This window comes from Pristis pectinata, chromosome 5 (assembly GCF_009764475.1).
Source record: "Pristis pectinata isolate sPriPec2 chromosome 5, sPriPec2.1.pri, whole genome shotgun sequence".
In the NCBI taxonomy this organism is placed as follows: domain Eukaryota; kingdom Metazoa; phylum Chordata; class Chondrichthyes; order Rhinopristiformes; family Pristidae; genus Pristis; species Pristis pectinata.
The window spans coordinates 27,565,195-27,637,283 of NC_067409.1; the positions used below are offsets into that span (position 1 = coordinate 27,565,195).

The following is a 72,089-nucleotide window of genomic DNA, read 5'->3' on the forward strand; positions in this document are numbered from 1 at the left end:
TATATATTGGGCTCTCCCTTTCCTATCTTCAGTCTTGAAGAAGGGTCCTGACCCAAAATGTTGACCGCCTGCTTTTCTCCACGGATGCTGCCTGGCCTGCTGAGTTCCTCCAGCATCATAGTGGTTTTCATTTAACTTGGGCTGACATTCAAGTGCAGTGCTGAAGGAGTGCTATGCTCTTATAAGTGTAACCTTTCAGATGAGGCGTTGGACTGAGATCCCATCTATTCTCTCAGGTGGATATAAAATATACAGGGATATTTTTCAATGTTCTCCCAGGATTATGATCAATATCAATTCCTCAATCCTCATTATGAGAATAGATCATCATATTGCTGTTTGTGGGGACTTGCTACATGAAAATTAGTAGCTGCACTTTCTGTACATTGCAACAGAGAATACTTGCAAAATCATTCTATTGGCTGTAATAAAATGGCTGCATTTTGGGATCTCCTGAGGTCAAGAACCACTGTAGTTGATTATTTGACCATTATCATGTTCCTGTTTGTGGGAATTTGCTGTGTGCAAATTAGTTCCTGTATTACAACAGTGACAACAATTCTAAGAGTACTTTGTTGCCTGTAATGCACTTGGAAACATCCTGTGGTGGAGGCACCATGAACGCCCTTTGTTACAAAGGCTGCTTTTCCTTTTTTCTCTGTACCACGATAACTGTCAGTTTCATCTCACTTAAAGGGCAGAATCCAATTTTTTTTTACATTTATCCATTATCATTGGGAAAGTAACTTACTTGCTTGTAGTCAGGGCAGTTAGATGGCTCCTCTAAATTCATTCTGTACATAGCAACAATTTCATGGGCCTTTTGTTGCCAATCATTCAATCCTTTGCATGCCCACAAATTATCCTTTTGATGGGAGGATTACAGTGATAAAAAGTTATTAAGTCTTGTGTTTATATGGTGCCCTTCTAAACCCTATGATGTCATACAGCATATTACAGCCAACAATGTGTTTTAAATTATGAGTAACAATATAAGAGTAAAATATTTCATAGCACACAACTTCTTGACAATTCAAGGCCTGAATCATACTTACCTCTGCCCATCGACAATTGCTGGCAATGTCCTCCTCTCAGGTCAGCTCATCTCTAACATCCATGCCTGTGTAATGCAACACATCAGAGAAATTGAAACACAGTTCAAAGGCCATTGCTGGTAGTGAGCAGTCAAAAGGCCATGAGGGTGGTCTGGGTTAGGGTCTAAGGGTCTACAGCAGCCAGTCTGCTAACTGAATTGGCCCTGTCTGGCTGCAACAAATAAGCTAATGTGGCGACTCACCGTCTAGTCGGGCGAACCGGCTCGGCAGTCGGGTCGCGCGGCGTCGGAGCGACGAGGCCCAAGATGGCGGCAGGCCTCGTCTTTCCGAGCGACGGGGAGAACCCGCGCGCGGGAAAGTCCTGATGACGTAGGACTTACGTCATTGCCAGTTTTTTGGGCGGGAGTTTCTCTCCCTTAAAGGGCCCGCACAAGGCGGGAAAATAAACCAGTTCTGTTTGGCGATCCTCCGAGTAGAGTCTTGTTTTATTCCGCGGTAGCAACCGCCACATTGGTGACCCCGACGGTCCAAACGGCTTTTGGACCCGCGAAATGGACGACAGCGCAGCAGCCAACGCAGTGGCCCTCAAGCTGCCCGCCTTTTGGACACTTCAGCCCAGCGTCTGGTTTGACCAGGCTGAAGCGCAATTCCACCTTCGGCAGATCACCTCCGACTCCACGAAGTACTACCATGTGGTTAGCTCTCTGGACCAGGAGACAGCCGCCCAGGTTGGAGACTTCATCCAGTCGCCTCCGGAGGAAGATAAGTACCCGGCTTTCAAAGATCTTTTGATCCGGACCTTCGGCCTCTCCCGTCGTGAGCGCGCCGCCCGCCTGCTTCATCTGGATGGTCTGGGGGACAGATCCCCATCCGCCCTAATGAATGAGATGCTGGCATTGGCCGAGGGACACAAGCCATGCCTGATGTTCGAACAGGCCTTCCTCGAACAGCTCCCCGATGACATCCACTTGTTGTTAGCTGACGCCGACTTCAGCAACCCCCGTGAGGTGGCCGCCCGGGCAGATGTCCTGTGGAGGGCCAAGCGCGAGAGCGGTTCGTCCGTCAGTCAAATCACCAGGCCGCGAGCCCAATGCCTGCCTCGCCCGGCCCCAGCAACCGAGCAGCCACGCCCCAGGAACGCAGACGACGACACGGGTGACCAGCTGTGCTTCTACCATCAGAGGTGGGGTGCAGAGGCCCGTCGATGCCGCCCACCCTGCAAGTCAGGGAAACGCCAGGGTCAGCCGCCGCTGATGGCTACGGCGGCTGGCCGCCGACAGAGCCTCCTATTCGTTCAGGACAAGAAATCTGGACGGCATTTCCTCGTTGATACTGGAGCGGAGGTCAGTATTTTGCCCCCGACAGGCCGCGACACTCGTGACAGGCCACCAGGTCCTCTACTCAATGCCGCCAACGGTACAACGATACGGTCTTTCGGCACCCGTACGCTTCAATTACACTTTGGCGGCAGCCGTTTTACCTGGACCTTTACCCTTGCCACCGTCGCCCGACCACTCCTAGGCGCCGATTTCCTTCGGGCCCACAACCTGTTAGTCGACCTGCGAAGGAAGCGGTTAGTCCACTCTAGCACTCTCCGGACCTATCCCCTGGGAGAAATCAGCCCACCAGCCCCGCGCCTGGACTCCATTACCCTTTCTGGCGCCGATTTCGCCAGGCTCCTAGCCGAATTCCCATCGATTTTGGCACCTTCGTTTACAAATTCCCGGCCCACACATGGGGTACGACACCACATCATTACCACAGGGCCACCCCTTCATGCCCGAGCACGACGATTACCTCCAGACAAGCTCCGCCTGGCAAAGGAAGAGTTCCATCACATGGAGGAGCTGGGGATTGTTCGCAGGTCAGACAGCCCCTGGGCCTCCCCCCTGCACATGGTCCCCAAAGCCACCGGAGGGTGGAGGCCCTGCGGCGACTACCGCAGGCTGAATGACGCCACCACCCCGGACCGCTATCCCATCCCTCACATCCAGGACTTCGCAGCGAACTTACACGGGGCCCGCATCTTTTCCAAAGTGGACCTCGTTAGGGGATACCACCAAATCCCGGTCCATCCGGATGATGTCCCCAAAACTGCGATTATCACCCCATTCGGCCTGTTCGAATTCCTTCGGATGCCGTTCGGCCTTAAGAACGCCGCGCAGACCTTCCAGCGGCTGATGGACGCGGTAGGCCGAGGCCTGGACTTCGTGTTCATTTACTTGGACGACATACTGATCGCCAGCCGTAACCGCCAGGAACACCTTTCCCACCTCCGCCAGCTGTATTCCCGCCTCCGCGATTTCGGCCTCACGATTAACCCGTCCAAGTGCCAATTCGGACTTGACTCTGTCGATTTCCTCGGCCACAAAATCACCAGCGACGGGGCAACACCCCTACCCGCCAAGGTGGATGCTATCCGCCATTTTGCCCGCCCCGACACAGTCAAAGTCCTACAGGAATTCCTTGGGATGGTCAACTTTTACCATCGTTTCATCCCTGCAGCAGCCCGTATCATGCGCCCTCTGTTCTCGCTGCTGGCTGGTAAGGGCAAGGACATCACCTGGACTGACGAGGCTGCGGCTGCTTTCGTTAAGGCCAAAGACGCCCTGGCAGACGCCACGATGCTGGTACACCCTAGGACTGACGTCCTGACTGCCCTCACGGTAGACGCGTCCAACACCGCGGTGGGTGGGGTACTGGAACAGCTACTCGAAGGCCGCTGGCAACCCTTGGCGTTTTTCAGCAAACACCTTAGACCGCCCGAACTGAAGTACAGCGCTTTTGATCGGGAACTTCTAGCGCTGTATCTGGCGGTCCGGCATTTCCGATACTTTCTAGAAGGCAGGCCTTTCACCGCTTTCACCGATCATAAGCCTCTGTCCTTTGCCTTCTCCAAAGTCTCCGATCCCTGGTCAGCTCGTCAGCAGAGACATTTATCCTACATTTCCGAGTTCACAACTGACATCCAACATGTCTCCGGAAAGGATAATGTCGTTGCTGATGCACTTTCCAGACCAACCATCCACAACCTATCCTTGGGTGTCGACTACACGGCCCTGGCTGACGCACAGCAAGCCGACGATGAACTGCCCAGCTACAGAACCGCAGTCTTGGGTCTGCAGCTCCGAGATTTCTTGGTTGGTCCAGGTCAGCGGACCCTACTTTGCGACGTTGCGACTGGTCAGCCCCGCCCTATTGTCCCTGCAGCCTGGCGGAGACGCGTTTTTGACTCGGTACATGGGTTGGCGCACCCATCCATCAGATCTACTGTCCGACTGGTCGCCAGCAAGTTTGTCTGGCATGGCCTGCGCAAACAGGTCAGTGAGTGGGCCAGGACTTGTCTGCACTGCCAGACGTCAAAAATCCAGCAACACACCAAGGTCCCACCACAGCAGTTCGAGCCTACCCGTAGGAGGTTCGACCACATACACGTCGACCTCGTGGGCCCTCTGCCGGTTTCAAGAGGAGCCCGGTACCTCCTTACCATCGTGGACCGGTTCACGAGGTGGCCTGAGGCAACCCCCCTGACTGACATCACAACTGATTCCTGCGCCCGAGCGCTGCTCACAACTTGGGTCTCACGTTTTGGCGTTCCGGCCCACATCACTTCAGACAGAGGCACCCAATTCACTTCCAGTCTCTGGGCTGCATTAGCGAACCTGCTAGGGACGCAGCTGCACACCACCACGGCCTACCATCCTCAATCAAACGGGTTGGTGGAACGTTTTCACCGCCATCTAAAATCGGCCTTGATGGCCCGCCTGAAGGGTCCTAACTGGGTTGACGAGCTGCCTTGGGTCCTGCTCGGCATACGCACTGCCCCCAAAGACGACCTCCGCACTTCGTCAGCTGAGCTTGTATACGGGGCGCCACTAGTTGTCCCCGGGGATTTCATACCTGCCCTTCAGGACCAAGGGGAACAATCCCCAGCAGTTCTACAAAGACTGCGCGAGAAGCTCGGCGCCTTGGCCCCGATTCCCACCTCATGGCACGGTCAAGCCCCATCCTGCCAGCCCAAGGAACTACGGGACTGTAAGTTTGTTTTCGTTCGCAGGGGCACACCTCGGGCGCCATTGCAACGACCATATGAGGGACCGTTCCGAGTCATACGGAATAACGGATCCACTTTTATTTTGGACATTGGAGGCAGGGAACAGGTTTTCATGGCGGACGGCCTCAAACCGGCCCATTTGGATCTGCAACAGCCTGTCGAGGTTGCCACGCCACGACGCAGAGGCCGCCCCCCTAAGCGGCAGCTGGCACAGCCCACGGACCTTGGGGACTGTCTCGCCGGTTCTGGGGGGGGTTGTGTGACGACTCACCGTCTAGTCGGGCGAACCGGCTCGGCAGTCGGGTCGCGCGACGTCGGAGCGACGAGGCCCAAGATGGCGGCGGGCCTCGTCTTTCCGAGCGACGGGGAGAACCCGCGCGCGGGAAAGTCCTGATGACGTAGGACTTACGTCATTGCCGGTTTTTTGGGCGGGAGTTTCTCTCCCTTAAAGGGCCCACACAAGGCGGGAAAATAAACCAGTTCTGTTTGGCGATCCTCCGAGTAGAGTCTTGTTTTATTCCGCGGTAGCAACCGCTACACTAAGCTGCGGACGAGCGTGGTGGACAGGCATGGACAGTGGGCAGATCAACCTCAGTCTAACTCTTAGAGAAATCTGGAACCAAGATTTGTGAACCAGTTGTGTGTGTGTGAATGATTCAGGAACATGGAGGCTGCTGAGAGTAACTGTACCTCCACCAGTGGTACACACAGACACAATGGTAATTGGTAATTGTTTTATTATTATCACATGTACCAAGATACAGTGACAAACTTTGTTTGCAGGCCATCCATACAGATCATTTCAAAACATAAGTGCATTGAGGTAGGACAAAGGGAAAAGCAATAACAGAATGCGGTATATAGCATTACATTTACAGAGAAAGTGCAGTACAGGTAGACAAGAAGGTGCAAGGGTCATGACAAGATAGATTGTGAGGTCAAGAGTTCATCTTTATCATACAAGAGGTCCATTCAAGAGTCTGATAAACAGTGGGATAGAAGCTGCCCTTGAGCCTGGTGGTGCATGTTTTCAGGCTTTTGTATCTTCTGCTCAATGGAAGGGGGAGAAGAGAGAATGTCCGGGGTGGGAGGGGTCTTTGGTTACGTTGGCTGCTTTCCCGAGGCAGCGGGAAGTGTAAGTAGAGTTAATGGAGGGGAGGCTGGTTTTCATGATGTGCTGAGCTGTGTCCACAACTCTCTGCAGTTTCTTGCGGTCTTGGGGAGAGCAGTTTCCATACCAAGCTGTGATGCATCCAGATAGGTTGCTTTCTATGGTGCATTTATAAAAGCTGGTGAGGCTCAACAGGGACACGCCGAATTTCCTTCGCCTTGTGAAGAAGTAGAGATGCTGGTGAACTTCTAGGCCATAGTATCTATGTGGTTGGACCAGAACAAGCCACCTTCAAATGCAGTGCACAAGCGATCCCAATTTCACCTCAAGCCACAAGGCAGCAGGCACATGGGAATGTCACAACATCTAAGTTTGGGCCATGGCTTGGACTTAAACTGCATTTCTTGAATTATGTGACTGATATTCCAGTGCAGAATTGAAGGAGTGCAATACAGTCAGAAATGTGATCTTTCATTGAACTAAGATCTCAACTACTCTCTCATCATAAAACAGACGATTTAATGAAGAGTAAACCATTTCTCCCACTGGGAGAAATTCCTGGTACAATTTAGGAATACCTTCACCACACAGACTCCAGTGGTTCAAGGTTTCCCACCACCTGCTTCTCAGGGGTAATTAGTGATGGTATCAAATGCTGGCCTTGCCAGTAATGCTCATATTCTATGAAGTTTATTTTTAATTACGAAAATATACTTTATTCATAAAAATTATGTACAAGAAATACAATGTAATCAGTACATATTTTTCCTTGCATTCATTGTGAATTAAAAAAGACCATGGACCAAAAGTGTTCTGTTGAAAAACTAGCAAAGGATACAAGGGGATCATTTAAAGAATCTAAACTAATATAGGAAACAATGATAAAACAGTAGCTTCACATCAGTGGTAGGGAAGCTATTGGAGAGGATTTTTAAGGATAGGGTTTACGCACATTTGGAAAAGCATGGCCTGATTAGGGAAAGTCAGCATGGCTTTATGCAGAGCAGGTCATGTCTCACAAATTTGACTGAGTTTTTTTTGAGGAGGTGACAAAGCTGATTGATGAGGGTAGGGCAGTGGATGTTGTCCACATGGACTTTAGTAAGGCATTTGACAAGGTCCCTCATGATGGGCTGATCCAGAAGATTAAGATGCATGGGATCAATGGTGACTTGGTAGTTTGGATTCAAAATTAGCTTGCCCATTGAAGACAGGGGGTAATGATGGAAGGGTGTTATTCTGGCTGGAGGTCTGTGACTAGTAGTGTTCCACAGGGGTCAGTGCTGGGACCTCTGTTGTTTTCTGGTATATATAAATGACTTGGATGAAAATGTTTATAAGCTTGCAGACAACACAAAGGTTGGTGGAGCTGTGGACAGTGAAGAAGGTTGTCAAAGGATACAGCAGGATCTTGGTATAGGTATTGGTATTGGTTTATTATTGTCACTTGTACTGAGGTACAGTGAAAAGCTTGTCTTGCAAACTAATTTTACAGGTCAATTCATTACACAATGCAGTTACATTGAGTTAGTACAGAGTGCATAGATGTAGTACAGGTAAAAACAATCACAGTACAGAGTAAAGTGTCACAGCTACAGAGAAAGTGCAGTGCAATAAGGTGCAAGGTCACAACAAGGTAGATCGTGAGGTCATAGTCCATTCATTGTATAAGGGAACTGTTCAATAGTCTTATCACAGTGGGGTAGAACCTGTCCTTAAGTCTGGTGGTACGTGCCCTCAGGCTCCTGTATCTTCTACCCGATGGAAGAGGAGAGAAGAGAGAGTGTCCCGGGTGGGAGGGGTCTTTGATTATGCTGGCTGCTTCACCCAGACAGCGAGAGGCAAAGCCAGAGTCCAAGGAAGGGAGGCTGTTGTCCGTGTTGTGCTGGGTTTACAGAAATGGGCAGAGAAATGGCAGATGGAGTTTAATTCAGGCAAGTGTGAGGTGTTGCACCTTGGGGGATGTAAGGTCAAATGTAAGGGGAAAGTATACAGTGAATGGCAGAACTGATGTACAGAGAGATCATGGGGTCCTAGTCCATAGCTCCCTGAAAGTGGCCACGCAAGTAGATAGGTTGGTAAAGAAGGCGTATGGCATGCTTGCCTTCATTGGTCAGGGCATGGAGTATAAGGGTAAGGAAGTCATGTTCCAGCTGTATAAAACTCTGGTTAGCCCACGTGGAGTAATGTATGCAATTCCGGTTACCCCATTACAGGACGGATGTGGAGGCTTTGGAAAGGATACAGAAGAAGAAGATTACGAGGATGCTAACTGGATTAGAGGGCATAGGCCATAAGGAGATTGAACAAACTTGAGTTGTTTCCTCTGGAGTGATGGAGGCTGAGGGGAGACCTCATAGAAGTTTATAAAATCATGAGAGTCATTAATAGGGGAAACATTCAGAATCTTTTCCCCAGGGTAGAAATGTCAAGTACTAGAGAGCATGCATTTAAGGTGAGATGGGGAAAGTTTAAAGGAGATGTGCAGGGCAAGTTTTTTTTTAACAGAGTGAGTAGTAGGTGCCTGGAACAGATTGCTCGGGGTAGTGGTGGAAGCAGGTATGACAGTGACATTTAAGAGGCTTTTTGACAGACACGTGGATACGCAGGGTACAGAGGGATATGATCACTTGCAGGCAGAAGAGATTTAATTTAATTTGATATTGTGTTTGGCACTGACATTGTAACTTGTAAGTTGGTTTATTATTGTCACATATACTGAGGTACAGTGAAAAACTTTGTTTTGCCATACAGATCATTTCATTACAATAGTGCATTGAGGTAAAGCAACAACAGAATGCAGAATAAAGTGTTACCGTTATAGAGAAAGTGCAGTGCAGGCTGACAATAAGGTGCAAGGCCATAAAAGGGCCTGTTCCTGTGTGGTACTGTTTTATAAATTGAAACCTATATGATACCTTAATCGTGTACTGAATTACACACTCCCTTGAGGAATTTACGCGATGTTGATTAACTACAGCCTCACACTCTATTAATGTCACCTTAAATCCAAGATGTGTTGGTGTCTTGGAGCAAAATATTAACACCTGAGAGTGTTCTTGTTAAATATATTTCACACCACTAGTGCATTTTTATAAATATCTGGGAATGTTATTGGTTTAAACAGTGCAATGCAGAGAGTAATATTATGTAAATAACAAAGGAAAAGCCGTCCTAATCCATGAATTACTTGATCGCAGGTCTGTCCAGTCTGAAGTTGAGAAAGAACGCAAGTCGAAATGTGCCAAACGGTAAATGGGAGTATCCTTGAAATGTCGTTTACACCTAATAAGTTCTACCTAAAAAAAAGTATTAGCGTTTTAAAATCATTCTTCTTATGGTCCGGAGACCATATCTGTATTTACCGGGGCCCTATAATCTGAATCTAATTTATGTTATAGTTCCAGTACTTACTCTTATTTTTCATTCTGCACTGTTTGTTAATTTTTAACGTAAAAAAGAAAAAAATGTAAATCAACACCGTCACTATAGCTACAAAAATAAATTATCAGTTTACTCTCTAGACATGAATTTTTCTGTTGGACTAGTTTCACAGGTCTCCGCTTCTTTATAGCCATGCGTTCTGGCTCCAGTTTAATGAATGAATAATTAATTTGGAGAATATTGCCTAATGATTTTTTAAGCGACACTGTGACACGGCAACATTACTGGTTCGAGGGTCTCTGGGGCTTGATGCAAAACAGATACTCAACTGGCGCCTGAACGTCATTACCTACAATTAAAATAATTGCTGCCTATCCAGTTCCTGCATTCCCCTGAGGCATCCCTGAGACCGAGCGCCTTTCTCACTTCATTGTTCGAGTATCTCTATCGTCTCATCAACGGACACAATCTCGACTCTATGCAAAATATAGCACATTCCCAGACCAGCTCCCAACGCAAGAGGCATGCGAGACCATTTTAAACTCAAATAGTCACGTTACTTAGACAGGAGCATTTCATTTAACACGCTTATGCCACAAATCGGATAATTACTTTTATCAACTACAAATGAAATTAAAGTTATTTCACAGTCTTCTTATACATTATGTACCACTAGATCAGTAAAGTAGAAAGGTGTACACAAACTCCGAGCTCTCGGCCGTAGTTCTCCGAGACCGTAAAGTGCTTCAGTGATTATAATTAGAAATCAATAGCAGTTATCTCATAACTGCTGGTAGTTGGATTATCTATTCATCTTTGGGAAGGGTAGCAGTTCAGTATTGCAGTAAAAGTTTGAACAAAAGCACCTTTTTTGCTCGGATGAAGTCTTACTCTTCATTTTATGAAACGTACGGGAAATACTCAAGTCAGGCGGCATCTGTGGAGAGAGCCAAAGTTAACCTTCCAGGTCAATCATTTTATGTCAAAACCCTTAACATTTGAATTTTCAAATGGATTGTATACTTGCATCATCCTGCTAATCATTACAACTGCAATCGATGTTAGTTTGGTTTTCAAGGGGTTAACCCACTCGCTTTGAGTGGGGAGGTCTTGCCTTATTGTGGGGTTTGTGAATATTATGTTTGACGGGGTATAAAATATGGCAGTACTTTTTTGAGAATCCTGAACCACAAGTCTGAATAAAATGCAGTTAAGTGGAATCTTATCAATTCTGAACATCTTTATTTCAAAAATTATACTTTAGTCATAAAATATATATACAGCAAATACAATCTTCACATTCATTGTGCCATCAAATAATTCAGAAATTCATCCAGCTCTCCGGGAAGTCCAGTAGCGCGACCAAAAGGTAACATTTTATAAGGTTTCACAGTAGGCACCTGAATTGTTTTTTTCTTTTGGGGGGGGGGGCGGGGAAAGTAAAAGGCAGACATTTGTGAATGTAATTTTTTGGGTGTGTGGGACGTTTTATACGAATTGGCTAAATGTCACGGACATTTCATTAAACGCTTTGCTCTATTGTTTCATTTGAAAGTGGAGATATCAAATGCAATAGGTCTGAGAGCGCTGCCTTTTGATGGTCTCAGACCGTATAACCAACAAAGTAATTAACATATCACTGACAATATTCCACTGGTTTGATACTGATCACAATCGACGGTGTTTGCATCGTATTGTTTGGGGGCTGATAATTGACTGTCAGTCGCTCCCTCTGTCGTCTCGGTGGCGCCGGGTGCCTTTTGATTGCTAATTTAACTTAACTGTCTGCAGCCTCTCCTCTGGTAGACACAAACACACGCTCTCTTTGCCTTCCAAGCTTGACGTGAAATCCGTTCCCCGTACACACGGTAGATTCTGATATGTCCAGCAACTGCCTTCTGGAACATTTGCTATCGGAAGACAATGATGTGTGGAGAGGAGTTATTCAAACAGAACCAATCCACCAGTTCTTCCGCAAAGTACATCCTGCATCCAAATGTGGCAGTCAAAAATATTGTACAACATTAGAGTTCCTTTTGTCCCATTAATTGTTACAATAAAACAATGTACAGATGGAACATAAGTAATTTTGCCACAGATGCTGCCTGACATGCTGAGTGTTTCTAACATTACGCTTTATGTCGGATTTTCAGCTCTAAAAAACATCGTATTACAGTCACATCCGTCATTTTATCCTCTCAAACTCAGTGTTTAGATGAATCAGTATCCATTAAGGCTTTATCCAATTTACATCAAATAGTTTTAAACTGGAATTATGAAAAAAAGTTACTTTAGCAATAGGCGTGTATGTTTCGTGTGACATTTATTTTTATCACAATTCCTACAGTGTGAATTTCAGCATATTCTTACATGCAGGGGAGCTCATTGAAATAAATAATTTCCTTTTCTATTTCTCAACATTAAAATGAGCGCGTGCGGGCTAAGAGGTTAGATAAAGGAAAGGAAAATACACAACTTGTGCACTGCTTGCTTTAATATTGGAAATTTCCCAAGAGTAGACTCTGCCGCATCAATGGACCTGCGGATAGCAATGATTGACATACCAGGGTATCCATTTGGTGGCTGATCTTCAACAGCAACGTTACCTCGGAGACGACAACAACCAATCATGGGAGGTTTGAGGGGCGGGATGCAGCAGTGACAACCTCTTGCCTTGTCAATCAACTCCAGGAGGTTGTCAGTACTGGGCGGGCAGAGAGGTTCTGATTGGTTCCATGCGCAGAGTGGGCGTGGGAACGGGATGGAAGGGATGTCAATCAAGGGCGATGGGCATTGAGTGGGACGACGGCTGAGTGGCGCAGGGCAGAGTGAGCGCCAGAGGGATCGTGTTGGAGCGAGGCTTACGGGAGTTGCCGCTGCTGTTAAAAGGCTCCGACTTACCTGCGGTGGAGTGAGTTTGAGTACAGCACAGAGAGGCTGGCCGGCGGTTGCTCCTGCCGCCGCCACCACCACCACCGCTCTGCAGGGAGCTGGTGTTGGAAGTAGCCGAGCAGAGAGGGCAGCGAGTTCGGCCACAGATCCGTGCAGGTCGATCGGAGAGGGCGAGGGACCGGCAGGGGAGACCACTTCTGGCAGGAGGGGATCGCGGCCACTAGCTTCGCTCGCTTTCTCTCTTTATTTTGTCCATCGTAATTTAAATGGATCGGCATCCGAATCTCATCACGCTTTGGCTGCAGCTGGAACTGTGCGCGATGGCGATCCTGTTGACCAAAGGTGAGGGAACTCTGGAGCCGGTACCGGGCGACCCAGTGCAATGCCTCCGGGGTAGGGGATGCTCCGCGCAGGGGGCAAGGTAACCCAATGCAATGCCTCCCGGGGTAGGGGCCAGGGTCAGATCGACAGCAGGGCGGTGGTGAATCCCAGTCCCGGGGCTGGTATATATCTTTATCCACCGGTCTTTACGTCTCTGGGGTTGCTTCTCGGTCTTTTGTTCTTGCAGAACTTAAAACTCATTAATTCGGGTAGATGTATAATAAGATCAAGCTTTCTTGGTCAAGGTAAAAGATAATTCTAGCCGCCACCCCCTCCTCCCTATTTCTGTCTCACCATTATTTTTAATACAAATCCGGTGATTTCCATTAAGTATATCAATCTCTTGGCAGTTCACTGCCCTCCATTGATGTAAGTAGACCTAAAGGGCAAGCGGTTGTCAAAATGTTTTTGTTAGCGTGCAGAAATTCATTAAAGGCTATTCTGTGTAAGGGAACGATGCCATCTTAAAAGGTTGTAGTATAACCCCTAAGCGGCTTTTAAAAGGCAAGGACTTTTTGAAAGTGCATCATTTTGATTCTTGGCTCCTTTGTGGAAGAATGATTGCTTCCCCTCCCCTAAAGAGAGCTTGTTTTTAAGTGTTTGAATACTCTACAGTAAGAGTACAAAAAAAGTTCCAGCTTTTTTTTGTTCACAACAGCTCTTTCGTTGGTGTCTTCGTGGTCCTTCCGTTCTCTTGATGTTTAGTTAGAACGTGCTAATCGACGCTGGAGGTTAAGATGAGCAACATAATTGTTACATTTATTTAGGTAGAAACGTGTAATTAACCCAAATAAGAGCCCTGTCGTCAGCAGCTGGGCTTTCTGGCCCCATCAAAGCGAAGGGCTGGGAGTGATTCAGACTGATGTGAAGTCACCGATACCGAAACTATGTGGCTGATAATGATATGATTAGGGGGATCACAGACTTCACTCCTACCAATTCACATCAAAAGCCTTTTTTAAAAAAAAAGTGGCTCCTGCAGCCATTTTGGCGGAGTGCAGCCTCGTAAAATGTAATAATTCAAAACAATCTGCAGCGAGAATAGAGAATGAATGGCTGGCTCCGAGCTGGAACAGTTTGTCTTGCTGAATACCAGGCTTTGAGGGCTATGTTTACAAGGTCTGCAGACTTTAAACTGCTGGTAGACTCGATGCAGAGAGGTTCTCGTTTCGGTACCTTTTTTTTAAAGAGCGGTAGCTTGGACCATACCGCAACTAATTGTGTCCACATTAGTAATTTTACACAGTCGATCCTTTACCTTCCATTAAACCCGAGTTGTTGGGAGCAGTGACTCCTCGGGGTCTTTAGCAATGAAGTGGAAGCTGGTTGAAATTTGATCGCTTTCAGGCGAATGCGGCGAGACTCCCTGTTACATAGAACTAGTACTGTATGTTTTTAAGTAACTTCTTAGCAGCGGAAGCTATTAAAAGATTTTTAAGAGAAATGCACGTGCATTTTTTTGAGCTACTTGTGGTTGGGTCGGGGAGAAGTTAATTCTCCGCTTCCCCCCACCCCCCCCCACCCCCCCCACCCCCCCCACCCCCCCCACCCCACCCCCCCCCACCCCCCCCCCCCACCCCCCCCCCACCCCCCCCCACCCCACTATCATAAATCCGCTTCGGTAAATCCAGAACGAGACACTTATGCTCCTGATATATTTCACCTATTGTGAGTTTCCACTTCAGTTGAAAGGCACAGTCTTTTACAAACAAACCACTAATTATAAGCTGCTGCACGGCTCCTATTTTGTAAGGCTGCTTAAAAGGCATTTGCACAGTGGTTTGAAGGAAGCTCTTTTTTTGGTCCTTTTTATACCTGTTTACTTTTCAGTTTAAAAATAGCCAGTTTGTGCTCATTAGTGCAAAGGGTTCTTCTTCCCTTCCAGTGAAAGGGCTAGGCTATTGTGTGTGTGTGGGGTGGGTGGGGGGGGGGGGGGGGGGGGGGGGGGGGGGGGGGGGGGGGGGGGGGGGAAGTGCCCTGTCATCTCACTGATCAGCAAACTTAAGCCCAGTCACAAGTTTTGCTAGGACTACAAATGTTCAATTATGAACTCAGGCTTGTGGGTCACAGTTTTTTACTTTAAGTTGTGGGGGAAACTGGATTAATTGTGGACCTCTTGGGAACTTGGAGTAAACTGGCAATTATTATCATTGCACACAAAGAATAGAAAATAAGCATGTTTCAATGCTCTGCATTTAGTAAAAACTGCTGCAACTTCTTTTAATCACTGGTCATCAATCTTTTTCAGGTGAAATTAGATGCTACTGTGATGCCCCTAATTGTGTGGCAACGGGTTATATGTGCAAATCGGAACTATTGGCATGTTTTTCAAGATTACTGGACCCACAGAATACAAACTCTCCTTTAACTCATGGGTGCTTAGACATGATTTCAACTTCAGTTAACATATGCCACACAAAAGGACCGCAGAACCGCACAGGGGTCTGGCCCATGTTGGAGTGCTGTTATGATGACATGTGCAATTATAGGGGGCTTCAAGATGTTCTTTCGCATCCTCGGAGTGAGATCTCTGGTAAGAAAGCTCTCTCTTGCCTGATCCATAAGGTGATGACAGCCAAGACTTTGGATAGCTGGTATTGATTTTTTTTAATGTAATTAGAGACATGGGAGGGGGTGGGTAGATTCAAACTGGATCTTCAGAAGTAGGGTATTGTATATCTCTACTAACATTAGCAGACTAGTAAAAGGTTTTCCGTGTTAAGTACTTTGTTGTCTTTCTGGGGCAGCAAACTGAGCTAAAGTTTTTGAAAGTTTTAATACCACAACAGTTATTAGGAAGTGTAAATTTTCAAATGCTTTACAGGTCATTTGTCTTTTTAATTATCATTCAATAATGTGTAGTTAGGCTTTGAATATTGATAAATTGTCTTGTTAGGATCATGTTAATTGCTGCTTGCACATTTACCTATTTTGCTCATTTGCCTTTTTTCTTCTCCCTCCACCCTTCCCAGATCAGGGGAACCGATATCATCATGACTCCAGTAGCAAGAGCCTGATCACCAGGGTTCAAGAACTCAATTCCTCCAAGGAACTCTGGTTCAGAGCTGCAGTTATTGCAGTGCCCATAGCTGGCGGCCTGATTTTGGTGCTACTGATCATGCTGGCCCTGCGGATGCTCCGCAGTGAGAATAAGAGACTTCGGGACCAACGACAGCAGATGCTGTCTCGTTTGCATTATAGCTTCCATGGGCATCACTCCAAAAAGGGGCAGATGGCTAAGTTGGACTTGGAGTGCATGGTGCCTGTGACTGGACATGAGAACTGTTGTATGACCTGTGATAAGATCAGGCACTCTGACCTCAGTAATGACAGGCTTCTCTCCCTGGTTCACTGGGGATGTACAGTGGGCATGGAAAGCTGGAGTTTGTATGACTGAGTTTCAGCTTGAGCCGCTCATGGTTCTATTCTGTCGGACAAGTGCACTTTATGTGAAAAGACAATCATGAACTTGAGAAGCTGTCAATTGAAAGAAGACTCTAGGTTGAACAAGGGACCTCTAATTCTAATATATTCTATTCTAGAGTTCTGGCATGCCTCACTACAGGTTTCTCATTTGCACACTTTGTATAAAAATGAAATAGTTTCTAGAAACATTTTGCATAGCTCAAGGAGGGTACAAGAGGAAAATGGATTTCTTGAGCTAGCAGAAGTGGAGAAACTGATGTATACTTGTGTGCACTCCTGCTCTTTATATGTTTCCTGTTCCAATTGATTGAAAAGATGAAATATATTTTTTCTCTAATTCTGATAAAAGGCATCCTGGTTTTATTATGCACGTGGGTGCAGAGTGGTCCAATTAAACACCCATTATGGAGTGAGATTGACACATTTGTTTGCCATACATAGACTTGGATTTTCTTTATGGGGTGGTGGCTGTAGCCATAAAAGGAGGCTGGTTGCAAAAACACCCAGGTTCCATGTGCTGTCTGAAAGTAAGAAATGTTTCTACAAGCTGCATCCCTTCATGTTTGCATACCCCACCCTAATAGCAATTTGCTTGTTGAAAACATGTAGTTGAAACAAAAATGAGATTTGATGGATAGTTATATGGATAGGCAATGTGAAGATTAAATACTTGTTGAATTTTAGGGTTCCAACCTGTATCACGAGAAAACCAGACAGCTGCATGATCTGACACTTGACACTTTAGTTGGACACAATACTATCAGGAACTTAATTTAATATCATGCAGTCCCCCATCCTCCCTCTTATTCCCACCCCCCCCCCCCCAAACTTTGAATTATAGTTTAATTAGTTTGTATCGATTTCCTTTTCCTGCCATTGCTTACACTAGTAACAAATCACCAATACTCTCAGTAATATTAGTTCTCAGTAGAGGTAAGTAGAAATATAAAAATTGCAAATTATCATAATTTAATCAAATTTCATGATACATGGGAATGCATTAAGGTATTGGGCAAACCCAACTCCACAAACAGTTAATGCAGCTAAGAGGGTTTGAGTTTATTTAATACATAATGAACTGTAATTGCTGTATGGAAACAGCTTGTTTAAAATGACGTGAGATGTTTATGGTTTGAGAAGGCTTTTGGAATTGGATTAGAAAGCCAAGTGCTGTGAACCAGCATTTTCATTGGCCTGTGCAGCTTCTGCTTTGTCCTGCACAGGAGTTAAAAGGTGCAGTGTCTTGACTGTTAATTATTTTCCTTAATATCAGTACTATGCTTCTGTCCACTATTTGCAAGTAGAAATGTATAATGCTTGGTTATATCCATAATTCAGAATGAGATCTGAAGGCATTGGGTTACAACGTGTGATTTCAGAGCCCATCAAGCCCTTGCTTCTCTATCATCTGTAACAGTTTCACTTAGTGTAAATGCAACTCTGAAATCAGCTTCCCCAGCCACACCAGTGTTATAGCGTTGTCGTTGGCTAACTTATGGGTTTTGTACCAATGTTGTCACTTGAACAGCAGCATCTTGGACACTTCCTGCTAATACCTTCTTGTTTCCACCATCAAAAGGTTAATAAGGTAGTTGATGTTTTTTACTCATTACAACATCTACCACTATTTACTTCCAGCAGAGGTCCTATGTTGCGAAGCCTGGTCACTATCATGTTTCGAATGCAGTGCCTTATGTGCATGCCTGCCTGCTCTTCTGGTGCTGCCATACCCTACCTTGCATCCAAGCCAACAATGGCAATCCCTCATTTTAATCTTGGTCCTTTCATTGGTTTGGTTAATAGGATAAAGTTCTTGAAGTTACCCAATTCTGGCCTCTTGAACTCGTTTAAATACTACATTTGTGCCTGTGGGACTCTTGATGGACTCTTGAATTTCCTTCCTAAACGATACCATGTACCTTTCTAAGTGCCCCCTGAATATACTACTTGTCCTGCAAGGCCTGACCTTGTGTGTTTTCTAAATGTGAAAGACCTTGGAATGGCATAATAAATGCAAACTATAGGTGAATTTACTGATGCTTCCTGCAGGAGCTAAGTGAATGAACCAATGCTAGTGTCTCCAGAGAAGCAAACCTAAAATGCAGGCTGCTAATCCTTGCCCTCTGATTTTTTAAAAAAAAATACAGGCATTTTATTAATTTATGGGTTTAGACGTCCTATTATTATAGGTTAATTTTTCTGGAGGCAGCTAGATTTTATGGAATTTATCATGTCTGTATTGCTCTGAGACTCAGAGTATCAGACTTGTCAGAGTATCAGAATTGGATTTAATCATGTTCTCTGCTTGAATTCCAAACAAGATTTTTCAGAAGTAAAAGATTCCAGTTAACTAAGTTTGAAGCCAATTTTTCTCTTCCAAGTTGTTGAAACTAATTGTAGCCACAACCCAGGTTCTTCTAACTGTACATGGAAAGGATCTTGTGTGTAGTTCAGTACCATGTAGTGCACACTTCATGGTTTTCATTATGCTTATCTGTGCCTGATGCAAACACCTCGTCCTTGATCAATAATGTATCTTGTTACATGGTAATTACAAGTAATATCTTATTTCTATTTTAGTAACTACTGACTCTTAATGGCTGGTTCCTGCTTTGATTTCAGGTCAGACCAATGGGAATGTGATCTATTTTTATTCTATTCGGAATATACATTGTATTTGGGGGGGGTAAAAGCCAATTCTCATCTATTTGGGTACCATTTATGACTTGTATCAGCATCAGTACTCCCTGCCATGACTTCCTTGGGTGAGGAGTTTCATGGTATGAGGTTGATCCAAATTGCAGCTTAAGACTTACTGTGAAGTCTTGAGTGCAATTCCACTATTTTTAGTGGAATTTAAATTCCACTGCACACTCTGGTGTGATTTTTGACCTGTCTTGAGGATTATTACTGCATCATTTCAGGATTTACTATTTGGTACTTAACCACCCCACTGCCACATTGAATGGGAACTTTATTGAATTTCTATTGAGTTCACCTGAAAAGGAATGAGTTAAGAAGCTCAGTAAACCAGAGAAACTACTTGGGAGTACAGACAATGTCATTTGGAAGGAACTTCAGTGATGGGAAAGATCAGAACTGGTGTGGGAGGTCACTAATGTGTCAACCTGTTTTGCCAAATGATCTGGTATCTAGACATTTATGCCCAAAATAAAAATTGACCAGTAAGTGGAACTCCTGCACATGAGCCTGGACCTCCAACATTGCAGGATATGGTAATTTTATTGGTCATGGCAGTCACCCCTAGTTGTAGAGAAAATATCTTGCAGTCACTGCTTGTTGAATCCCACCAGAACAAAGGAATGAGAAGATAGTGCAGCCATTATTTAAATGCTTTTAATGAACTAAATTCCAAACATAACTTCTTTCTGGGCCCTTAACTCACCTGCTTCTAGGTGATGTAGTTGGGACTGAGTGGAATTCTAACACCAGACAGATTGATCTATGACATGGAAATGAGCAATAATACTAAAGCAAATACTGCACATGCTGAAAAATAATCTCTAAGTAGAGAGGAACAGTGCACTTGCGTTTTGAGGTGATGAGTCATTGAACTGTTAATGTTTTTCTTGCAGAAGCCAACTATCCTATTTACTTGCAAGAATTTGAACTTGTATTGTGAGAGTAGATGGTGAGTCTTGTCCACTGCTTCCACCTAGAATGTATTGGGTGGAAAACATGCTTTGGTGGGGGGGGAGGAAAGACAGAAATGCTATGAAGTTCAGGATACCTGTGCAAATCCCAGTATGCTGGGTGCTCCTTAATGATTTTTGCTGTGCTTTGTTGTGGCAAAGCACAAACAAGCAGCAATTTGCCAGTGTTTCAGTTGAGAAGCAAGTCCCTTGCTACAAGAATGTAGTAAGTTCATTTATCTTGAAAGAAACAGTTGTGAAAGACAAAAGTAAGGTACTAAAGTTCTTTAAGTTCCAGAACTTAGAAAGCTTAAACAATATTGATGGCAAACTAAGTTTAAATAACACAGAATCATTATTGATCCAGCTCCTGCAAATTCTTGCTCCCAGATAAAAGTGGCTTCAACTTTCTGTCAAACCCAGCAATTCAGCTGTGTGGTTCTAGAACCAAGAAAAGATTGATTTCCTTTCTCCTAACTCTGGAAATATTGTGGTTAATTGAAGTGTCTGGCTATTGCCATATGAGATCTACATAGATTAGGGAAAAAGACATCTGTATATGTTGCCATTCCTTTTTTTAAGAGGAAGTATAAAGCAGTTTCCCAGGATATGAAGCCTCCTGTAGTATGGTACTTTTCTCCTTGAATGTCGTGACATTTTTCTCAAAACAATGGAGCTGATAAAGTAATGCGCTGGAAATAGTCTGCTAATGAAAATTGCATAAATAGATCTTGTAGTAAACTGCCCAGCAGCACATTGCCACATGGTTCTTCCTCCCTGCATCTTGGCAAACAGTGCCAGTAAGCCTTTTGCCACAGCAGTAATCTACAGGGAAGACAGACGGTTCATTGAATGGAGAATGGCTTTTAGCCACATCCAGCATCTTGTTGAACGATGGGTGGTGGAACTGTTTTTATTTATATGCAAATTGTATCCAGTCTTTACAAGGTTGCTTGAATTTGTTTGATTTGTATGGTGCTGGTTGTGGAAATTATGCCCCCTTCAGGGACAGTTAACTTTTTGTGATCCGATTCTCCATGCTTGTAAGTGGTAATTTGGCCAGTACTTCTGCATGTTCCTCAGTAGTTTGGCAGTTACTTGTCTTGTATGATAGCTTGGTCTTAACACTTGTCGGGGTCAGTCACATCTTGTAGAACAAAATGACCTGAACTGCTGCATAACAAATAGTCTGCAGCATGATAATGAACGGAGCCCAACGAATACTTTTTTCTGCACTCTTTAGGTAAAAAGTGACATTTTCCAAGAAATGATGCAAAATCAAATAGATTTTTTCCATGTTAGTCTATGGTTTTCATAGCATCTTTTGTATCCTAAAATCTCAAAGCAATTTGTATTTACTGGTGTTAAGTTAGTAAAACCAGTACAGGAACTCAGGTTTGAGTGATCTTGTGTTGTACAACAAGATGAATTTCCTTCTGCAAAATACCTTTTTTTTTGCTTTGTAATGATTTTTCTACCCCATTCACTGGGATGACTAACTCTCCTGAAGAGGTTGCAGAATTTTTGGTGGATCTTGAGCAGATTGAAACATACTGGAGAATTTAAAGTTTGAGGCATTAGTTGTCTGGAAGCTAATGAAGAGAACTGAAGATTAATGGGTGAGTTAACTGCTGCAGGATAGGATACAAGTGGTGGAGGTTTGGATTAAGGATGGGAAGCCAGCTATGAGTTGTCTGCTACGAGTTATCTGGAACAGTTGTTTGAAGGGGACAAAAGGGTTTTCAGTAGAGGAGCAGTTAATGTCATTAAAGTGGAAGTGAGCTAAATGATGCAATGAAATGGAGGTCTTAATTGGAGACTAAAATCTGATCCTGAATCTCCCTCTGGCCAAGGAGGCATTGTTAGCAAGGAAACTTGCAGGGGTGATGGAGGCATGGTGAGTGTGTTTGGTGCAATCAAATCATGCAGTGGTAAAGGCACAGATGAGTTTTGGCAGCAAATAAACTGGGGGGTGGTACTTGAGCCACATTAGAGACTGGGGGAATCCATCTTATTGATAGAAAGGGGTTGGAAGTTTATTCTCACTTGGGCCACCACTCCATTTGCTGAAACTGAGATAAGCCACTATGGTACAAACTGGGCTGATCATAGGACTGCTTTTAACTATGCGCCATTGGCTTTTGTATCATAGGATTGTGGGTTCAAGCACCATTCCAAGACTGGTAATTGGAAGCTTGGACAGCAGGAGAAACAATTTGGCCCACTGCACTTGTGGAATAGAAAAATTGAACTCTTTCTATTGGGTTGTGCTCTTCCCAGTAGCTTGGGCTCCTCCACTGAAGTATTAGATTAATTATTTTGAAATGTATTACAGAGGGAGTGTTACATTGTAAGACATGCTGTTTTGGGCAGATGTTAAAGGTCCTGAGCAAGAGTTCTGTTTGAGCCAAACCTATCTGCTCAAACAACACCTGTAAAGTGGATTAATGGAAGATTCTGCTGGGCATGGAACTAATCACTGCATTTGTTTCACAATGAAAAAGATGCCCTTTGAAAGCAATTTATTATACATGAAGTACTTTGTCCCTGATCTGAGGTTTTAGGAAAATAGTTTATTTTATGGTTCAAAAATTGATAGTTTTACAGCTTTACTGCCTGAGAGTTGGTCTGGTTGAAGTGCATTGATCTCTTATTTTGGAAGTAGCTGATTTTGTTCTATTAATACCATGAGTGATCTGATCATTCAGATTGCTGCCCAGTTAATCAGATCTTTCCCTCTTGAATTTTACCCCAGCCAATGAGAATGTTTGAGCTGCATTTCTGTCTTTCAATGTCTGATGTGAACACTGAATAAGATAACAGTATGCCTAGTATATTTATGGTTTATAAGCCTCCACTCTGTAAAAAAAAAAACTGGTGCACAGGAAACCTTTGCACCAATAACAAAACATTTTTGCATATTTTAACAAAGGATTTTAGTTTTTTGTACAGGATATGTTGCAGGAAATTCTTTTGAAATGTAATCCCTGTTGAGAAATGTGGCAGCTGACTTTGACATCACAAGGTCCCACAAATGGCATCGGAGGACTTGTTTGCCCTCCAGCTCTGAGGTGGCTGAGGCCAAGTGGGACTTGCAGTCTCTCATGAGTGGACAGGAGGTACTTGATGGTATGAGCTGGTGAATAGTTTGGCAGCACCAACACAAACAACACCACCCAGTGTATGGACTTGATTTCCAATGCCATTCTGAAAGCTCTTCCATTTTGAATGGCTGTGGGCCAGGGATTCCGAAGAGTTGGTCAGACTGATGGTTTTTCAAGGACGCTTTGAGAACATCTTTTCTGACCAACTGGTAATCTTTCGGTGGGGGTTTGGTATTGGGAATGCAAACAACATGTACTGCTCATCAAAGCTGACAGTAGTTGCAGTCTCTCAAGCAAGGGAGGTTGATCTGGTAGAGGATGGTGATATTTGCTTATCGATAGATTTGGACAGTGGGTTTTTTTAAGTAAGATATCTTTATTCTGGTGAGGTTGTATAAGACGTTGAGGCCAAATTTGGAGTATTGTGTGCAGTTCTGGTCACCTAACTATAGGAAGGATATCAGTAAGATTGAAAGAGTGCAGAGGAGATTTACTAGAATGTTGCCGGGTCTTCAGGAGTTGAGTTACAGGGAAAGATTGAACAGGTTAGGATTTTATTCCTTGAAGTGCAGAAGAATGAGGGGAGATTTGATAGAGGTTTACAAAATCATGAGCGGTATAGACAGTTAATGCGAGTAGGCTCTTTCCACCTAGATTAGGAGAGAAGTACGAGAGGACATGGCTTTAGGGTGAAAGGGGAAAGATTTAGGGGGAACTCCTTCACTCAGTGGTGGGAGTGTGGAACAAACTGCCACCTGACATGGTAAATGTGGGCTAACTCAAGTTTTAAGAATGAATATTGGATAGATACATGGAAGGGAGAGGTCTGGAGGGTTATGGACTGGGTGCAGGTCAATGGGACTAGCAGAATAAAAGACTAGTAGGGCTGAATGGTCTGTTTTCTGTACTGTAGTGTTCTATGGTTTATTAGTCACGTACATTGAAACACAGTGAAATGCATAGTTTATGTAGTGTTCTGGGGGCAGCCCACAAGTGTAGCCACGCTTCCAGCACCAACATAGCATGCCCACAGCTTCCTAACCCGTACGTCTTTGAATATCCAGCATCTGCAGATTTTGTTTTTCCACAGGCAAGGAGTACAAGAGTTGGGATGTTACAACTGTACAAGTTGTTAGTGAGACCACACTTGGAGTACTGTGCACAGTTCTGATTGCCCAGAAGGGTGTCATAAGTTGGAAAGGGTGCAGAAAAGATTTGCGAAAATGTTGCCAGGATTGGATAGCTTGAGTTACAAGGAGAGGCTCAATAGGTTGGGGTGTTTTTCCCTGGAGCAAAGGAGGTTGAGGCTATAGAAGTACACAAAATTGTGGGGGAACTAGATAAGGTGAATGGTCAGTCCTTTCCCCAGGGGTAAGGGAGTATAACACTAGAGGGCATAGGTTTGAGATGAGAGATTTAAAAGGGACCTGAGGGGCAACTTTTCCCCCACAGGTGGGTACATGGAACAAGCTGCCAGAGGAAGTGGTAGAGGTGGGTACAATCACGATGTTTAAAGATATTTGAACAGGTACATGGATTAAAAGGCTTAGAGGGATATGGGCCAAATGCAGGCAAATGGGACTAGCTCAGATAGACATCCTGGTTGGACTGATGAGCCTGTTTCTGTGCTGTATAACTCTGACTCTGACTAATGTTCTGTTTTCTGGGAAGGGGCAGAATAGTGGAGGAACATTGTTTTGCAAATGTTAAATGAGGTCTTTTTTTTCATGTGTTTCAATGATGTAGTTGACTATTTGGAGCTCAGCCTCCAAGTATGTGCACATGCAAGCATTGTCTGTGTACTGGTAGCTTGATGCCAAGAAATAGGGTGATCTTAGTTCTAGAGTGGAAACAGTTTCCTATTTATCTCCATTCCAAGGGGAAACTTTCCAGTGAAAACAGGGTAGCATTGCAAGGAGGAAATATTGAGAAGTGTTGCAATGTGACAGCCTTGCTTGATATCAGTCAACACTGAAATTGAGTCTGCTGTGGACACTATTTATTCATCGAGGGTGGTGGTGAGCTGGTGCCTTAACTGCTGCAGTGAAGGTGCTGTTGGGAAGGGAATTCCAAGATTTAGGCCCAGCAACATTCACAACTTGTATGCTTTTGTGGAGTTCTGCAGGCAGCCAAATTTGAGGTGGTTCAATAGTCCGTTGGTTAATGGAGCTTGAAGGCTTTGGAGATTTTTTTTAACCACTACATGCCTTTTTTTAATGGCAGTAGCGTAGCAGTTAGTAGAACACTATTACAGTGCCAGTGACCCGGGTTCAATTCTGGCCACTGTCTGTAAGGAGTTTGTACGTTCTCCTCGTGTCTGTGTGAGTTTTCTGAGTACCCTGGTTTCCTTGCACTTTCTAAAAGACATATGGGTTAGGAAGTTGTGGGCATGTTATGTTGGTGCCAGAAACATGGGCAACACTTGTGGGCTGCCCCCAGAACACTCTAAGCAAAATGATGCGTTTCACTGTTTTGATGTACATGTGACGAATAAAGATAAGATATCTCACCTAATGCTGCTTCCTGCATTTCTTTAGGAGTTGACATACAGCAAAACCATGCCTGTAATGAACCATCCTGGTGGGACAACAATAAAGGCATTGCATTCCCAGCCTAAGGAGACCCAAGAAAAATGTTAATCAATGTTCCTGCTTCAAGTCATTGCACAGTAACCCTGTGGATAAGTGGACTCTGAGAATGCAACTTAAACCTCAGCTCTAGCATTTCTCACCATCCCTGCAGTCAAATTGCCTGAAGACAGTTAACCCTCTGAGATCGAGAGACTCATTGGCAAGATGCCAAAAGACTGCTTTTGCAGGTAACTCCATATTGCTGTGAAACCATTCCTTTAGTAGATAAAGGAAATGCATATTGTATACGAGATGGCAATTATAAAATATGTAAAAGCTCTCCCAAAGATACTAAGAGCAGAATAGATTAAATAACTTTTAAATCAAAACTTGTAAAGCAAAAGCATAGTCCATTAATATATTCCAGTGCATAATCAGAGGGTTCTGACCTTCAAATGCATTGCTTTAGAACATAATTGAATTACTGATGTTTTATGGATCAACCATGGGCAGAATGAAAGGAAGCTGCTGCTAACTCATTCTTGGTACAGTAGGCACTGTGGCCTGGGAATTCAATCATATTCTCTCCCCTCCACCACCACCACCCCCCCCCCCCCCCCCCCCCCCCAAAACAGCATGATGCAATAAAAATGACCTTTCATGCAAGTGAAATGTGAAATTGACTGTTTCCATGTTTCTGGAATTTCAGCCAGGTGCTTTCAGAGCTCAAATATCCCTGCACAACTGATGCAGTTTCCATGCAAGATGAAGCCATTTTCCAAGAAGTATTTCCTTTGCATTGATAGGGCAACATGTTCTGGGGGTGCCCATCATTGCTGTAGGTAGTATTGGTTTTGACAAGAATTACACTAGCAACAACTTAGTGGCCAATTAACCTACATGTTTTGAAGTCCTAGGAAACTCATGAGGTCACAGGGAGAACAGTGAAACTTCACACAGACAGCAACTGAGCTCAGGATGAGCCTGGGTCAATGGCCCCATGAGGCAGCTGCAGCATTGTGTCACACTATCAATGTACTCTCACAATGGACTTCTTAAAGATTTAAGAACTGACTGAGGATGTGTTCTTGTCAACACAATGGTGGGATAGGAGCCTGTCAGGCAAGCCCTTGCCTGGCATTTTCTGATAACCCCACTGATGTACCAACTCCCACACTGAACTGTTCCTCATCTCCCAAATTCCAGTCCCAACCCTCCCATGTCCTCTGTTCTGGCCTATCTAATTCCATGATCCCCTATCCTCCTCAATGGAGGCCTTGATCTCTAACTTCCCACTTACCTCAATTGCCACCTTGGATCCACAGTTCTGACCCTCCTTCCTTGCACCCCTGCCCTATCAGGCCTATTTTGCCAGACATCCCAACTTCCCAATCCTGGCCTTTGACCCAATTTCTGAGCAGCACATTTTGGTTCCAATAATGCACAACACCCCTTCAATTGCCTTGTTTGTGCACAGACCTACTGAAACACTTGCTGGATGCACAGGAATTTCTAGGCCTTTGCTCCAAATGAATTTGTTAATTTTAATAGCACTTGATTGAAAGGTGTTTCTAAATGAACTGAAAAGAGCCCCAAGTTAAAGGGAAAAGCACTGAATAAAGGTGTCTTCATTTTAGTATTCATCCCCCATGAAGTGGTCATTGCACAGCACCAACTAATAGAGGGACGTGTGTCTGGGATTTCTGTGACACCTCATTAACTGCCTAAACTCTGGGGAAGGCAAGATTTGAACTTCTGACAATCTTTGACTGAAGAGCAATTTGGTCTTCAATGATGCATCCAAGTGTGGATGCTGTTGTCATGAAGGAAACATGGCAAAAATTGTATGCTTGACAGCAAGTTCCCACCAACAGCAGAGATTACCAGATCACTTGTAAGTGCTAGTTGAAGAACAAAAATTGGCCAGCGTTCTGCAACAACTTTCCCATCTCTTCAAAATTGTGCCATGGAATCTATGACCGTTATCTGAGGATGGAACTTTGGTTTAATATCCAGAATCCTAAATCAGTTTTACTTTACCTTCCACCCTTTCCACCCATTTTACAAAAAAAGGACATTTAGCTCAGTGTGTTTATGCTATTTCTTGGAAACAACACATTGAATGGAATTTATTTTAATTGTATGTGTTGCTGCCTTTTGCTGGTTTATTAAAACCAGACCCATCTCCATGTGACCTGTGCCAATGCATGTTGACTTTTCTTAATTTGCAAAAAGTTGGAAATGAAAAACTAGAACAGATCAATTTTGTCTGAAGGCATGGAGGTGTGTTCCAGCTCTTTTGATGGTCATCTGTTGCAGAAGCCTATGTAAACTCAAAATCTAATCCAAGCTGTGGTGCCTCCAGTCCAGCACTTCCTCAGTACAGCACTAGTGAATCAACTGGAATCTTGGGGTTGGGCATTTCTACAGGAATCAGCTGTTGAAAAGATCAACTGACACTCACTGCACCTCTGCAGGCGCTTCAACTTGCGGCTCAATCACAGAGCTTCCTTCCACTGCACCACAACTGAAACAGATTGATAGCAAGAGCAGAGGAAACAGTTTCCAGCTGCTGTTTGCATCATTGATCTGAAATTTCTACAAGTTACAGTTGGGAATAGGTGGCCATTACTGCTGAATCTTGGGGCCACGTTATCTGTTACTGGTGTGTCCAATTATTGCTTAAATTCTAGAGGTGCACAGATGTTCCAGCAAACTGAAGTGCAGCTTTATTTCTGTTGGAGGACCAACTATTTTGGTTATTAACTTCTTTGGCTAAGCTGCTGCATGAGGGTTAAGAGCCATTAAATTACTCTTCCCTGCATCCCAATGAGTTATTTACGACAACTTGTAGTTCAGCAGAGTGGTGTTCCGTTTGAGTTATATAATGTTAATGGTGTTTTCAGGCAGTAGGTGAAATGACAGGAGCTGAGTGAGTCATATACATGAAAGGTGCTTGGATTGAGTCAATTAACAGCTGTTGGACAATAAATATCAGGACTCGAGCCTTTTCTTGCTAAGCAAATTTGGGTCACTTGAATTAGTACCACTTGTATAATCTTAAACTATCTGGCATGTACTGAATTGTATACTAGGGCCAGTTTTCTTTAACTGTACAGTCAAGGAACACCAGGCATTTAAAGCAGGCACAACAATTTGCATTGATGCAGTAAGGCATCCCAAAGTTCAATGCAATTGGGTCATCAAACAATTTGGCACAGATTTTCATTAAGAAGTTGAAGGCACATGGAGATGTGACAACAACCACATTCATTCCTGCACTTTACTGCAAACCAGAGGTGAAAATCAAGTACGGGCTAGTTTTTTTAAAAACAAAACGGCCAATGCCATTTGTACAGATGGATTGTGTGATGTTAGCAATATTATTGTACCAGTAAGAAACTGAAGTTACTTTCACTCTTGCTACAGATGCCTACTTGGATGCATGCCCGGAAATGTAGGTGAAGGGTTCCATGCCCAGCCATACTTAGATCATAGAAAACAAACGGGTAAAGACATGCAAGTCAAGACATGTAAATGGTGTGCTCCTTTCCAAGCTCTGCATGGATGTTTTTGGTGCTGGGTAGACTTCTGGCTGCTACATTTCACACAACAGGCTTTGCAACCAACGGCCATCTCCATAAATGGAAATCACTGGGGCCTGCAGCAGTTATGGATTTCCACCACTGTTTCCTTGTACAAGACCTAGCTTGCTCAGGCTTGGCTCTGTCATTCCCTAAGATTAATTGGCCTTATTCCTAAAAATTTTGAAAGTACTGCTTTCAGGAAAACCATGGAACATTCCCATTTTATTCCACAAATCATTCTTGCATGCTTATGTTGCATCAATTGGCAAATCCTTTCAGCACCTGAAAGGCCATGTGCCCATTTCTTGTCTGAATTTGTCATCTCTGTTCATCTTTAGCCTGAATCTCATGTCTTGGGGGGTGGGTGGAGAAAGGAGGGAGGAAGAGATGTAACTTGGCCTACATCTTCCTATTATGCTATAGCTCAGTGCTATCTCTGAGTCAGAAGGTTGTGAAAACAGAATACCTAAATTAACACCAAAGTGCAGTATTGAAGGGTGATCCTTCAAATGGGAGGTTAACCTGTAGCCTTATGGCTGCCCTTGTTCCTGCCCTGCCTTCTCAAGTGGATTTGAAAATTTCCACCACAGTATTTTTTTTTAAAAAGTGCAAGAGCATTATACTGATGGTCTGTGAAAATATTCTATGATTCAATGCCAAAAAACATCTGCCAATACCATATCACTCTAGAACGTTACTGGGAGCAAATTGATTGCCATGTACCCACATTAGCATTGTGACCAAATTCCAAAGCAGCTTTATTGGCGGTAGAATGCCTTGGGATGCCCTGGCATGAAAAGTGCTTAAATGGAAGTATTTTATTTCCTTTCTCCCTGTTTGATTTGATTTTGCTCCTCCCTCTGCAGGTCCTGTCTATACCCTTCTTTCTCAGACCTTTCCAGATCATGACAACTCTTCTCACCAGCTATTCTTTCATTGAATTTTGTGGATGTAATAAAGTCAATGCAAGTGGTCATTCATGGAAGAAGTTTAATGCTTCAATGAATTCTAAATCCTAAATCACCGTAAGCAATGCAAAAGAGAGCAGGTTGCTATATAGTGATGACTTTAACTGGAGAAAGGGTAATATGGTAGAAAACACAGCAGAGTTTTCCCAATGGGAACTGGTTGGGCAGTAAAGCCAGATGTAGCTGTATGGGATCATATAGACCCATACATGAAGCATGCTCACTTGACTGATTTATTAGAGCTCTGCTTTAATAGGAAAATTTCAAGAACTGTATTCACAAGTTCCTATTGTGTCTTGCACAATGAGGTACTTTTACAGAACAATGCTGCTAGACAAATGTGGCAATCATTTTCTGGATAGCATTATCCCACAAAGAACGAGATGAATCTGAAGTTAATTTGGTATTTACTGTAATAGTTTGGGGAAGAATGTTGGCAACATTGCCAGGGCATATAAAAACAAAATACTCAGCAGGTCAAGCAACATCTGTGGAGAGAGAAATGGTTAATGATTCAGGTTAATGACCTTCCATCAAAACAGTGTACTTGAATAGTACCAAGAGAACTTAAAAACCTATTGAGTCATATTGGGGTAATGTGTTAAATTATGGCACTGAACTTGTGGAGTAGAAGGTGGAATTGATCACTTCTTTATTTTGTTCATGGATGTGGACATTGGCAATGTCAGAGTCTATTGCCCATGAACTGAAGTGGCATATTTGTGTTTGGAGCCACATGGAGGTTAAAATTCATAATAATGCTGGATTGCCTTCCTGAAGCACATTAGCAAATCAGATGAGTTTTTAACAATCTGGTCACCATTACAAGACCAGCTTTTTATTAAATTTCAAAAATGTATTTCATCATTTGAATTTAAGTTCCCTGGCTACCGTAGTGGGATATCAACTCACATCTTGCGATCAACAGTTCAGATCTTTTGATATTAGTCCACTAACAATTCTGTTGCTATTGTAACCCACCAGACTGTATCATTGTAAATTACAAAACTGAATTCAATAAATCTGGTTGTTCTTAATCCACTGGAGTTCTGACAATGTTCTCTGAACAGGTTTATCAAAAAAGGAAAATATTCCCAATAACACACAAAGTACTGGCGTAACTCAGGGTCAGGCGGCATCTTTGGATGGAAATGGACAGTTGACGTTTAGGGTTGAGACACTTCATCAGTCCAGATGAAGGATCTTGACCCAAAATGTCGACTATCCAGTTCCCTCCATTGATGATGTCTGACTTGCTGCATTCCTCCAGTGCTTTGTGTTGCTGCAGATTCCAGCATCTGCAGTCTCTTGGGTCTCCAGGTCTTTCCAGTACATGGCTTAACTAGCATTGGCCATGTCTGAAGAATAGATGATTGGTAAAGCCGTGAACGGCAACTTGTATCCTGGTTTAGCATCAGGATTTGGAACACCTCTTGACAATAGAGCACTGATTAATATTCCTCCCAGCAGGGGAAGATCCCCAAGGGAAGGAGTGGGGAGGAATTTTATATTTGGCCACCTTGACTGGTGATGTTTATACATTGCATGCCTCTCTACCTGACACATTATTCCTTTACAATGGCTCCATTATTTTCTCCTGAGAAGCATAATATTTAGGAAATTATATATAATTATTTCAGAGTATATTGGGTTATATCGCTACCAACCAACTCCACCCCTCAGCCACCTACCCACCTAAATATTGCAATGATGATCTTCATAGTTGGAGACTGATGCAAGGAATACATTATTTTTCTTTTAAACAAGAAGACCATTCTACCTGTGACGGCATGTGACAAAATTGAGAAATGCACTGCATTCCAGTCCACTGTGCTAGGTTCAAACTCAATGTTATGTCTGCTGCAAAAAGCAAATGCTAAAATAATGGGCTTTGTGGTTTCTGTGACTGTTGACTCCACATTCATGTTGCCAAGATTATTATGTTTTTTGAACATGTGAAACAACCAACTTCTTTATGTGGAATGACATTGGAGGTCAAGCGCTACTTAAGTTGGGCGATTTTCCCCAGCTATCTGGGATAGGCCATGCACCATTCCATCTTTCACAAGACAAGGGAGCAGAAGTAGGCCATTTGGCCCATCGAGTCTGCTCCAAAGAAAAGAAAGGGAAAAAGAAATGAGGGAATGTCCATGAGAGAAAAAAAACTATTCCTTTCTAGCCCCAATTTCTGGCCTTATCCCCATATCCCTTGATAATTAGATAACTATCTATCTTCCCCCTTAAATGTCTCCAATGATCGGGCCTCCACTGCTGTACATGGCAAAGAATTCCATAAATTCACTACCTTCTGGCTGAAGAAATTTCTCCTCAACTCTGTTTTAACTTATACCCTCTAATTCTAGGATTGTGCCCTCTGGTCCTGGACTCACCCACCAAGGGAAACAGCTTGGCCACATCTACTCTGTCCAGTCCTTTCAACATTCTAAATGTTTCTATGAGGTCCCCTCTCATTCTTCTGTACTCCAGTGAGTACAGTCCAAGAGCCAACAAATGCTCATCATACGTAAGCCCTTTCATTCTGGGAATCATCCTCGTAAATCTCCTCTGAACCCTCTCCAACATCAGCACATCCTTCCTAAGATATGGGGCCCAAAACTGCACACAGTATTCCAAATGAGGCCTCACTAGTGCCCCGTAGAGCCTCATTAACACTTCCCTACTTTTATACACTATACCTCTCAAAATGAATGCTGACATAGCATTTTCTAATGGATAAACTTTACGTTGATGCTCAGGAAAAAAGAAATCCTTGAAAATCTCAAAAGCTGAAAATACTGGAAACCTGAAATAAAAACCAAAAATACTGTAAACACTCAGAAGGTCAGGCAGCATCTGTGGAAAGAGGAGACACATGAGACTGCAGATGCTGGAACCTGGAGCGACAAACAATATGCTGGAGGAACGCAGCAGGTCAGGCAGCATGTGTGGAGGGAAATAGACGGACCATGTTTTGGTTTGAGATCCTTCATCTGGAAAGAGAAGTAGTTAAACTTTCAAGTCCAGGACCTTTTATTAGAACAGATGAAAATTCCTTGAGGCCTAAGTAAAACCTTTAACTAATTACTTCAGCTGTCTCATTATGCTGACAAAAGACAACATATTGCCCTTGTTTGCCATTCATTTCTGTCTTTATTAGTCATGAAACACACAGTGAAATGCATCTTTTGCGTAGAGTGTTCTGGGGGCAGCCCACAAGTGTCGCCATTCTTCCAGCGCCAACATAGCATGCCCACAACTTCCTAACCTGAACGTCTCTGGGAGGAAACCAGAGCACCTAGAGGAAACCCACGCAGTTATGGGGGGAACGTACAAACTCCTTACAGACAGCGGCTGGAATTGAACCCGGGTCGCTGACGCTGTAATAGCATTACACTAACCGCTACACTACGTTAAAATCTTCTCAGCCTGATGTCAATAATTTCAAGTGGGATTTCAAGTCCCTGTAACTGAATGAGCTTCTTTCCTCTCCTTCCCAGTTTGACAAAGGGTCTTTGATTTGAAACATTAACTCTATTACTCTTCCCACAGACGCTGCCTGACCTGCTGAGTGTTTCCAACATTTTCTGTTTTTTAGATTTCCAGCATCTGCAGTCCTTTTGATTTTCAAGTAAAACAATATTTGTCTAACTTCTGTCAGCCAACTGATTGGAGTTTATTAAGCAGATATGGGTTTAGGAAATATAAGCAGATAACCCCAGATTATATCAAGGTCATTTCACTGTTCATGATGTCTATTCAATCAAATATGATCAGTTATGTAAGAGGAGGAAGAGTTTCTTTACTTGAGAATTTCTGAAATTCTCTACTCCAGAGAGCTTTGAAGGCTAAGACTTTGAATATATTTCAAGGGTGAGATAGATATTTAATTTATAGAGAAATTAAAGGTTAGGGAACTGGCAGCAAAATAGAGCTAAGGCCAAGATAAGATCAGCTATAAACTTATTAACTAGCAGAGTAGGCTCGAGAGCCTTCTCTTGCTCCCACTTCTTGTGCTGGGTTTCAACCGCTTAAGGCTTGGTTGATAAATTGACGCAATTAATCTCAGTGTATTCAGGCAGATGAGGAATATGAACAAGTGTTTTTGTATTTGACTGCCATTTAATGACACCTATTGGATGTAGATACAGGAATAGTTGACGATATTGTGAACTATCCTCCTGACTCACATATGACCAATCCTTGGAAGAGATACCAAGAGTAGCAGATGGCAAAGAGCCAGGATACAGTATGATTTAGAATGCTGGATACACTTAGCAGGTCAGGCAGTGCCTGTGGAAAGAAAAACAGAGTTAACATTTCAGGTCGAGACCCTTTGTCAGACAAAGTTCTGTATATTCTGTTTTTTTAATTTCAGATTTCCAGCATCTGCAGTTAATTTTTTGATTTGCACAGCCAGACATAGCACCTGTATGATGAGGGGACAAAATCAGAGAGAACAAAATGAAAGAGAAATGGTCATATCTGACGTGCAGAACACTAAAGAAAAGTCACGTAAGATCTGTTATCTTGCGTCCTTTATGTTAAGTTATCCTTTAAGGTTCATCTTTACATATGTGCCAATGAGCTGTAGAAGTGATGACACCAGTTGAATAGGAAATGCATATTATAAAGCATGTGCCCTTAGTATGCTTATTAGCCAGAAGCTCTGTACCTCCACTGGTCAGGCTTTGTGCATCTTGGAGATGTTCTTGGAGCTGGGAGTTATTTGGACCGAGTGGGAGCTATATAGAAAGGCCATGAAAATGGCCAAGAAAATGTTGTAGAGTCATAGAATCTAACAGCACAGAAACAGGTCCTTCAACCTACATGGAGTCCGTGCCAACCATCAACCACCCATTTACACCAATCCGACACTAATCTCATTTTATTCTCTCCATATCCCTATCAATTCCCCTTGGATTCTATCACTCACCTATGCAATTTACAGTGGCCAATTAACCTATCAACCTGCACGTCTTTGGGATGTGGAAGGAAATCTTGGAGGAAACCCAGGTAGTCACAGTGGGAATATGAAAAGGCCACACCAACAGGATTGAACCTGTGTTGCTAGAACTGTGAGGTTGCGGCTCTCCTAGCCATCCCACTGTGCTGCCCCTGTGTGATAGGCAATTATTCCATGTCCATTCTTTACATCGCAGACAGATTGCCAGTTTATTTGAAAGATTTCCAATATCCACTAAATTAGCAGAATAGATATATTAGCAAATTACTGATTTTAACTCCTGCTTAAAAGTAATCAACTCAGGGAGGAGGAGTACTGTGATTGGATGCTAAGGAATATGAGCCGACTATTCCCACCTTCCTACCCCTCCCACCCAGCCAGTACTCTTCCTGTTGCTTGTTCAATCAGCCAGGCCTGACTGCTACCACCCCCTGAGATAAAGCAGTCAAGACTCAGGTTTTGTAGGTGCAGAATTGCTCAAAGTTTTCCTCCTCACTCATCAGCAACCTCCTACACAGCAAGTCCAGGGTAACAGAGAAAGCAGCATAAAGAGAGGCAAAGGAACATGGAAGACGTACAGGAGGACAGACACAAGAGGTGATTAATTGACTTTTGTGCACAATATGGCATGATTGCCCTGTCCTGTAAGGCCTTTGCTCGTTCTTCCAGTTATGCTGTACATAACGGAAATACCTACTTGTGTATCCTTGCTTGCAAGTAATGAGAATGTGCAGAACGTTGAAGATTGAAAAATTCCGTCAGCATCCCTTTTGCAACTTGAAGCAACTGTAGAACATTCTGAATACCTGTGGGATTATAACAAAGAAACCAACTAGCAACAAGCCTAAAAGAAACAGGTGATCCCTCTGCATCCACCATCATGAACTGCTTTGAGAGGCTGGTCATGACACACATTAACTCCAGCTTTCCAGACAACTTCGACCCACTACAATTCACCTACCACCGAAACGGGTCCGCAGCAAATGCCATCTCCCTGGCCCTACCCTCATCTCTGGAGCATCTGGACAGTAGAGACACCTATGTTAGACTATTGTTTATTGACTACAGCCCGCCTTCAATATTACAATTCCAAGCAAGCTCATCTCCAAACTCCCGGACCTGGGGCTCAACACCTCCCTTTGCAACTGGATCCTTGACTTCCTGACCAACAGACACCAATCAGTGAGGACAGGCAGCAACACCTCCGCCACGATTATTCTCAACACTGGTGCCCCACAAGGCTGCGCTCTCAGCCCCCTACTCTACTCCCTATACACACACGACTGTGTGGCCACATTCTGCTCTAACTCCATCTACAAGTTTCCAGACGATATCACCGTAGTAGGCCATATCTCAAATAATGATGAGTTGGAGTACAGGAAGGAGATAGAGAGCCTAGTGTCATGGTGTCATGACAACAACCTTTCCCTCAATGTCAGTAAAACAAAGAAGCTGGTCATTGATTTCAGGAAGGGGGGTAGTGCACATGCTCCTGTTTACATCAATGGTGCTGAGGTCGAGAGCGTTGAGAGCTTCAGTTATTAGGAGTGAACATCACCAATAGCATGCCCTGGTCCAACCACAGCTAAGAAAGCTCACCAGTGCCCCTACTTCCTCAGGAGGCTGAAGAAGTTTGGCATGTCCCCTTTGACACTCACCAATTTTTGTCGATGCACCATAGAAAGCATCCTATCTGGATGCATCAAGGCTTGGCAACTGCACTGCCTGTGACCTCAAGAAACTGCAGAGAGTTGTGGATTGTAGTGGTTAGCATATCGTTATTACAGCGCCAGCAACCCAGGTTCAATTCCTACCGCTGCCTGTAAGAAGTTTGTACGTTCTCCCCATGTGTCTGTGTGGGTTTCCTCCAGGTGCTCCGGTTTCCACCCACATTCCAAAGACGTACAGGTTAGGAGCTGTGGGCATGCTATGTTGGCGCCGGAAGCGTGGCAACACTTGCTGGCTGCCCCCAGCACATTCTCAGTAACGCAAAAGGACACATTTCACTGTGTGTTTCAATGTACATGTGACTAATAAATAAATATCTTATACAGCTCAGCACATCACAGAAACCAGCCTCCCCTCCATGGACTTTGTCTACACTTCTCGCAGCCTCGGTAAAGCAGTCAACATAATCAAAGACCTCACCCACCCCAGACATTCTCTCCTCTCCCCCCTCCAGTTGGGCAGAAGATATAAAAGCCTGAAAGCACATATCTTCAGACTCAAGGACAGCTTCTATCCCACTGTTATGAGACTATTGGATGGTCCCCTAGTATGATAAAATGGACTCTTGATCTCACAATCTACCTCGTTATGGCCTTACACCTTATTGTGTACCTGCACTGCAATTTCTCTGTAATTGTAACACTTTATTCTGCATTCTGTTATTGTTTTGCCTTGTGCTACCTCAATGCACTGTTGTCATGAGTTGATCCGTATGGATGGTATGCAAGACAAGTTTTTCACTGTACCTTGGTACATGTGACAATAATAAACCAATTTACCAATTTAACAATGGGGGTAGTGGTAGTTGGGAGTGAGGGGGAGGAGCCTACCTGCCACAGAATTTGTGGTCAGGTGGAAAGGTTAAGAGAGGACATCAGCTGAGGTACAGAGCTCTATAATGACAATTGTTGACATCAACCAGTGTTCCATACCCACTGACATTGTGAACTACCTGTTTTGCATGTTTCCAATGGATTTTCACAGCATAGGCTCATGGCTTTAACTACTTGAACCAATATGGTGTCCAGCACAATTCACCCCATAAGTGTATTGCAGGTGCCATTTAGGAGTTCTTGTGATGCCCAAAGATTGGCGCTAATGATCCCAATTTCTTACTGCCTGTGTTTAAGAATCTGTTTACTGCAACATATGAAACCAATATAGATGAAGCTGGACCCTCTTGTAAATGAAAACAGAAAACAGATGCTTGTTGATTAGCAGCCGTGTAGGTGATGACAGGACTGCGCTCATTCTGTACTCTGCACATTGGTGGTGTAGAGACCTTTCCAAACCTGAATATGTCACTCAGTTAATTAGAAGGATTTTAACGCTGAGCCAGAGACTGAACTTAGAAAGACAGTTCCTAAATGCAAACCAGCTGAATGATTAAAGTTTAAATCTTCACACATTTCTGCTCCAAAGTTGTTGGCCTTCAGTTAACAGATAATTCCTGGAGTTCTTTCAGTATTTCTCAGGGTGGTACTCTTTTTGTTTATAATTACTTGTGAGCTGAAAACTGTTATCACTTTCAAAGAAGATTCACTAGAAATAAATCAATATAAATTGACCTTAATGTAGAAAATTCTCCATGGAACTGCAACCTGACTGTCAATACTAGTCCAAAGAAAGCGAGTTTAGAGGTAGGAGGTGGTGATGAGATCAGAGCAAAATCTGAGTCAAAGCTGAAGGCTTTAATGAAAATGAAGGAGAGAGAGAGAGAGAGAAGCCAAGGAGTTTTTGAAATCCATTTAAAATGCATGAACTCTTTGTGGCTGAAGGGGTGATGGGCAAATGGTTGGAATAAAGAGAATACAAGGTGTGTGAATCAAGAGGATGGAAAATGTTGTGGAAATTGGGTTGTAGGCTGGAGAAAATTACAAAAAAGGAATGAGATTTCATCCTGCAAGGGTTTAATTACAAGGTGGGGTATTATAAATTGAGAGGTTTTGCAGAACATTGAAAGCTGAAAGGATGAGAAAGCCAGGCTGATGGAGGGTAAGATTACAGGGAGCGCAGCTTTGGATAAGCTGAAGTTTAAGATTGGGAGAGGACTATCAAAGAGAACATTGCAATAATCGAGTCTGTGGGTGATGGGCTGAGGCAGCAGCAGGGGTGGGTCATATCTTTGAAAATAACAGAAAGATTAAAAAAAATGTTTGGATCAGGAGGTGAAGGAATGGAGTTATTTACCCAGATATGAAGTTATGCCAGAGTGCTGAAGACAATGTACTTTGGACCACACAAAATACCTTCTTGTACTGGAATTCAGCTCTTGAAGTATTTTTGGTACAGAATCTTTTGATTTTACTGTGACCTAATTAGTGCAGATATCCAAAGTCAAAATTGCAGTATCTGCTAGCATCAGCAGCTTGACGTTAACATGTAAATGTTTTTATTTGTGGCACGTAATCATGTGCCAACACAGATTTTGCTGTCTATGATTTAAGGGATGGAGGCAGGAGTCTATAACAGGTTCAGGGACGAGAAAAAGTAAGCCAATTGGAGAGAGGGTATTCAATAGCATTTGAATAGAGTACCGTCAAGTGAATTAGCATTAGGCCGAGCATGTGGGCTGATACATAGTCCTGAGATTATCAAACACCAACTAAAGAAGCATGACCCTAAATGGATTAAAGGCAAAATGAGAGGAAACATCATTTTCTAAATCTTGCTAAACAAAGGGGTTTTCTGGCAAGAATGAAGGAAAACACAGAATCCCATTTAAAATCCGATCTTAGAGCAGCAGAAAAGGAACATTGCTGCAGAGATAAAATGTAAGTGCAAGAAATTCTTTCAATGCTGTGCGGTAACAACACAAAGAATGCCAGGGAGATCGTGAGAAACCAGATAGATGCTAACCAAGATCAACATGTGACAGTTACTAAAGTTATTCACGGGGGTAAACACGAGCGAATTCATCACCTGTGCCCCCACCCCCGCCAGTAAACCACTAAACAATAATAATTAAAGAGTTGCTCAAAAATGAAGAAAGAAAATCCTACATGTGGAGAAAACTTGCAGCAAATAAACCTTGAGCATTGGACAAAAGGATCGAAGGCAGAAGAGAGGAGATTGTGAGTTATCGATACCAGTGATATTGAGGAAGATTGTTTATTAAAATGGATGAACCAACCCAGGCAGCTACCAGCTCACTTATTTTACCTCAGCACCAGGAAAATATGGTGCTTCAAGAAATGCACAAATAAACAACATGCCCTATTCAAGGAAAATCTGTCCCAATGCAAAATTTGGAATTGAGATGAGAGGAGGTTGTGGTTTGAGATGAATTAAATGGTTTAAAATGAATAAAGCCATATGGTTTATATGCCAGAAAGGAGGACCTGAGGGATGAACAGTGAGAGTGCCAACGACCACTTGGAGGTCCCTCTTAAATTGGAAAGGAACTACTGTGGTTTCAGCATTCAGAAAGAATGATAAAACCTTACTTCAGTTCCATGTAATGAAACTGATTTCAAAGATAACACTTAAGGACTAGCTGAACAACGGTTGTGTAGTTACCAGCGGTCAATCCAGCTTCAGAAAAGGAAGAGCCTACCAGGATTATCCACCTTAATTCTTTGCTGGAAATTCAGGAGCAGCACTTGCTTTGTGGGAGCTCCATGCAAAGGATACATTTTACAAGATCGGTGGTCCTAAATACTATCCACATAACCTTGTGTCAACTGCTCTCACTTACAATTGCAGATAGACTGGTGGAATGGACAGGCACATGACACATGAAATTTAACACATAAAAATGTCAAATGTTACATTTTGGTAGGAAGACTGCTGAGAGGCAATATAAACTAGAGGACACAATTCTAAAAGAGGTACAGCAACAGAGAGATCTGAGGATTTATGTACATAAGGCATTGAAAGTAGCAGGTCAGGTCATTAAAACTGGACCACTGGGTTGCTCTTGCATAAAGCCAGTGCAAACCTGATGTGTTGAATAGCCTCCCTTCCTTCTGTGACCTTTCTGTGACTTCAATCAGTGATACAAAAATTGTTGAGTAGGTAATTTATAATACAAGAGTAAATGGCATCCACAGTAACAGCATCACAGTCATTGTCCATGAAACTTAAGGACGTCCTGAGGTCATGAAAGGAGGCCTTACATAGTCAAATCTTTTGAATATTATAAAGAATTACCTTTCACTCAGGTTGAGATAAATGTGATCTACTGTCACCATGGGACAAGTGTCATCATTGGGTCCATCTTTAGCCCAGACTGGCTTGCCACCCTGATTACAACTCAGAAACAAAGGATAAAGAAAATGTGGTCTCAGTATGTACCAACAGACATGAACTGTTTACAACGTGAGGTTTTCGCCTTCAGTTTTTCTTTTCTTATATGAGTGTGAATATCCTGTTCATCAAACTGCTATTTGTACTCTGTTCCTATCTTGAACCATTGACTGGTTTCAGGAGCTTAAAATTGCAGATGTCACCTATTGTAAATATCTACACCAATCCCATTTACTACATTAGGCCTGTAGCCTTCTATGCGTATGCTCTCATGTCTTAGATGCCCCCACTATAGAGTTCTAGGGTAATACAGCGCGGAAACAGGCCCCTGCGGTTCAACTCATGCATGCCGACCAAGATGTCGATCTATCTAGTTCCATTTGCCTGTATTTGGCCATATCCCTCTAAACCTTTCCTATCCATGTATCTGTCCAAGAGTCTTTTAAATGCTGTTATTGTACCCGTCTGAGCCACTTCCTCTGGCAGTTTGTTCCACATACACACCATCCTCTGTGTGAAGTTGTCCCTCAGTTCCCTTTTAAATCTTTCCCTTCTCACCTTAAACTTATGCCCTCTAGTTTTTGATTTCCTTTCCCTGGGAGAAAGACCGTGTGCATCCTGTCTATGCCCCTTATGATTTTATACACCTTTACCCCTGAGTTTCCTACACTCCAGTGAATGAAGTCTTAGCCTGGCCAACCTCTTCCTATAACTCAGACCCTCAGACCCTCAAGCCCTGGCAGCATTCTCGTAAATGCTCTTTCCATGGGAAAAAGATTTTTATTATCTACCCTATCCCCATCGTAATTTTATGTACCTCTATCAGCCACCCCTCAGCCTACTCTGCTCCAGGGAAAACAAATCCAGCCTATTCAATCTCTCTTGATAACTGAAATGTTCCAGTCCAGGTAAATCTCCTATCACTTTAGTAATTCCAAATTAAACAATTGAAGGTTAAATGTCCAACTTTGCATGTAAGTGACAATAATACTGTACTGTTCGTGATAGACCATTAGTATGAAGGAATTAGTGTCTAGTCCTTTTACAGCTACACCCTTCATCAAATTATGCTATCCAAATGGAAAATGAATCAAGATCTGGAGAAGAAAGAATCCTGCTTGAAGGTCTGGTGAGATCTATAGTGGTTCCAATGCACACTCATCTTATGGCATTCCCTTAGTAATGTAGATGCACATGTATTTGATTAATGAACATTATTTGCTTTTAAATGGCATCTTATCACATGCACACAGCTCAAAGCACTTCACACAGTGAATTGCCTTTTGAAGTGTGGTTACTGTAGGCAGTGGTCATTCTGCTTTTGTAGACAATAATTTTTCTTCATTAGCAAATTCCTGAAATTTGGTGATAATGCTTAGAAAAGGAATGTGGGCTTGGAGGCTGAGGGAGCTTCCCACTTTTAAAAATTTTTTTAAAAATTTGACATTTTACTTACAGCGTGGTAACAGGCCCTTCCGGTCCAACGAGTCCGCACCGCCCATTTTAAACGCAAATTAACCTACCCGTACATCTTTGGAATGTGGGAGGAAACTGGAGCACCCGGAGGAAACCCACACAGACACGGGAGAACGTATAAACTCCTTACAGACAGCGACGGGAATCGAACCTCGATCGCTGGCGCTGTAACAGCGTCACGCTAACTGCTACGCTACCGTGCTGCCCTTTTTGTCCCATTGAATCTTTGACTTCCATGAAAACCTAAAGCCAAAAATTCTGCTTAGCTTTTCAAGGGAAGGATGTCTACGTTGCTATCCCAAAAAACATAAACTTGAGACAGGATACTTCCTCTGATGTGTCCTCCTTTGCCTTATTCACTACACTGTCTTCACAGTGAGGTTCTATGCTCAATCTGGGGCAGGTTGGAGGTTGTCAAATTTGCTGAAAATGGGGCAAAGATCTTGTCGAGTGGAGTCCACCTTCCTCAAGCCACAGCCAGTGTCTCCTGTATTCCTGTATATACTTACTTGGAAACAGTACTTCAAACCAGAGGCAATGACAAGGGAAGCAGACTAAGAGACACAGAAAGAAAGGGAGGCGTGTTAAATTAAATCATGTAAACTTAAAATCTCCTCCCTGTTTCCCTTGGGCAGGGTCAAGGAAGACTCACTTTCACTCCAGTTCTGGGGGGTTCTTAGTGGGTTCTGTGAAACCAGTGTGGGACCCGGACTCTGCCACAGCTAAGGCAGGAGGTGCTTGAGGGGGCAGGCAGGCGGTGGGGGTAGCATGTGAAGTAGTGCACTCTTTCACCATTTTCATTGGACTTCTGTCTGTTCCCAGTGAAGAATCTTGAAGTTCCCAATGCTGTCTCACTTGCTCCCTCCCCACTTTGAATGATCACAGGCCAGGAGTTCCATGAGTTGGGTGAGGACACTGGACTTGTTTAAGGAGCTTTAGAGCATCCTTGGAGTGTTTGCTCTATCATCCTGGTAATCTCCTGCTGTAATGGAACTCAGAATAGACTGCCTGTTTCTGGAGGGCGGTGTCGGGCATTTGAGTGATGTGGTTTGCCCATCAGAGCCAACTGAGTGGAAATGGGGCCTCAACGCTGAGGATATTTACTTTGGTTGGCTTATCCTGCCAATGGATTTGGAGGATTTTGCCAAGGTGGCAGTGGTGCTGTTTTTTCCGGTGCTTTGAAGTGTTTGCTTTAAGTGTCCAGGTCTCAGAAGCATATGGGGGAACAGGACTGAGTACTGCCTGGTAGACCATGAGTTTTGTGGCAGGTTTGAGGTCTTGGTCTTCAAATATTCTTTTTCTCAGATGGCAAACAGCAGCACTGGCTCAATAGAGGTGATGATATATTTTCATCGTCGATATTAGTCTCCTTTAGATCTGGCTTCTGAGAAATGGGAAGTGGTCTATGTTTTCCAGTGTCCCATTATGGACACTGGAAAATATGGACCTTTATTGTCAGAATGCAGTGGTGGGGGTAGTTGGTAGAGGACTTTTGCTTTGTAGACGTCAGGTTTGAGTGTCTTATACGCTTGGGTGAATGAGTGAATGATAACTTGGAGTTTGGACTCAAGTGTGCACAGTGTGTACTGCAGCATGATAACTGAGGTTGGAGTGACCTTAGTTTTGGTTAGGGAGTGGGACTAAACTGTTTTACATTTGTCTTGTAAAGCATCTCCACTCCAATGAGAAGTTTGATGGAGGTGAAGTTTAATATTGCAGTGAGAAAGATTAAGAAGAAGGTTATAGCATTGAAGTAGCCTTGTTTGACCTCAAGCTGCATTGGGATTGGATCTGAAGCTGGAATTCTGTTGGATCTGTTGGTTAGAATCATGACTTGCATGATTACCATGTAACAGGCATAGAATGGAGATAAATTCATTAGGGCAGTCAAATTTGAGCAAGATTCTCCTGGGTTGATAGGTTCAAAGGCTTTTGTGGGGTCAAAAAAGGCCATGAATGGTGGTTGATTCTTCTTCCTGCATTTCTCTGCGAATTGTCATGCAGTGAACATCATCTGTATTGTGCCTTGAGGTGGATGGATTCCATCAAGCAACTTGGCAAGCAGCTCCTCGGGCACTGGGAGTTAGTGATTGAGAAGGACCCTGTTGATGACTGTAGCAGGCATCCTGGAGACCCTCTGTGGCTCTTATATTTGGAGTTGTCTCTTCTCTTGAAGGTGATCATGATTACAGTCTCTGAGGTCCCTTGGCACCACTTCCTGCTCCCACAAATGAATTTGTGTCACAATGGAGACAAAACAGACTGCAGATGCTGGAATCTGGAACAACAAACAATCTGCTGGAGGAACTCAGCGGGTCAAGCAGCATCTGTGGGAGGAAAGGAATTGTCAATGTTTCAGGTCGAAATCCTGCATCAGATGCTGCTTGACCCGCTGCGTTCCTCCAGCAAATAGCTTGTGTCATAAATTCCTCTCTGCAAAGTTTTAGATTTGTTCCAGAGGCCTTGCTATTTCTCACTTGGCATGTGGACTCTTCCGTTCCTTGTTGATATGTGGTATTGGTGAGACTGGACTAGACTGGCTGCTGTGGGACTGAATCAATTGCACTCATGTCAAGGACTGAGCCTCAGTTCTTCACAGGGTTCCTTCAAGCAGATGCTGATTGATTCTCTGTCCTTGATAATCTCTCCTCTGCTGTTGGCTCTCAATGGATCTCTTGGATGCTTGGGCTGCAGGTGTCTTAATAGCACTGAAAAATCCATGTTTGTCATGCTTATCATTTAGTTGCTGGATGACTTGCGCTCGTTTAGACCACCATCTGTTTTATTAGATCATGCTAATTTAAAATTCTGGCAAAAAAATGTGAAAAGCTGTCACCCAAACCCAAAGTTACAGGAATTCCATGTTTCACAAAGAAAACACTGTTCACGTCAGCTCAATGGCTAAGAGTAAAGAGAACACCTATTTCCTGGTGACTGAACACTCATAAGCCAGCAATGTGGTTTTCCACATGATGGTCTGGATCAACCATTATCAGCTACCAGGAATAACTCAGCCTGTAAACCATGGAGAAGCTCAGACGGCTACACACCCACCTCTAATGTAAACACCCCATATGGCTGGATGGTACACCATGTAATACCTCAGCAGAACTGCCAGCTCATGCCACACTAATGCCACGTTGGCCATATTTTATTGACTATTATGGATCTCGCAATTCTTCCACTGAGTCTGACTTCTAAAACATGGAATTTCCACGTTCTGTTCAGCACCCAACAGATCTGGAGCCTTTGACCATTGCTAGTTTCAACAGTGAAAGTAGTTGATTGTGTCAAGGCCTTAAATGAATTTTAATTCTGTTGAGCAGAATGGGAGGTATGGACCAAATTATACTTGAAGTTTGAAATATGATTGTCGGATAAAGGAGAAAAATTTAATTTAGAAAATTCTGCACTCCTCTTGGGAGGAATGATCAAAGTAGGTACAGTAATTTTAGCTAATCCTGCTCAGTATGTGACTTCTGTAATTAGATTGCCTGCTCAATATCTGTCCTGTCCAATGTTATTTTTCTGATCTTCAGCTGGGGTGAAATGGTTACTCCAATAAGCTTCACATCTCTGACCTGGGTAGGTAAACCAGCTGGGGAGTCTTTTCCTGACCCCTTCCTTCTCTAATACAGTGTGACATACATTTGTGACATCAGAGGTTGGCTGTTGTCTATAATTGATTGACATAGAAACACTTGGGTCCTGACTATAACTTTGGGAGGACATTAAATGGATGGGGATGTACAGGGGGGTTTGGAAGGAATGATTAAATTCAGTGTCCTGGCTAAGAGGCAGTGCTACTTTGTTCCAAAATATGTAGTATCTGTTGCTGCTGAACCAGCTTCCTGATGGTTGGCTTTTGTGTGCAGCCAGAAGTAAAGAGCTAAAGTGGGAGAGCCATTTAAGAGACGGAGGCAAGAAAGGGTTGGCAAGATTTGGCTTCCAGATCCACAGAAAGTTTTCTTCAGAACTCTTGGTTCAATGGTCACTCTGTGGTTTGTCCCGTTGGGTAGAGCATGTCATTGGTTGGGAACTCTTTACATATTGCACATAGACTCCTGTTTGAAACAGTCAGACTCCTAGGCTGTCGTTGTAAAGGTCCCAAACTAAATGCTAATGAGCAGTAACATGCATGGAGAGGAATGATAGATTCATCATTATGACTTCTGTAATGCTTTTCCTTATAGTCTCAATTAGCAGAGGTTTGCTCAGCCTGCACTGTCTAGACTTATTTGTGTTCATTAGGATGAGGTGCCTGATTCATTATTTTTGATAAATTTCCCTCTCTGCTATTTTCCCCATTCCTGTCTCTGTTCTCCTGTAAAGTGGGTTTTTGTCCCATTAAGGCCTGTCACAATCTTAAAGGTGGCCATTACAGCATTGGTGGAGACTGTTGGCATGGCATTCGTCTGAACTCAGTTCTTTCTTGGCCAATATCATCATATGTGCAGTTCTTAGGGGGGAGAGACAATGTTGCTGCATAGTCAGAAGGAATGTGAAACTTGGCCAATTTTTTCTGTAACCTTCACACAACCATTATCCAGCTAAGATTAACTAATTCGCCACAGACTGCAAATTTACCTGCAACATAGGAACATGAGGAAGAGGAGACATGAGACATGAGATACAGCACATCAAGCTTGCTCCATCATCCAGTTAGATCAAGGCTGGTTTGTGTCTCAGCTCCATTTACCTTTTGCATTAAAAAAAATCCTACTAATCTAATTGTCCTTTGATCCATGTCTTTTAAAGGAGTGAATCTAGGCTTTCCTTGGAGTATATAGCATAACTTTTCTGTCATATAATCTCTCCCTTTACTAGAGCCTCGCTCAATCTCTCTCCTTTTCAGTCAGTGTGGCCTCACATGCTCTTTATTTATCTGACTCTACTGTCTTAGTAAATAGAACAGTACAGCACAGGAACAGGCCCTTCGGCCCACGATGTGCCGAACTAATTACACTAATGATGCTTAATTAAACTAATCCCTTCTGTCTGTACAGGATCCATATAAGATAAGGTATCTTTATTAGTCACATGTACATCAAAACACACAGTGAAATGCATCTTTTGCAGACAGTGTTCTGGGGGCAGCCCACAAGTGTCCCCACGCTTCCAGTGCCAACATAGCATGCCCACAACTTCCTAACCTGTACGTCTTTGGAATGTGCGAGGAAACCAGAGCACCCAGAGGAAACCCATGCAGACATGGGAAGAACGTACAAACTCCTTACAGACAGCGGCTGGAATTGAACCCGGGTCGCTGGTGCTGTAATAGTGTAACGCTAACCGCTGCACTACCATTCCTGCCATGTCCCTCCATTATTATGTGTACTTCCCCTCTTTTTCTCAACACCTCTGGACTCTTGTAGTCCTTCCTTTCTGCCTCTAGGCATCACCTGCTAACCCACATCCAACACACTACTTGCGAGAGATGCATCACAAGGGAAAAGATAAAAGAATGGTTCATACAATTGTCTACCTTTATTGGAGAAACTGGATGTTTAGGGAGGAAAGGCTGATGTAAGGAAGGAGGGGGGGACTTATGAAGGTGAAGAGTCTCATAATTTATTTCTCTCACCATTGTTTTAGCATTTTTATTTCTGTGTGGTGATTGTCAGTGTAGGATTTGCCTGGATAAAATGGGGAAAGTGATTCCATTTCATTTCAAAAACTCATTCTCAGTTCCCATGGATTTACACATCTGGAGCATAGTTCCAGGGATTTTAACAGGAAGCTTTTTTTAAAAATGTCACGTAGTTTGGCATGGAGGGTTTTTAAAAACATTTATTAACGCTAATTTTTAGTAGACAGGAAAGCCAGGAGCAGGTTCCAATATTTGTCTGGCTGAATGCACCCACTTGGGCGGCAAGAGGTTGGAGATCAGTAGGAAATGGAATGAAAGCCAAGGATGAGGTCAATGGATGGAACATTTTACCATTCAGTGGAAGATTGGGTCAGCAAGGGAATGGCTGTATAAAACATTAACAATTTAGATGAGATAAATCAAAATATTGCTTTAAGGTGGTCAGATTTATTGTTTGGGAGATAGATTTGCTAGGCTCTACTGTAGAGGCTTAATTTCATTCAGTCTAGATTTTGGCTCATTGATGTAATTTTTTATCTCTGGGTTCAATCAAGCCCCACCAGTGCTCTGCAATAATATTCAAAAGGAGTATTGTGCACGCACTGCACTGTTGGAGGTCCTATTTTCTGGAAAAGGCATTAAATTCATGATAAGGCTACTGTCCGAGTTGAGATCGGTGAATACAGCATTTGAGGGACGGTTTCACAAAGCTTTACTATCAGAGGGAATCTTCATTGGCTGATTGGGCCCTATTGTGTTAGATCTTTTCTTCCTTCACTCTCACAATCCATTGCAGTTTTTACAACTTTTGCATTTGATCTGTTCAGCCTAATCGTTGGTTTTGATTGTGAATTGGTGGGATCCAAGCACCGATCCCTGTGCTATCCATTAGTCACACCTGCCAACTTGAGAGAAAAAAAACATTTATCCCCACATTTTGCTTTCTGTCTGTTAATCAGTTCTCAGTCATATTAGTATATCACCCTATGTGCTCTAACAGTGTTGACTAACTTCCTATTTGGGACCTAAATGAAAAATTTCTGAAGATCTAAATACACCATATTCACTCTTTTCCCCTTTATCTATTCTACTAGTCACATCCTTACAGAACTAAGTAAATTATTGCCCATGGAACTGTCAATGACCTGACAAGAGGAAAGAACAAAAAGGCATCCTTAACAACCTCAGCATGTTCCAAAATGCTTTACAATCAATGAAATACTTTTACAATAATCTCATTAAATGCAGAAGACATTTTAAATTAAAAGTGTCCTTGTGTTCAATTTGCCCAAAATGCAAGCAGGACATTACCAAAATCAATATTGGAAGCTAACCAATCCCTTTCAACTGGAATTCATTTACCACTGGGCTTTGCATTTCTCAGCAAACTAACCTGTGGTGTTGCTTTTCATCGGCAATTATTTTTTTAAAATATAATTTGAAAGCGAGGAAACTGAAGGGTATTGTTAAACTACAGGCTGAAACTTCATTTTTATTTAAATATCTACATATTACATTTGACTCATGGAGAATCCTTGGCTTTCAGCATCCCACTGGATTAAAGATTGATGGGATGTTGATGTGAGGGTCTCTTAAACTGGCCACCCAGCTGCCCCTTCAACTTCAGGCTGAATGCTGGACATATCCTCAAATGGATTGGCCCAATGCAGCTATAGGGTCCCAAAAGGATCCACCATCATATTGTCACGTGTACAAACTTGGAGATGAACAGGGGACATAAGAAGATGGCTGTACATACTTCTGGCGACAAGAGTTTTGAACTGCTATTTAGCTTCCCAGGACTGGAAGACTTTGCTTCCTCAGACCCATTTCCCAGGATGATTTCTTGATCAATGATGCTGGAACTCTGCACACTGTCATCAACAGCCAGGAGTAGAGCTGCCTGAAGTTGGCTAAGATATGCAAGGTTCAGGCTGAGCTCACACCTCATAGTCCTGGGCTGTGTACATTAATAGTCTAAAATATCCCTCCTATATCTTCCCCCAATCACCTTAAAATTATGTCTCCTCGTGTTAGCAATTGTCACCCTGGGGAAAAGGGATAGATGATGAAGCATAGATCGACTGTCCACTCGATCTATGCCACATCATCTTGTACACCTCTATCAAGTCACCTCTCATCCTCCTTCTCTCCAAAGAGAAAAGCCCTAGCTCACTCAACCTATCCTCATAAGACATTCTCTCCAATCTGGGCAGAATCCTGGTAAATCTCCTCTGCACCCTCTCTAAAGCTTCCACATCCTTCCTATAATGAGGCAAGCAGAACTGAACACAATACTCCAAGTGTGGTCTAACCAGAATTCTATAGAGCTGCAACATCATTTTGCGGCTCTCGAACTCAATACCCCGACTAATGAAGGCCAACACACCATATGCTTTCTTAACACCCTGTCGACCTGCGTGGCAACCTTGAGGGATCTATGGATGTGGACTCCAAGATCCTTTGTTCCTCCACACTGCTAAGAGTCCTGCTATTAACTAGATTAATGAAAAGAAAATTAACATACATCTTCCAACTCTTAATCTGATTCTGTTTTCTTTTTACTATGTCGATATAATTATGTACAGCATGATCTGTCTGGATGGCATGCAAAACAGAAGTTTTCACTGTATCTTGGTACATGTGACAATAATAAGCCAATACAAACCTTCTCACTCCTGCTACATCTGCTGTTTTGGATTGACTCACCAGCTGTTGTGCTGGTTGAGATTGGAGGAATGGTCACTTGTCTTCAGAGAAAACAGTAAAGGCCAAAAAAACTGAAGGGGACGTTAAGCAAATTTAACCACAGAGTTATGATCAATATTACTAATCTTAATTATTTACTGAGTATTGCAACAAATCCATTGCTGATTCATTGAACAGAAATAAGAACAAATTCACAAAGGTTGCACTCATGGTTAGGGCTAAAAGTCTTATTTCCAGCTCCTGCCTACTCCTGACCAGGATCTGCAGGGACAATGTGGACTCAGTTATCTATGTGTATTTTAAATTAAAAAGGGTAGAAAGATCTCATAATGCATGTGTCCTGAAGTTCCTGAGACATTGATTGAAATGGCTAGGTTTCAATGACTTGGGTACCGTGCTCTCTAATGCCTGTGAAGTAATAGTCAGTTGTATAACCCATGTGGAGCCATGCTCAGAAACTGCTTTGTGGTGTGAGGGGTGTAAAAGTTAACTTCACCAGTCCCAGGACAAGGAATGGACAAATCAATCGAGGTTCCTGAAGCAAAACAAAACTGCAGATACTGGAAGTCTGAAATAAAGCAGAAAAAATTCTGGTGATAGGTCCTCAATCTGAAGTGTTAACTCAGTGACTCTCTTTGCAGATGCTGTCTGACATGATGGTCATTCTCTGCTTTATTTCAAATTTCCTAACACTGCTTCTGGTCATTTTGAACATCAGCTGAGGACATCTGAAAGTGTCCCACTGATATTCAGCTTCCAAGCTCATGCATCAATAATAACGTTTTTGAGCAAGTTACTGAAATAACCCAATATATGCAGCATCCCAGCATATGCACTCACTTTCAAGAACATTGGCTTTTCCCTCATCTTATCTTCTTCCCACTTCAACAGTCTGCCTTTGTAGCCTTGCGTCTTGAGCCTATTACAAATCACAGCGGCATGAATATATGGCATTGAAATAATATTTAATCAATTAGATCAATTAGATATCAAATTACAAACAGGTCCAGTAGTAATGGATAAGAGAAATGCATGTTAGCATGTGGGAACAGGGCCATCATAGAACCTTTACACTTTATAGATGCCAAGGGACTTTAATAAATTCAGAATTCTGACATTTGACATTTTTTATTATTGAGACTGCATTTCAAATGGCCTTCATTGGCTGTAAAGTACTACCAGAGGATTGGAGGGTGGCAAATGTTGTCCCCTTATTCAAAAAAGGTAGTAGGGATAGTCCAGGGAATTACAGACCAGTGAGCCTTACGCCTGTGGTGGGCAAGCTGTTGGAAAGGTTTCTAAGAGTTAGGATCTATGAGCATTTAGAGAATCATGGACTGATTAGGGACAACCAGCATGGCTTTGTGAAGGGAACATCATGTCTCACAAGCCTGATAGGATTCTTTGAGGAGGTGACCAGGAAGATTGATGAGGGTAGTGCAGTAGATGTGGTCTACATGGATTTTAGTAAGGTGTTTGACAAGGTTCCACATGGTAGGCTTCTTCAGAAGGTCAGAGGGCATGGGATCCAGGGGAGCTTGGCCGTGTGGATTCAGAATTGGCTCGCCTGTAGAAAGCAGAGGGTTGTGGTGCAGGGAGTGCATTCGGATTGGAGGCTGTGACTAGCAGTGTCCCACAAGGATCGGTTCTGGGACCTCTACTTTTGTGATATTTATTAATGACATGGATGAGGAGATGGAAGGGTGGGTTGGCAAGTTTGCAGATGACACAAAGGTTGGTGGTGTGTGGATAGTGTGGAGGGCTGTCGGAGCTTGCAGGGGGATATTGATAGGATGCAGAGCTGGGCTGACAAGTGGCAGATGGAGTTCAATCCGGAGAAGTGTGAGGAGGTACACTTTGGAAGGACAAACTCCAAGGTGGAGTACAAGGTTAATGGCAGGATACTGGGTAGTGTGGAGGAGCAGAGGGATCTGGGGGTTCATATCCAGAGATCACTGAAAGTTGCCTCACAGGTGGATAGGGTAGTTAAGAAAGCTTATGGGATGTTGGCTTTCATAAGTCATGGGATCAAGTTTAAGAGTCGCGAGGTAATGATGCAGCTCTACAAAACTCTGGTTAGACCACACTTGGAGTACTGTGTCCAATTCTGGTTGCCTCATTATAGGAAGGATGTGGAAGCATTGGAAAGGGTGCAGAGGAGATTTACCAGTATGCTGCCTGGATTGGAGAGTATGGATTATGAGGAGAGACTAAAGGAGCTAGGGCTTTACTCTTTGGAGAGAAGGAGGATGAGAGGAGACTTGATAGAGGTATACAAAATATTAAGAGGAATAGATAGAGTAGACAGCCAGCGCCTCTTTCCCAGGGCACCAATGCTCAATACAAGAGGGCATGGCTTTAAAGTAATGGGTGGGAAGTTCTAGGGAGATATCAGAGGAAGGTTTTTCACCCAGAGAGTGGTTGGTGCATGGAGTATGCTGCCTGGGATAGTGGTGGAGGCAGATATGTTGGTCAAGTTCAAGAGATTGTGAGGTAAGCATAGGGAGGAATTTAAAATAGGGGGATATGTGGGAGGAAGGGATTAGTTAGTCTTAGGTGTGGTTTAAAGGTGGGCACAACATGGTGGGCCGAAGGGCCTGTATTGTGCTGTATTTTTCTATGGTTCTATGAGAGATGTTATTTAAGCACAAGATTTTCTTTCTTTGACTTACAGGTGCATGGTAATAGTTTTGCCAAAGCAGTTCTACTGTGTGAGGACCATATGAAGGATACAAAGGACTAATGGTCTGGCACCTATCAACCAATCTGCTGCTTGTCTAAAAACATCATTAAGCATTCATTCAGTAAGAGCCCTGAACCAAATTAATGCAGCTGCTGAAAATCTGAAATAAAACCAGAAAATGCTGGAAATATTCAACAGGTCAGGTAGCCTCGGTGTGGAGAGAAACTGAGTTAATGTTTCAGGTTGATGACTTTTTATCAGAACTGGGAGAAGTTGGAGATAAAAGTAACTCGTAAAATGCAAAGGAAAGTAGGAAGAGAACACAATAAAAGAAATTCTGTGATGGGATAGAGAGAAAGACGAATAAAGTGACAAGGTGGAATGATTGAAGGATGGTAAAAGGTAGTGAATAACAACAGGTTGGTCTGGAGGAGGTGTAAATAGGAGGGAAAGAATACACATGAAATTAGAAGAAAAGAGAAAGAAAGAAAAAATTACGAAGCTGGAAATCTGAGATACAAAGCTGTAATTGCTCATTATCTGAAATCAGTGTTAAGTCCAGAAAGCTGTAACATGTCCAGTCGGAAGATGATTTTCTGACCCCTGAGCTTGCATTGAGCTTCATTGCAAGAGTGAAGGAGGTCACTTTCAAGTGAAGTGTGGAGTGAGGGAGGTGGAAAGGTCAGAATGGGATTAGGACAGAGAATTAAAGTGACAAGCAACTGGAAGCTCGGCGTCACCCTTGTAGACTGAATGGTGGTGTTCTGCAAAATGGTCACAAAATCAGCATTTGCTTTCTGCAGTGTAAGGACCACATTGTGAGTACAAGATGCAATGTATTAAACTGGAAGAAGGACAATGTAAATTGTTGCTTCACCTGGAAAGATTATTTAGTCCCTGGATGAGGGCAAGGAGACATGTGAAAAAGTAGACTAAGCCTTGCGTGTCATTGTGCAGGAAGGTTCTGTGAGGATAGTGTTTGGTATGGTGGATATGAAAGAACAACCAGACCATCCTGGACAGAACTCTCACTGATCTAAAACTAGTTTACCCACATTTAACTTGCTGGTTTAGGGTTTTAAGAATATAATTCTCTAAAATTATTATTTATTGCACTGAATTTCACAAATGACCTGTAAATGGTTTAATTCACACTATTAAATATCTTGCAAACTGGCTCAAAAATTTATAAAACATGCATTCCAGTACCGACCCATCATATTTCTTGGAGTCACCTATTTCCTCAGCTAAATTAGCTCCTACTCAGTCATAAATAACACCAGGCAGGCTTATCATTTATTCAGCACGTGGGAGCCATTTATTGCCTTGTAAACTCGCCAGCTATATTACTTAAATAACATATGTAAAATAGTTACTTTTCTTTTCCCTTATTTCAAATTATTGCTAAATAGTTTATGCCTCCCAAAACATAGCACTTTTGAAAAAGTAAAAAGTGCTTTGTGCTTACTCACTTCTGGCTTGCCAAATAGTAGCAGAAATGTATAGTGGAGTTAGGCCAAGTAAGTTTTCAGTTTTGTTTACAGAGAGTTAATTGGGATTAACTCTGAATCAGTGGCTGTTTTCAATTAAACCACATAATGCAACTGGTGGGTTTCAGAGTCTCAGTCTGAGCTAAAAGTGCAGATCAAACTGCTTTTCAATTTGTTCTGTGTAAATAAGGAGTCTAGGCTGATCCTGTTCAATGGGTTGCTCCTCATTTTTTTTGTTTAATTTTAGGTTTGTATATTCAATGACATAACATCTAGGTGAAGCCAGAACAAATTCTGAAAAGGCCATCAATTTTTCACAAAATTTAGCCCAGTGGCTGCCGAGGGCACAGAAATTGTGGGTGGGACTTCATCCTGGGTGGTAGCAGATGAAGGGCGGTTTGGCATTGCTCAACACCCCTGTTTAATGTTCTCTCCCCAAACACCCCTCACACCACCTGCCAACCATGGATATTACAGGGATATAATGGTGGCACATACAACACCATCCATTGTACAGTTCTGTCCAAAGTAGGTGCTTCATCACATTGTGTATGTCCCAACACATTGGTTTAGCTTGGGAGCCCTGAGGGTAAGGGTTGCAGTCTCTTGGTGGTGTAATTTGGAAATGGTTCACAAACACAAGGAAGGACCCTTTCTAGGTTTGATTCTAGTGATGTCAACAGGGGATATCTTTTGAATGAGGACACACAAGAGGGACTGCAGATGCTGGAAATCTGCAGTCTCTCTTGTGTGTTGCTCTTTTGGATTAGGCCTTATCTTCACAAAAGAAAGAATTCAGAAAGGATCACAGATTCCTGACTTCCCAAGAGCATCAATTATAGCATAATTAAATATTGTGTAAACTCTTGCTGCAGCTTTGTAGCTGACCCAGTCCAAAGGAACTCAATAGGAAAAATGTTTTATTTGATAATCAATGTGGAAATGACATAATGCGGTGAGGATGTGTCAGCCTATAGTATATGAAAGAAACTACTTGGAGTTAAAAGAGCATCTTTCACAACCTCAAAACATACCAAGGCCTTTTATAACCAGTTAATTACCTGTGAGAGGTAGCCAGTGTTGTTATGTAGGGAAAAATGGTTCAACTCTAAACAAATGGTTTGCACCTAGAATTATTCAAATTTGAGGCAAGCAGGTTGATAACTAACAACAGGTGAGTGTAACAAATAAAATGTTTGAACATGTTTCCAAATGCTGCAATCAGTTAGATATTTGGAAGCAAACACATGTTGTGGGGCTTATGTTTGCTGCAATTTTCCTCATCTCTGTTAGGGAGCATCTTACTTACACTGAGCACCAATCCTCAAGGTTTTGCAGAAGTCAGGAAACTCTGATTCAGAAACATTAAGCACAAGTTCTTGACTCTCCTCTCTGTTGAACTGTATGAGTTGTATGAGAGTGACCTGGCAGAAGCCTGTGCTGCTCTTCTCTGTTTACTTATGTTCCACTCCTAAAGATCTGGGATAGTTACAGCTATAAATTGGGAGGGAATCCAGCACAGTGAAGGGAAAGTGAGAGCAGCACCGTGAAACACATGGAATCTCAGGCCTTCAGCTACAGTTGGAGAAGCCGCCGATCTCAGTGCTCACCTGGTGTCACCATCGTTAAAGGGATGTGCCAAAAATTGTTTAAAGGTATCGAAGCAAGGTATTGGTTCACCCTGTCACAACACCTGCACCTAACAGCCTTTCTGCTGCCATCATTGACCAGCTTGCTCCCAGCTGCTGAGACATGCGGCAAAACCTGAGTGAAGTCTTCTTAATTTAGGGTTGAGTCATTTTTATTTGGATTTAGGTGCAGTTATTTCAGGGCTGAACTTTATTTCAGTTAATGCGACATAGGACATTCTGGACCAGATGTGGAGGCCCTGTTACTGGGACAAAACGTTACGATTACATGAGTGGACTTTTATGTTTTCAGTGACTATTTCTGAAAAATAATGTATTGCAGCAATGTGATTATACTTTATTTAGTGAAGATAATTACTGTGCTCTGTGGCCAATGTTTGCCTTAGGAGCTGTAACATGATGGTGTCCTGTGGCATAGAAGCTACTTCACCTCTTCTCCCATGTACATGGCAAGGACTATATACAACTAAGCTGGACCTGCCAAGAAACATATAAGGTCCCAAGGGGTCTTATGTAGGGAGGATGTTTCCTCTACTGGGAGAACCTTGAACTATGGATCATGGTTTAAAAATAAGGGGTCACCCCATGTAATTAAGAATTGAAGCAATGATTTTTGTCTTCCAGGTAGTGAGTTGTTGGAGCTCTCCTCATCAAAGGGTGCTGGAAGCAGAGTCTTTGAGTATATTTTATACAAAGGTGGATAAATACTTGATTAGCAAGGGGGTGAAAGGTTACTGTGGGTGGATGGGAATGTGGAAGTGAGGTTACAGTCAGATCAACATTGAGCCTCTTGAATGGCAGAACAGGCTTGAGGGGCCTCGTGGTCTAGTCCTGCTCCCAATTCATATGTTTGTATGTTTGTAACAACAATAAAATTACACTCAATATTGTGTGTTATTCTACTGCCCTGTGTATATTTATTCAGTCTTTGTTTATAAGTGCAATACTACATGCCAATCTGATGTCTGTGCACATCAAATGAGAAAAATGATTGCATTTACTTTAAGTTCCTACTGAATTTTGAGTGTTTTGGATGCTTATGTTTGCAAGCATTGGAACATTTTTACAGCATTGACTACTGGGTGAATAATGAACATGTGAACAGATAGAAAATTCTTCTCCAATACCCTTTTAAATTGGAAGCTAACGAGAGCGATCACAGTGGCCCTGATTTAAATTAAACAAAAACTAGTTCTTGTCTGAGCTGACCAGCTTGGAACAAGTCCACCTTTTGCTTGCAGGAATAGAGTGAAGATTGTGTTGGCGATCTGTCCAAGATATCCATTATCCTTTGGCTACACAACCATCACCTATCATCCAAGTTACTTCTTCTGTTGCATAACTTGTAGGTGTGGGTGTGCTGGTTCTCTCTAACCCACCTGGTTCTAATATCTTTTGGAACAGCCAAACGTCTTTCACCACTAGCTGCAATTCTACTTTCTTTGGGATGCATGTATTTTCAGTCACTGACTTTAAACATCATTTGTCCAACATGGGCCCAGTTCAGTAGTTGGTGGTTGTCCAGACTTCTGTTCTTATCTAAGCAGTGCCAAAGATGCTGCTATGTGTAGTCCATGCAGAGATGACCTAGAACTGAGGTGATTGTCCTCCAGTGACCACAAATCCTTTGTTATCAGTTAACTTTCCCCCTGATTCCCATTGATTTCAGGTTCTTTCGTGCCACGGCAGCTCGTCAAGGGCATTCAGTCTCTCTTGCCTATGGAATCCAGTCCTATGCATATACCTGGTCATTAATGGCTGAAGCTGAGTGGCCTTGATGGAGCCCAAAATGAGCTTCAGTGAGAAAATTTATGCTGTGTCTGTGCTGGTTAAGCTACTCAAGAATTGTGATTCACAGAACATAGAACAGTACAACACAGAACAGGTCCTTCGGCCCACAATGTTGTGCCGACATAGCTATTCCCTCCTGCCTACTGAATGCCCATATCCCTCTATTTTCCTCTCATTCATGTGCCTGTCCAAGCCCCTTTTAAAAGCCCCCAATGAGTTTGCCTCCACCACCCGATCAGGCAACGCAATCCAGGCATCCACCACTCGCTCAGTAAGAAACGTACTCCTCACGTCTGTTCTGAACCTATCCCCCTCACCTTAAATGCATGCATGTATTGGATCGCTCGATAATGGGAAAAAGATATTGCTTGTTCACCCTATCTATGCCCCTCATAATTTTATAGACCTCCAACAGATCACCCCTCAGCCTCCGCTGCTCCAGAGAAAAGAGCCCAAGTTTGTCCAGCCTCATTATTATTCATTATTGTGATAAGTTTAGTTAAAGTAAAACTTAAGTTTAACTTGCACTTAAATAATTATTGGGCCTTGATGATCTTCATTCTTGGAAGCATCAGTATTATAAGAAAGTTTTTCCACTAGTTTGCATCACAGAATACTGCTTCATATCTCATTCTATACCAGCAAGCAAGCGAGCCAGTGGCAAAAAAATTGTTCTGGTTTCAATAAACCTTGGGCTCTCTGAACAACCCTGATAAGTATTGCAAGGCAATCTTCCAGAGGCTCTGTTCCCGCACACTGAATCCTCTACCCTATGGTTAAAGACAAAATTCCTCCGACAAGATAGCAAGGATCCCACCTCAGTTCTAAGTCATTTCTGCATGAATTACTCAGAGTCACAATTTTGGCCCTGCCTAGATAAAACAGAAGAGAAGGCTGGACAAGGTAGCAAGGATCACACAGACTGGTATCTGTTCTCAAAGTCTTGGCTCCTGATCAAATGCAGTTATTCCTAAGTTGTGCATAAAGTAATATCCTAACCAGAGAAGGCAAGCACGCCATATGCCTTCTTTACCACCCTATCAACTGCGCGGCCACTTTCAGGAAGTTATGGACTTGAACCCCAAGATCTCTCTGGACATGAATGCTGTTAATGCTGTCAAGGGTCCTGCCATTAACTGTATAATTTCACTTTACACTTGACCTCTCAAAGTGCAACACCTCACACTTCCTTGGATTAAACTCCATCTCAGATTTCTCCGCCCATATGTGTAACTGATCCCGCTGTATCCTTTGATAACCCTCCACACTGTCCACAACTCCACCAATCATTGTGTTGTCTGCAAACTTACTAACCCACCTATCCACATTTACATCCAAGTCATTTATATACGTATATCACAAATAACAGAGGTTCCAGCACTGTTCCCTGTGGAACACCATTGGTCATGGACTTCCATCCAGAATAACACCCTTCCACCACTACTCTCTGTGCTCCATGGGCAAGCCAATTCTGAATCCAAACTACCTAGTCACTGTTGATCCCATGCATCTTAATCTTCTGTATCAGCCTACCATGAAGGACCTTGTCAGATGCTTTAAAGTCCATGTAGACAACATCCATTGCCCTATCCTCATCAATCACCTTTGTCACCTCCTCAAGAAACTCAACCGAATTTGTAAGAAATGACCTGCCCTGCACAAAGCCATGCTGACTGTCCCTAATCAGGCCATGTTTTCCAAATGCGCGTAAATCCTATCCCTCAGAATCCTCTCCAATAGCTTCCATGTCATTGATGTGAGGCTCACTGGCCTATGATTTCCTGGATTATCCCTATTACCTGTCTTGAACAAAGGAAGCTACTTAGCCTAGTTGTGACTTCAGACCCACTACTATGTGGCTGACTCTTAACCGCCTCCTCACTCAGGTGCAGTTAGGGATGTCCACAAGATCAAGTAAAGTTCACATCCTGCAGCTCTCCCTAGATGGAGAAGAGACATTCAACAGTGGCAATTGGTGATTTCTCTCTGTAATACCTCCATGGTGAACGCATGCCCTTTGGTGAGTCAATCAGAACATGGATTGTATTAGTATAATTACATTGCAACTGCAGTGCTCCAGTGAAGTACTTCTGAAGTTTTGTCACCATTGTTTGGCAACAGATAACATCAAAAGACATTGCCCGTCCAGTTTGTGGACCTATGTCTGTTCCCAGGAAACAACATGAAAGCTTTCAGCCCCTCTTCCCTCTGTAGCTAGTATCAGCCTTGGTCCGGTGGTAGTGCTCTTGTTGAATAGTTAGGAGATCGAGGGTTCAAAGCCCATTCTGTAGCTTGAGGGCCTGAATTACGCTGACATTTATGAAGCAGTTAGGTAAAGATGAGGAGCAGAGCTTTGGGTTTGCCTTCCACTAAGCAGCACTTCCCCACCAGCAATGTTAACAGCAAGAAAGTGGTCAATGGATGTTGCTCTCCAATACAAGATCTCAGAACAAGTAAAAGCACTTTCAAGTGTTTTGTTTCAGAGAAGCAGCTTCAGGCAATGTTATAGATAACATCACATCGAGGAACCAGCTGGAGCTAATTCACTCTGCTTCATGCCTATCACTGACATTCTATTACTGTGAAAAGTGCAATTTCAAGTTTTTGTCTTTTCATATTGAAACCAGAATGGCTAATGGCACGGAAATATCTGATATTAAACATCCATCGCACTTAAAGCTGATTAATGGTATCATTGATTTGTAAGGAAATTAAAAAGAAGCTTGCCTTTATATAGCGCCTCTCATGACCCCAAGATGTCCCAAAGTACCTTACAGCGAGTAAAGCACATTTGAAGTGCTTTACTGCACTATAACATTTTAGTGACAGATAACATCAAAGCACAATACATATTAACTGAAATCAAAGCATGGAAATAAGGCTCATGGACATTAAAAACTATAGTCAAAAGATGATGGTCTTCCTCCTGTATCTGAATCTGTGTTTGAACTGATGGAGATGCATTGGATAATCCAGTAAGTCTGAAGGGTTTTGCTGTGACTGCTTTAGTAATTATCCAGTGCCTTGAGGTGTCTGCTGTAAGTAGTCTAGGTCTTAAAAACCCTTAGGAGGAGCGAGATTACTGCTGCCCAGTAGTCCATGAATTTTGTTTCAGGTCGGAAGTCTTGACCTTCAAATATCCTTTTCTTCAATTAATCACAGTGCTGTGCATTGAAGGGGTGGTTCCCGAAATACTGAAAGTGGTCCACATTTTCCAGGGTCTTGCTTTGAACCTTTATTGTTGGAGGGCAGTGTGGTGAGTGATCCTTTGTTTTACAGACATTGAGTGTAAGAGCCATCCTATTGTGTGTTTCAGTGAGAGTGTTATAGATGGCTTGGACCTTGGCATCTTGAGCATCTGCAAACACAGGCATCATCTGCATTATGCACCTTGAATGCTGAGATCTGAGTAACCTTGGTTCCGGACTGTAGTTGCTGTGGATCGAACAGCTTCTGGGGGAAGTTTGTTTGAGGTAAAATGCAAAACTGTGGCAAGAGAGATTGAATAAAGTATTGGGGCAATGAGGTTGCCTTGTCTGGCACCAGAATGGTTCAATTGTAGAGCCATTGGTTAATACCATGGCTTGAATGTCATTGTGAGCAAGTATAAAATGGAGATTAATTTCTGTGGGTAGCCAAACCTGGGGGGGATTAATGGAGTCAAAGGCTTTGATTAGTTTGAAAAAAAGCCATGAATAGTGGGAGGTGCTGCTCCCTGCATTTTCTTGGAGTTGTCATGCAGTATAGGTTATGTCCACTGTATACACGATGGGCAGAATCCACACATAGTTTGAGGAGCAGCTCCTCGATCACTGGACGGAGGTGGTTGGAGAGGACCCTGGTGATGACCTTCCCTCTGGCAGCAGCCAGGAGGCCTCTCTGTTGTTAACACAATAGGACTTGTCTCCTCAAATTTAATATTCTTTCTCTCTCGTTTACATCCCTATATGTCTTCACTCCTCCCAATTTCTGTTACCTTCCACCACTGCTATTGATACCCTGCCCCAGTCCCCAACACACACACACACACACACACACACACGCACACACGCACACACACACACACGCACACACACACGCACACACGCACACACGACACTAGAAATAGCTCCCCAGCCTAAAGTTATCCACTTTTTGCCTATAAGCCTTTTTTAAATGAAGGTATTGTGCTGGCAGTTTTCTAATCCTTTAGTACCTCCCCAAAATCTAAGGAGCTTTGGAAGTTTACAACCACTGCATCCATCATTTTGGTAGCCTCTTCCTTTGGGATGCTAGGATCCGTTCCAAGGCATTTACCAGCATTTAGTCCCATTAGTTTGCCAAGTAATAACCATCTAATCATGGTGATTCTATTTAATCTCTCCTCCATATTTTTCAGTATTAATGCGATGTTCATTGTATGCTCTACCATAGAGATTGATGCAAGTGTCTGTTTAACTCCTTTGCCGTTTCTTTGTTCTCCACAACTATATCCCCATCCTCATTCTCCAAGGAGCCTATGTTCACCTTGACCTCTCTCTTCCTTCATATGTACTTAAAAATAGCTCCTATTGACAGTTTTTATATTTCTTGCTGGTTTTTCTTCATGGTCTATTTACGTCTTCTTGATTTCTTTTTAATCTGCCATTGCTGAATTCTGAATTTATCCCCATTTGCAGATCTACCATCAATTCTTTCCACCTTATATGTCTCCTCCTTCAGCTTACTACCCACCTTAACTCCCTTGGTGAGCCATGGCTGAGTTATTCCCCACTCTGGCACATTTTGCCATAGAATCGTTCCTCCTCTTCGGGAAATATATTTGCTGGGACTCATGAATCAGCCCCATAAAAATGTCTGCCACTGCTTAACTATTATCTTGTCTGTCAATCTGTTTGGATAATTCACTCCCCAATTCCTTTGTAATTCCCCCTATTTAGGTTTAACATGGGGTTTTCAGACCCAAGATCCTCACTCTCAAGCTGAATGTTAAAATCGGCCATGCTGCGATTGCCACGTCCTAGGGGATCTTTTACTCTAAGATTATTTATTAAACCTGCCTCTTTACCCATTGCCAGATGCAAAATAATTTGTTCCCTGGTTGACTCCGCAACATATTGCTTTAGGGAACTATCCTGTATGCACTCCATGGATTCATTCTAATGGCTATGATTTCCAATATTAACTCAATCTACGTGAAGATTAAAGTCTTCCATGATTAATGCACGACTCTTTTTACATGATTGATTTATGCTCTTTACCTTGGTGTGACTGCTATTTTGGGGCCACACAAATACTACTATTGTATTTTTCTCCCTTGATATTTCTCCCTCGATATTTCTCCCTTGTTATTTTTATGTCCCCCTAAATGGAATCTAAATTTAAGTCTCAGTCATCTCTCACAACCATAATTATTTCATCTCTGATTAGTAAAGCTTCCCCAGCATCTTTTCCTTCCCACCTGCCCTTTCTAAAAGTCATATATTTCTGAATATTGAGTTCCCAGCTTTGATGATCTTGTAACTTTGTCTCCATAATGGCTATCAGATCATATCAGTTTATCTCTATTTGTGATTTTAGTTCATTGATTTTGTTTCAGATACTACATGCATTTAGACATAGAGCTCTTAATTTTGTCTATTTACCAGATTTCTTTACAATAGCCCCATCATAGGGTCTATTGTGACTCTATTTGTTTCTCGCACTTCTTTCACCTACTATCTTCATTTGCTTTTTATTTTCCTGCCTTCCATTTCTATCCTGTTTTCTTCTCCTCTAACTCCCTGCTCAGATACCCAATCTCCTCCATTACTACTTAAACCGTCTTCCAACAGGATCAGCGTGCACTCCCATGAAGACATTGATTCTGACCCTGTCTGGATATAAACCTTCCAGCTTGAACACTGGGGGCCCAGTTTCACTACAAACATCTCCTACAGTAAAACTCCAATAAACTGCTATCCAATTGTTCAGAAATCCTAATGGTTTTGGCATTTAGATCAACAAGTGCTGTTTCCTGCACTCCCTTTAACCGCAGTGGGGCCCCATTCCCGGCACTCCCTTTAAACTTATCAGGCCCTGCTTCTGTGCTCCCTTTAAACTCACTAGAGTCACAATTCCCACATTTCCTTTAAACTCACCAGGACCCCATTTTCCACATTCCCTATAAACTCACCCAGTCCCTATTTTCTGCACTCCCTTTAAACTTACCAGGTTCACTGGAAAATTGATTATACTCCCGGGTAACAGCTAAAATAAAGTGCGTTAAAAGTGTGTGGTAATATCCAATAGTCTGGAAAATCTGCCAGTATAACTTCACCAAAGTCTTGAGGGTGATGAATTATTGGAGTTTTACTGTATTTACTTTTATTAGTAGTTTAAGTTTTGAACCTTAATAGTGGAGACACTCACCTGATCCTACTTATAAATCAGCTGTCTCCCTTGCTACATGTCACTGCTTGAATCCTGATTTCACCTCTGGACCTCTGCCTCTGGACTCAGTGAATGAATGCTGCGCTGGTTCTTCGAACCTTTTTCCTGCCACTTAATGCCAAGTGTGCTGGAAACTAAAGTCCTACTTTCTGCTCAGGCTAAGATCTAATTACTGAGTAGCTTCATCCCAGACTGTAGCACTGAAGGCAACTGTCAATGGATAACAACTGTGCAACACATTATTCCATTGAACCACTTTCAGGGATAATTCTTCCCCTCCATCCACGATTTTTATACAATGAGTAATATTTATTGAACAAATATTGAGGAGAGTGCAAAATAGATTCCACTTATGAAGGGACTTTGGAGCTCATCTGTTACCATCAAAGTTCCCACTGTGCTAAACTGAAACACAAACTGAGGAGACTGATGCGGAAGAACAATGATTATTTATTGCAGTCTTCTGCTTACCTGACAGTGAATTGAACTGAAACAAACAAGTGGTTCACAAACGTTCTGAGAAAATAGATAAGGATATCCCATGTATTGCAACTAATATATTTTAAATGATTTTCATAAATCTGCAGTCAGCTAATAATACGACTGCAATAACAAACCATATCCTGCATCACCCGAGAGTACCTCTCTGCTCTCTGCCTGCCACTGAACCCTTGCGCATTCCCATCCCAAAAAATGGCTAACTCTCTAGTTTTACAGTTGTAGTTTCTATAAAATGTTAAATCTTGATGGAGTGGATCATAAAAAAAAATCAGCTCTCCTTTAACTCCAATAGCTCTTTCATTTAAACAAATCAGCAATAGTCGCTTCCTCTGTTTCTTGGTTGATACAACTGGGCTTTCAGAGAAGCTTTCCTTGGAATAATTTTCAACAGGGAGTATTTCTCAATCAAATGGCCAGGTTTCATAACTGGTAAACTTGTATTCTTTCTGGTCACCAAATGCAACACTCAATATATATGTTCTTGTAATAAACTAAGACATGGTCTCTCAAAATGATAATAGGCTTACCTCAAATGAATGAGTGAGATGGATTCCAGAAGTAAGCGGTGGCTGTAGCAGGAATTACTGACTAAACCCTCTCATTTTCTGGATTCCCTACAGTTTTGTTGACTGAGTTATTTTTTTCTGGACTCTATGCAGATGTCAGGCTGCAGAGTTCTCAAGACTTTGAACTTATATTTAAGTGGGTGTGTAACTCTCCAGCACTCACATTAAAAACAAGCTGCTACTCCAACTAGTAGTTTGGTACTATTTATATAAAGTGAATCAGTTGAAACATAAAACAAACCAGTGCACAAGCCAGCTAAAAGAATGTATCTATATAACACTTTTCACATCCTTTTTAGGGCATGCTAAAGCCCATATTCTTATTTTCACTTCACGGACAATAAAGCATTCTTCAGGGGGGTCAGTGTTACAATGTAGGAAATTGCAAAGCCAATTTGCACATAGAAAGATCCCCAGAAACAACTAGGGAGTCTGGTTTTGGGCATGTTAGTTGGCAGATTAGTACCAGCCAAGAAATAGCTCCCCTGCTCTTCTTCAAAATACTTTCATGACGACTTTTATATCCACCTTAAGAGGGTAGACCGAGTCTTCGTTTAACACCTCAACTAAAAAACATCAGCCAGGAAATTCTAGTGAACCCATGTAGTATGGGCATTGCAAATGGACACAAATGTTTGCATTGGACATCGCTCAGAGTGCTCCTGAAATGATATCCTACACACGTGCTGAGGCCAGTCCAATGTGGTGGAGTGGGAGAGATTAAGTGGGAAAAGATTAGGGAAGGGGATCTTCACCAATGGTCAGGGCTCATGGTGGGGAGGGAGATCCAGGAGGGATGAATGTTGTTTGGGGCATGGGATCTTCCACAAAGATTGGGCTGAGGTTTGTGGACTAGGAGGGGGATCTTCACTGAGGATCAGGGCTTGATATTGAAATGTGAATTGAACAGATTGATACCAAAGTGCAGTGATTATTTATTGCAGTCTTCTGCTTATCTAACAGGGACCATCAGGGTAGGGAGAGTGGTGCCTTCATTATGGGAGCAGGCTAATCAAAGGCTTGGTAGGGGGAATGGTTGATTAGGGCATTCATGGTCTTGAAGGGTTGGAAGGTTGAGAGTTCAGGGCGTCGATTGTTCTCAGGGTATCTGGAGCTTTGATACACCTAGGAGGGTCAAGGCATCAGAGGGAGATCAGGAGCAATGGGGGGTGATTGGAGGGTTGGGGGTCAGGGATTGGAAGAATACAGTTGGGATATGGACAATTGGTGCTTCATAGCAAGGGAAGGTTAATCAAAGGTTAATTGTGGATTTAACTTATTAGGATCCATCCAGTGTTGTTGTAGTAAAGCCTAACTCAGCCTCTGACACTCCAGAGAAAACAATTCAAGTTTGTCCAACCTTTCCTTCAAAAGCAAATGCACTCCAATCCAGGCAATATTGACAAAATTATATATTTCAATTGGTTGTTGTTAAATTCACCTCTAGTTTTCCTCCCAGGATCAACCCACACTGTTTGAGTAGGGAAGGAGCTGTCAGCACTAGTACCCCTGTAAAACTGATCCAAATAACTGAAATAGAGGTAAATAGTTACAGAGCATGTCACCTGCATCAGGGGAGTTTACACACAGAGGGTGGCAGGAGTCTGTAATTCACTGCTCAGAGAATATAGTAGAGGCATGTGAAAGTTAACATCCAGCTAAAGCAAGCAATCAGGGAGGGTAGAGGAAAGATGTCTTCAAATCTATGTCCCTAGGTTTTAGAGCCCTCTCCTACTGGAAATAGATCCTTCCTACTTACTCTACTTTGGACCCTCATCATTTTATACATCACAATCAAATTTCCCATCAGCTTCCTCTGTTCCAAAGGAAGCAACCCCAGTTTATCCGATCGTTGCTGGTAGCTGCAAATTTACTGTCCTGGCAACATCTTTGTAATTCTCCTCTACACCCTATCCAGTGCATCTTTCGATTAACGTGGTGAACAGAACTGTATATAATACTCAAGTTCTGCCCAACAGTTCCAGCATTAGTTTGTGGCTCCTATACTTTGTGCTTCAGCTGATAAAGGAAAGCATCCTGTATGCCTTTTTAATCACTTTATTAACCTGTCCTGCTATCTTTAACGATCTGTGGGCATACACTCTAAACTCCCTTTGTTCCTCCATGTCATTTATATCTCACCATTTGTGGTGTGTTCCTTTGCTTGTTGCACCCCCTCAAGAGCTTCACCTCAAGCTTTTCTGGATGAAGTTCCATTTGCCACTTTTCTGCTCAACTGACCAGGCCAACTATATTTTCCTTCAGTCTAAATCTTCCCCGCTCACTGACAACTGCACAACCAGTTTTTGTGAATGATAAAGAGCAAGTTTTCAATAATGATATCATTACATTGGCTAATAACATGAAGCTCCAAAGGCATAGGCCATTCAGCCCCTCCAAGCTCATCCATCAGGTTATAGGTGATGTGTTTCCTGACTCCATTCACCTACCTTCCACACATGATATACCTACAGCAGAAAAAAGATGTTGATGTCATCTCAGAAATTTGGAAAATTAATCTGTTCCCTTTTAGGGGGAGAATCTCAGATCCCATCCCATTTCACCTCTGGTGCCTCCTTGATTTTGATTCATCCAGTAGAGATAACAATGGAAATTTGATTGCATATTTTCAGGAAGATGTGGTCAGACAATACAGATGAATTGGGAATAGGCTAATAGATTTAGAAGAGGTGAAATGCAGGTTAATACACATGGGGGACGATCACTGTGAATTTGTGAATGAAGTTGTATTTTACAGTAAGCAGCTTATGTGCAGGACAACATGCCTAGTTCTACAAAAGCACAAAAGCCTCCTATTTCAGAGAAATAGCATGAAAAGGTCTGGCTAAAAGCAGAAAGAATTTCCACAGGATTATTAATCATACTTTGAATGCATCTGGTCAATGTGTGGTGGTTATCATTGAAGGAAATCAGGAACTGGAATGGAGCTGGATAGCATTGGATGACAAATCAGAACAAGTTAAAATGACATTGCTCAGGTCAATGGTGAGACAAAGCATGGATTAAGGCTGAGGTTTGGTTACCCTACCTCAAGAACAGATAGAAGGGCATTAGAAAGATGAATTCAAGCTCTAAATGCCCAATTAATGTTTAGGAGATTGGGTTAACTTTCAGTGGAACAAAGATTGCTGAGGAGAAACACGAGAAAGGTCTTCAAAATCATGAAAGGCATAGGTAAGGGAAGAATGAACGTTAGCTAATTTGACAAATGCAAGATTTATAACTCCTACACTTGACAAAAAGTTCTTCCATCGCTTAAGTCAGGGGAAAAAAAACATGAAACAGTGCAGATCTAAAGCAAGTTCCCTGGGAAGTTAATTGACCGGGGTTTATATTAACACCTTGTTAAAAGCTGGATCATTACTTGTTGAGAAGTATGGAACTAATTAGAAGGGCAAAGTGGGGGCACAGAATGGCACTGGCAGGCAAGATTAGGACAATCCCATAGCACATTATAAGTATAATAAGGGGAAGAGAATAACCAGGGAAAAGAGTAGGGGCACTAGGGACTAAAATGTTTATGGAGCTGGAGGATACAGGTGAGATATTAAATGAGATATTTGTATTCATTATGAAGAAGGACATTGTAGCCAGAGAATTCAGGAAGGGGAACGTGAAATCCTTGAACAAATTACCATTGAATAGGAGGAGGTATTAGATGTCTTAGCAGGCTTAAAGGTTGGATAAATTCCCAGGGCCTGATAAAATGTACCTCAGGCTGCTATGGGAGGCAAGGGAGGAGATTGCTGGGGCTGACAGAAAATTTTTTAATCTTCACTGGCCACAGGCGGGGTTCCAGATGAATGGAGGACAGTAAATGTGGTACCTTTATTTGAAAGGGCAGCAAGGATAAGCTGGGTAATTTTGTGCTGGTCTAATGTCAGTGGTAGCGAAAATATTGGAAAAAAAATTCTGAGGGACAGGATTAATCTGGACTTGGAGAGGCAGGAGATGATCAGGGCAGTTTTGTTAAGGTGGGTGTGTCCTGTCTAAGTTTACTGAATTTTTTGAGGAAGTGACTATAGTCAGGGCGGTGGGGTGGGGTGGGGGGGGCATAGGTTTAAGGTGAGAGTTAAGAGATTTAGAAGGGATTTGAGGTCGATTTTTTTTACCAAGAGGTTGGTTAAAATCTGGATCTCAGCCTGAGGAGGTGGTGGAGCCAGGTACTCTCATAACATTCAAAAAATATTTTGATGAACATTGGAAGCACACAGGCATAAAAGGCTACAGGCCAAGGGCTGGGGAATGTGATTAGTATAGGTGGGTACTTGATGGATATGGTGGGTCAAAGGGCCTGTTTCTGTGCTGTGAGACTCTATGATTCTATGACTGAGATTATGGAGATATCAAAAGTAATAGCTGAACTTTATTACAGGAGGTAAAAGAAACATAGGGTATATATTACTGAGTGATAGGGCAGGGATTCTATGATAAAGTAATATCTGACCAGCTGATCTTCAGATCTCTTATTTTGCATTTTCATAGGTTCTTAAAAAGTATTCTCCAGATATATGCATTGCTGGTAAGATCAGTTTACATGCCCATTATATTTGTCCTGAGAAGGTGGCTATGAGCTGCTTTAGTCATAGATTCATACAGCATGGAAGTGGGCTCTTTGGCCAAACTGGTCCTTGCCCACCAAGATTTCCATCTAAATTAATCCCATTTGTCTGCATTTGGCCTATATCCTTCTAAACCTTTCCTATCTATGTACCTGCTTTCTTGAACTATTGCAGATTGAATGGCAAAAGTATTGCCACAATGCTTTTAGGTAGGGAGGCCTAGGACTCTGACTCAGTCATAACAAAGGAATGGTGATACATTCCAGCTTGGATGGGTGTGGCTGGGAGGGGAACTTGGAAGTGATGTTGTTCCAATTGACTTTGGTCATTCACTGTGTTTGACTCAGTTACTTCTTCTAACTGATCCATTATGGGCATTCAGGGCAAACATACTCTAGTATAGAATCCCATTTTTTTCACTATTAGATATCTATTAGCAGTAAGGAAGAAAACCCATCCAGTTATCATAAGAAAACAAAACTATGATTGATATTTTAAGAGTACTTGCAGTGCTTCATAGGTATGGGGAAAAGTGCATAGTGTGTGACATGACATGTTACAGGAACCTCAATATATTCATAGCCTGAAAATGCTTGCCTGCATACTAACCTATCAATATTAGTTTAACAACATGACAGGGTCCTGCCACCTATCTATCGAAACACCATGGTCGCCTGCTTTATCTTGTCAAGCATGATAGGCATTGAATCACTGCAACAGGATCCTTTCCTCATTGTGAATGGAAAAAGACCATCCAAGAGATAAAAGGGTGATTGGTGTAGTGCTGCTGAGTAGCATTAAAGAATCGGTAAAGGTAGGCTTGTTGTCTCCACTAAGCACTGAAGAAGTTGTGAAAGATAGAAACCATTCACAGTGTGTTGTAACATGTTATATTCAAAGGCTATTTTCAGGCTCCCATTGGCATTTTTGCCCACTGTGGTTCCACAGATATCAATTGCCTGCAGACATGTTTGCAAGAAGCCATACTTCATGTAAAAGTTGACCAATTTAATATCCTGTCGAGAACATTATTCAGCAAAGCCCATTTTGCCTGTTTTCCGTTAATTCATCAGATGAAAATGATTGAACCATTCCTTCATGTAGGACTTGGACAATTACTGAATGTCAATGTTCTGTACGACTGCAGAGTTGGCCCTTAGCCTCATCGTCTCAGAGTACCACCTTAAAGGGGCACTGCAGATACAAAAAAAATTAGAGAAAACTGTTGGCATTTGAATGACAAAGCACAGCACAATAACCATTCATTGCAACATTTGCAAATTAAACCATTACATCAAAAACAGCTGGGGATTCATTGTTCATTTGCCAAATACTTTTATTTAATATAAAGCACAACCCTTTTAAGAAATCTGAAGAAGACTAGAAGTGTGTTTCTCTCTTCTTTCAACTGGTCAGGCCAGTTTTTAGAGTTGTTGTCCTAAGTATATTCACATTCTAGAGTACCATACAATTACAGATACCCATTATTATAGGAGAGGATAATACCAGACAGTGA

General features: G+C 42.7%; 1 protein-coding gene across 1 annotated transcript; it reads left to right on the forward strand.

Annotated features, from left to right (window-relative positions):
* The first annotated feature begins 12,416 nt into the window (after positions 1 to 12,416).
* On the forward strand, positions 12,417 to 16,651 carry bambia (BMP and activin membrane-bound inhibitor (Xenopus laevis) homolog a). Its single transcript, XM_052016450.1, is given in 4 exon segments — positions 12,417 to 12,838; positions 15,126 to 15,410; positions 15,850 to 16,233; positions 16,236 to 16,651. Coding segments are annotated over 4 exon segments (780 nt in total). The 5' UTR covers positions 12,417 to 12,762; the 3' UTR covers positions 16,271 to 16,651.
* The last annotated feature ends 55,438 nt before the right edge of the window (positions 16,652 to 72,089 follow it).